General features: G+C 47.2%; 1 long non-coding RNA gene across 2 annotated transcripts; it reads left to right on the forward strand.

Annotated features, from left to right (window-relative positions):
- The first annotated feature begins 25,813 nt into the window (after positions 1 to 25,813).
- Positions 25,814 to 59,184, forward strand: LOC121044112 (uncharacterized). Of its 2 annotated transcripts, XR_005797132.1 has the most exons (7): positions 25,814 to 25,962; positions 26,225 to 26,625; positions 46,806 to 46,937; positions 51,076 to 51,235; positions 52,804 to 52,901; positions 57,735 to 58,337; positions 58,497 to 59,184. It is a non-coding gene; the product is annotated as an uncharacterized LOC121044112 (long non-coding RNA). The 2 variants fall into 2 exon arrangements; XR_005797131.1 differs by having other exon boundaries at positions 57,735 to 59,184.
- Positions 59,185 to 71,934: the final 12,750 nt, after the last annotated feature.

Genomic DNA, 71,934 nt, shown 5'->3' on the forward strand with positions numbered 1-71,934 from the left:
CAAAACTCTTTAAGGTGGATATGTAAAATAGGTGAAGTTTATTATCCGTAAGTTACACTTTAATTGGGGCATCTGGGTGGCTCAGTCAGTCGAGCGTCGGACTCTTGATTTCAGCTCAGGTCATGATCCCAGGGTCGTGAGATTGAACTCCACGCTTAGCTTAAGATTCTCTCTCTCTCTCCCTCTGTCCCTCCCGTCTGCTCATGTGCTCCCTCTATGAGACAAAAAAAATACATATACTTTAATAAAAACATTAAACATGACAGTAGTTTACCAAAGAACCATGCGGAGAGTGTAAAGACAAACTATAAATCTACATTTTCAACAGCTACAATGTTTTTGATAGCTAAAGACCTACAAAGAAGACGAATCTAATAGAAAAAAATTGGACTAGAACTAGACCAAGCATTTCAGAGAAAAGGAAATGTGAGATGGCCCATAAACATATGCAAAGATGCTCTATCTCCTCAGAAATCAGGGAAATGCAGAATCAATGCCAAGTAGACACCATTTCCCCCCCACCAGACAGGCGGGCAAAATGTTTGTATTGAGGATAGGAAAACAGAACTTTGCAGCACACTGGAGGGGGTGTGAAATGTGTACGAACATGTCGGGAAAATTGACATTATCTTTTCAGGTAGATCCATGTAGTACGTCGGACTCAGTGATACCTCATCCCTCATAGGCTCACACAACAAATATCCCCTTGTTTGTGTGATGCAGGACTGCAGACCTATGTGACATTGCATGTAATAGCAAAAAGTTGGAAACAACCCCAATGTTCATCAAGAGGAGAACGCATAGATAAATTGTGGTTGTTTCCCTGACGGACTACCGTACTTTGGCAAAGTGCACAAACCTTAGCTTCGTGCATCGACAACAGTGAACCTTAAAAGAAAAGTACAGTAAGTTGAATGATAAAAGCAAGTTTCTAAAGAATATGTTATTTGTATAGAGTCCTCAAAAATACAAGACTTCACAATTGTTTAGAGATAGATATTATCTGGTTATGTGAAAACGAGGCACCATAAACTCAAAATTCAGGATCATGTTTTCCTGTGGGATGAGGGAAAGGGGGAGAGGAATGCGCAATGAATCGTTAAGAATCTTCCTCACTCGGATCACAATGGTGTCCGTGTTGTGATTCTGCATACTTTATTCATTTCCTATATTTTTTTGTATAGATGATATTTTCATGATAGACCGTTTTAAAGCCTTTAAAAAAATTTGTTTTTAACGTTTATTTATTTTTGAGACAGAGAGAGACAGAGCATGAATGGGGGAGGGTCAGAGAGAGGGAGACACAGAATCCGAAACAGGCTCCAGGCTCTGAGCTGCCAGCACAGAGCCCGACGCGGGACTCGAACTCATAGACCGTGAGATCATGACCTGAGCCGAAGTCGGCCGCTCAACCGACTGAGCCACCCAGGCGCCCTGAAAGGCTTTTTAAAGAGTCTTAAAAAATATCTCTAGCCCTTGACCTAGCATCCTCAGTGAGGCATTACAAATGCATCGCAAGTTACGTGAAGAACTTACCTGTATCGAAAGAAGAGAAATGAGACGGATCCTTCAACAAGAGACGGGGAGCCCTTCATTTGTGGGGTCTGGAACACCAGGAGGTGCCTGGGGGGGTGTGGGCAGTGAGCAGCTTTAGCTCAAGGCCCTGGTGTGTAAGCCACACCGGCACCAGGGCGGGAGCTGACAGGGGACTGTCAGGGGCCGGGAAGGGCCCGCCAGGCCTTCCAGAGAGCAACAGCACTGCTGAGCGATCCAGACCAAGACTCAGGGCCTTGTTTTCCTGGTTCGGACACAACCCACCACAGGGAGAGGGACCACGTAAAATCACTTCAGGTGGTTTACTCGCTGGCCTTGACGAATGAGGAACCTAAATGAGGCTTCAGATGATGTTGAAAAAAAAATAATGTGGTGTTTCTTGCAATTGGAGAACAATGGACTCTTAATCCCTACCCAACACCAAAGAAGTGAATCAGCAGCCGTACGATGATTTTGTAACTGGACATTCATGATAGCATTATTTATTACATCGAAAGTGGGGATAGTCATATCTAAATCTGTAAGTCTAAGTATAATGTGTGCACACATGCAATGATATATATACCCGTGTGATATATCTTCTAAATCATATACCCTTACACGTTGTATAAATAAACATCATGCATGTAACAAATACATACCAAAAATACAGTATACAAATATAAATATATACTTACACAACATAAATTAATATACAATAAAAGTAGTTATGTAAATATATGACTATTATACTAAATGTATAAACATATGTTTGTAAGTACTTAAATGTTTGTCAACTTGTTGATATTATAGGTCCTATTTTTACGAATGCCCTGGCATAGCTAGTAAAATGGTCACCGATGTCATTTGTGAGTGGTGAGATTAGAGATTATTCTTAATCTTGTACGTTCTTACTTTTCCACAGGGTCCACAAAAACATGTATTACTTATTAAAAATTAAGCATCTGGTGATTGATTTCAGGACAAGGGCATAACCGGATAGACCCGGGGCACCTCCCTCTTCCTGCATCCCAGGCCATCTGGTGTCACTCAGTGACACACAGGGGCTGTGGCCCCGTGCGCTTCCCTTCGAGGGAGGCTCCCCACACGCTGTGCGGCTTCTGGTCCCGGGGTGGCTGCTCGGTGTGCAGGGTCCTTTTCACGAGCCTCAGTGACTAACCTTATAAATGGCCCTGGCATAAGTCTTGCAGTTTTGGCCGAAACAACGTCGATCAAAAATGAGAGGGAAGGACAATTTCGGACCAAATTTCATAGCATCTTCGTGGGAAGGTTGGATGAGGTGAGCTCACACGTTGTGCGGAGCAGTGATGGCAACGAATCGAAGGCACGTGTCTCTGGTGGCGGGGGCGGAGGGGGCTGCCCATCCCTGGGATGGCCAGAGCCTCTGATGTGAGGCTGTCGGGCCTTCTCTTCTTTCGATCTGGTGGCTGGGGTCACTTTCAAGTGCTGAAGGTGACGAAGTTGTTTCTTAAGGACGTCTTCTTTATTGCCTGGTGAGAGACACAGGGCATGATTGTGGCCGAAGGATGGAGGCTGGAGGGTGCGGTCCATAGGCAGTGGGGGCAGAGGCAGCGGGTGGGAGCAGAGTATAGCAGGAAAGCATCTGCAGGCAGGAAGTCTGGAGACGAGGTCTGGTGACTAAAGAAATCACCAAAGGCCTATTTATTGAGCACTTACCTTATGCTAGGCCCTTACTGGGCTGCTTCCTCGGGAGGGCTTCGTTTAGTCCTTACCCCGACTTGTTCGAGGTAGGTGCTAGCATCCTCCTTAGCAGACAGGTTGACCAAACTTCTCCAGGTAACACGGCTTCCCCAGGGGGGTGGACGGAGGGGGTACAGCTTGGGTGAGCCTGGACTCAGGCCACCTGACTCTCAAGCCTGGTCCCTTAGTCACCCTAATGTTGTCCCTTCTCCTCTGCTTGGCACCAAGGTCTAGCATCATTCTTGCCTTTTGCTAAAACTGAAGGTTTTAGTCTACTGTCAGCACCTGGACAGAAACAAATGCAAGTGTGGTTTGCTTAGCGCTCCTCGTTTCTAATGGGCGGGATGATTTTGTCATCGGTGTCTCAATGACCGAAAGAGCAGGCGTTTCCACGAACAGCATGGAGAGCAGAAACAGAACTGCACGATGCCACTGTCAGAGCTGGGACACCTGCTGCCATGGTGGCTCATGCTGGCCCACTGTGTCCGTATGGCCGGAACCGTGCCACTGATGGAATTTTCTTTCTCTTTATTTTTCCAAGTTCATTTTGAAAGAGACAGAGACAGGGCAAGTTGGGGGGGAGAGGCAGAGAGAGAGAGGGAGAGACATAACCCCAAGCAGGCTCCGTGCTGCCAGCGCAGAGCCCGATGTGGGGCTTGAACTCAGAAACTGTGAGATCATGACCCAAGCCGAAACCAAGAGTCGGAGGCTTCATCGACTGAGTCACCCAGGAACCCCCGTTGGTAGAATTTTCTAATTAACTTGCCAAAATGGCCTAGTCCAAGCCACAAGGTGAAAAAGATATGAAAACTGTCTTGTCAAGGACAGCAAATCAATAGCAAAGTTAATATTGATGGAAAACCTTAAGTTTAGAGGGGCCAAGAATGACACAGAATTCCTAATAACAAGCTAAAAATCAGGCCAATAAAGAACCCAATCTTCTAGCATGCAATTGAAATCCAACTTGCCTTAATAAAGTTGGAAGTGTAACTCTTGACCCCATGCTGTTTATTTCCTTGCCTGGAAAGGAGAAGCCAGGGCTTGCTCCACTGCCCACGAGCTGAGGGGCCCTGGTCCGGAATTTAATGCCTCCGAGCCTCAGTATCTTCATCTGTGAAATGGGGATTTTCATCTTTGTCTCACAGGATATCTCACAGAAGCGTCATGATTGCTAAGGAGGAATCGGACAAAACACCGGCACGTGGATTGCTAGACGGCGTGGAGGGCTCTTGGTCAATGGTGGGGAGGGAGCTCTACTTAGGGCTGGATCAGAAAGCCATTCTCCCCAACCAGGAGGACTCTCCTGAGGACCTGAGTTCTCTAATCCTGTTGGTCAACGTCTGAGTGGGCTAGCCTTCTTAGGATGGTTGTTGTGGTTGTTGTTTTGTTTAACTTCTAAGAAAACTTGGGGCGGAGTTTTGAGCAAATGCCTGCCAAGCTGTCTTGTAAAGATAGAGGCCAGCCATTGGAAGAAGAATATTGAAGTCAATATGAAGACCAGCTCATGAGTTAGATGGCGCCGGTTTCAAATTCTTATGACCTTGAGTTAGTTACTTGACCTTCCTGAGTTTCAGTTTCGCATCTGTCACATGTTCATTCAGCCAGTATTTATTGAGCACCTACCATGCGTCAGCCCTGGAGACAGCCGTGAGGCAGAGGATTGGGGGGGGACACAATGTGACGGTCTGATGATTAGGGCAGTGGAAGGAGCATGAGGCTGGGCCATGGGTCCTGGTCTGGGGTCAGCGGGCCTCCTGCACGAAGTGGTGTTTCTGGTGGGACCTGAGGAGATGCCACAGGACCTCGTCTTCAGAGGGACTACAGTGAGATCACTTCTGCGTAAACACCTGGGGACTGTCCCACGTGTATTTTTATGCTCCAGAGAACAGCTGGATGAGCTGCGGAATGAGAATGGCCCCTTATGGGTCACCCTGTCCCTTCTGGTCTTCTGATCTGGTGACTGGTACAGAGTTGTCAGCCTCGGGAGCTGGGGAGCTTGTTAAAAACACACGTGCCTGGGGTGCCTGGGTGGCTCAGTCGGTTGAGCTTCTGACTTCGGCTCAGGTCATGATCTCACGGTCCGTGGGTTCGAGCCCTGCATCGGGCTCTGTGCTGATGGCTCAGAGCCTGGAGCCTGCTTCCGATTCTGTGTCTCCCTCTCTCTCTGCTCCTCCCCTGCTCATCCTCTGTCTCTCTCTGTCTCAAAAATAAATAAAAACATTAAAAAAATAAAAAAAACCCCAAAACCACATGCCTGAGACTCCTCCCCTGAGGATACCAATTCAGTAGAGGAAATGAATCTAGAGTTTTAAACAACGTTCCAGGTGATTCTGACCTAGGCTCATTGCTTCTCCTAACCCCGTACTAAAGAAGGAGATTTGCGATCCGGGACGGGCGGGGGACTTCCCCAAGGCCACGCAGCAAGTAGAGGGTGATGTCAAGGGGTTGGGAGAATGAGGTGAGGTGAGGGGGCCGAGCAAAGGAGTCCTGGGAGCTTAGCTCTTCGGGTGTGTTCAGGATAAGCACTTCACAGTCCCCTGCATGTTTGTATTTTTCTATGCATCTTGGGTGTCGGCAGCCAGGGAGCTGATGTGAACCCATCCTGGTGCTGTAGGTTGCTGAGACAGGAGCCTGGGCTGGGCTGGGCTGGGCTGGGCTGGGGGGGGTGTGGTTCCTGGGCTGCCAGAATGATCCTGGCAGGTGTCTCCTGCGGCTGACAGAGGGATTGGGAAGCCGGGCTGGGAAGTGACCCTGCCGTCTCTTCCCCTAATTCAGTTCCCCGCTGATACCCAGGATGTCCAATCGCTGTGGAGATGAGATGGCAACATGACCATTGTGTCGGTGTCACAGTCTGTTATTTTCCAATGCGCGTGGAGATCCATAATTGCTATGACACCCATGAGGTCTCCCTCCCCCGGCAGCGCCATGAGCCGCTGGAACACGTTGTAATTAAGTCTCCTCATTGCACCCTCCTGCCTCCTGTCCCACGGATGTGTGGCACCAGGCGCTGATCAGACCTCAGTCGCAATGGCCACGTTCGTGCCGTCTCTGAGCAACTGCATATGCACTCCTTTCGCTGTCTCTGCTCACATTTGGCCCAGGTAGTGTGGGGTGAGATTGTGCTGATGAATTTAAAATGACAAAATCTCTTGGACAGGTGCCAGGATTGGCTGACAAGGCTCCTGGCACAGTGCGTCCGTGATTTGGACTGTCCTTAAAGCACCCCATTCCGCCCCCGACTGATACTTAAGCAGCCGATTCTGTCTTGCTTGCTGAATTAATCGAGGTGGCATAGGGCACATTTGGGAAGAGGTCCGACTGCTTCCTGTCCGACAAGATAGACAACAGAGGACTTAAGGATAAAAGTCTATCTTGACTTTTATTAAGTTTCCTCTGCAACACAATTATGTCCTTCATTTTGACTCTGAGCAATACCAAATACCAATCCAATCCCAGCACGTTCACTTCTAGTCGGCCGTCTACACATTTTCCTTGCAAAAGTAAATTTGGAACTTCTATCATTACTTGGGAAAGATAGGCTAGGGTGGGATTTTCTTTGACTCAGTCGGTTAAGCGTCCGACTTTGGCTCAGGTCATGATCTCGCGGTCCGTGGGTTCGAGCCCCGCGTCGGGCTCTGTGCTGACAGCCCGGAGCCTGGAGCCTGCTTCAGATTCTGTGTCCCCCTCTCTCTCTGCCCCTTCCCCATTCACACTCTGTCTCTGTCTCTCTCTCTCAAAAATTAATAAACGTCAAACTTTTTAACTGGTATTTAAAAAATGTATTTTTATGTTGTAAACAGCCAGAGTTCTGCTGATACGTCGTTAAACTATATCTATTTTTTTCTACAGTTGCCACAAATAACAGCAGCTGAGGAAAAGAGTGATGCGATATGTAGGCAATGCTTTTAGGTGGGAGGGGGAACATGACAGTGGTGATATTAATCCCCAATATGATAAGTTGTATTTACGTGATCTTCCCTTTGCGAGCGCGCTGGGTGTGTAACTCATCGTATATAATTCTACCCTTTTAAGAACACTTCAGGTAGATCTTATATCCAGTTCACAAAGAAAGAAGATCAAGGTTGGGAAGTTCCATAACTTTCCCAAGGCCAAAGATCCCCAAACTATCAGAATTGTACCAAACTCAGACCCATCTGTCTTCAAATTCACGTTCTTCCCCCCCTCCCCCCACCGCCCCCAAATCATAACAAAGGCGTTAAGGGGACACTTCCACTTTCAAAACTTCCCCCCTATTTCGCAAGAGTAGGAGCAAAGTTTTTCCTAATGTTTTTCCTTCATACCGCATTTCCTTGATTGAAAAGTCGCTGTCAATTTAATCATGGCTTTTTTGTCAGGGAAGAATAAAAATAAACGTTTCTACTCCACTGTCTGTACTTGTTAAATAGAAGACAGCCCAACATCAAAACTGTTAAATTGCTGTGGTTAATATTATGCTTGTCATTTTGTTATTTATTGTGTATTTTTCCCATTAAAGAAGTATGGTCAGTGTTATCGGCGTAACACTGTGGGGGTGAAGGACCCAAGTTCTTGTCTGCAGAGCTACCCGAGTGAGAAGAAAGAGTAGAGGGTTTCCGGTGTGGGGGTGAGAGTGCCATGCTCTCTTTTGTGATTTCTTCGAGGATTACTCGGGCAGCTCAGGGGAAGGCCCGGGGTTGGGAGCTGGAGACAGGGAGGCTAGGTGAGGTCCACAGCCCAGGACAGAGGAGAGCCCCGACCTGGGCTGCTGAGACGGGGAGGAGGGAGTGGGTTGGCCATGGGGAGGTGGGAGGGGAGGGGAGCGGGCTGGATGAGGTGATGGATGGAATATTCTGGCACAGGAAAGGGAGGGGCTTTAGGATTCCTGCTCTATCTGGATGCAAGACTGTGGCTGGGGTGTCTGGGGAGGACTTCCGTGGGGGAGAACAAGACAGGGCTGGGACTTTTCCAAACGTAATTACCATTTCATAAATACAGCACTATGCTTTGATGCAGCCTTTTGTGTTCTGAGTTGTCATTAACAGCCCGAGCAATTTCTCATTTATATGCAAGGAGGCACAGTGCTCACAGAAAACTGCAAACAGTGGTTTAATATCTCCCCATAGGTGAGTTGATCAAGCTATAGCCGAACATTGCGTGTGTGCCTGGGGACATTATTTTGCTAAAAATACCTCTCTGTATTTGTGACCGACAATCATCTGCATTCATTCAATGTGTTTTTGTTAAGGAATGTAGTCTGCTATTTTCTTAGAGTTATCATTTACTGCTAATGTTGCTTTCTTTCTTTCTTTCTTTCTTTCTTTCACCATTTATTTTTTCTGTGTGATGGGGCTAGGGAAAGAAAAAGAAACTATCATACCCATGGTGATGGCTCCCCAAATTTTGAAAGGAAGATTCCCCACGATCCCATATGAGAGGTCAAATGCCCCCTTAGGAGCCGACTGGAAACTGTAGAGCAAGTACGTCTTCAACGTGAGGTTCCCTGAAGAGAACAGAGACTTGGTGAGTCTCAGTGGCAGCACGGGCTTCTGGGAAACACACAAACTTTAGAGTCGAAATGAATGGGTTTGTGTCCCAGTTCCGACTCTTACGAGCTGGGCGACCTTGACCCGGGCCAGCTTTTTTCTTTTCTAGTGCCTTCTCTGGAAACCGAGGGAGAGTTACGCCTTCCTTTCTTAGTAGTGAGTGTAAGTGAGCTGTTTCACGCAAAAGAATTTTGTAAAATACGAGGGGCTCTACAATGTTGATTCCTTTTACACTTACTACATTGGTACCAAATGATTTTTTTTTTCTGACCATCACTTCCTACATTAGGCTGTGCTCATTTCTCCCCCTCTAGACTCCCACACCACCCCAAACTGTACCTCGATCATTCATTCATTCCTTCGACACCCCAAACTGTACCTCGATCATTCATTCATTCCTTCGACAAATGTACGCGCTGGGCATCTGCTAGGGAGCACTGCCCCCTGTGTTAAAACTACCCGCACAGTTTCTGAAGAGGCTATTTGATTTTTGAAGGCAGGGATTTGCTTTTCCTCTTCTTGAAGGAAAGGAGCATCTATGTGTTTGTTGAAGTCAGGGAAATTGGTATCGTCTTTCTTAGCAGAGAGCCTGATGAACAGTATGTGTTTATTGAGCTGAACTGAGGCCTGCATGTGTCACGAGCCCACATGTGGTCTAGTTATGTTCCACATAAAGGGAACATATTATGTCCCAGTCAAGGGAGAGGAAGAGGAGTTAAGAAGCCAACTGATCATTCTCTTCGAAGACATGGTTACGCAATTAACGATGCGACGATATTAGAACGCTTTAATTTTTAATAAACTAATTCCTCCAACTTAGCTGAATTAACATCCTGACCTATTTGGACCTCTTGGCTTGCTAATCTTTGCCCGACCTGCAGTTTTGCGTTTGCCCAGCTTCACACACACACACACACACACACACACACACACGTGCACACACACGTTATTTTATCTTGTTTTAAAAAAATTGTTTATTTAAGTTGAAGTTAGTTAACATATCATGTAGTATCGGTTTCAGGAGTAGAATTTAGTGATTCGTCACATACCTACAACACCCAGTGTTCATCCCAACAAGTGCCCTCCTTAATGCCCATCACCTATTTAGCCCATCCCCCTACCCAGCAACTCTCAGTTTGTTCTCTGTATTTAAGAGTCTCTTATGTAACTCTTAAATACCGAGTTATTTTATCTCAAAACTAGTCTATCTACTCTGGAGCAGCACCTCCATGGATCTATCACTTGGAACAAGCCTATTTGATGGGACAGCAGGGCCTCCCAGCCTATGCCGTACCCTTGCAGGCCACCTTTCCTCGTATGGCCTGCAGCCATGGATCATTCAGGATACACTGCTCCCATAGAGAAAGAACATATCCACCTACTTCCAAAATGGAAGCTCACCCAGATAGAGGCATAAAATCCCCCCACCCCAACACAACTTTATACACTTCAAATTTGCTCTGTACCGGTAGACATGATTAAAGTACCTAGAGTCTGTCTACAGATATATTTTGAGTCTTGGTGTCTGTGTGTGTCAGTTCGTGTCTATGGGAAGTGGGGGATAAAAAGAAGTATGTGAGATCTGCAACTTGCCTTCAGGGCTTTTGATCTTATTGGAGAGATGCAACATGGATTCGAGAAGGTGTGTTAAGATTACTCCACAAAGAGATGGTGTGACATGATAGGAAGAGCACGACCAACAGAGAAACCAGAGCTCTTGACTGGGTCTATGGTCAGCTTTCCCTCTTGTTTAGGGGGCCCCTGTCCTCTCGGATCTCAGTTATACTTTTGTCTGCTCTTATGGTGAGTTGCTTGATGATTTCACTTGAACAAAGGTTTCTGCAGCTGGTGAAAAATAAGGTTAAAGGCACTCAGTTTCTAAGGTCCTTCTGGTTTGTGCGGTTTACTCTTCCAAGAGAAGTCACAAGACAGCAAGGTTCGTTCAGTCTTATCTTGACTGTAACCATCGTAAGTAGAATCCTAAAGACACAGACAAACATTTACTAAGTGTTAAATGATCAGTAGCTTGTTCCTTTCCTCTCTTTTTCTTCCTGACACATTTTACTTTTTCTCCCCTAATATGGCGAAGCTCGACTAGATCTCTTGGTCTCAACTTAAAATCCAATAAGTTCCACTCTTGAGCTGCAGTTACTGGCTCTAGGCAAGGACAAGTACGATTAACCACAACACCCTAAGTTTGGCCAAATAGAATTCGTTGGCTGTACCAGTATCCAGGAGGCTTCTGTCTCCACTTGCTGCTGAAGGTCCTGGTGAATCCACGAGCAAAGCCCATCTTGGGATAAACTCTATTTCTTGGGCATTTTGGTTTTGGAGGTGGGCGGTCCTGAGCTGGCTTCACTAGGACTGGCATCTTTATCCCGCTACTTTCGTGCTCTTCTCTGGACTATTTGGATGGGGAGCGGTTGCTCTGATTTCTCCCCAGAAATGTGGCTTGCTGTTATGAGCTGTTTATTCAGTCAGCCCTTTGAATATTGCGCGAATGTTTTCCATCAGTTATTATAGTGGATTGCTGGCCATTGGGAAGGTAATAAAATCTCTGACCCAAGGAAAGAATGTTTCACACATACCTAGCAACCAGAGAGAACTCGTAAAAAGTTCATTACAAGGCAACACCATGGGTCCTGGTGTATCTCCCCATGAGCATTGCCGCAGAACTACTCTAGAGCAGATGTCTCTCCTCTATAGCTTCCAGAACTTTATGGACGTTCCAAAACTTCCCTTCATAAAGCAGGGTACTTCCAGAACTTCCCTCCTTTGTGAAACTTCCAGAATTGTTCAATTAAAATGCATGTAGGTCAAAGATTCTCTGCTTTTCCTAGCCATCATATGTCCTTCCATTTTTCCACCTCTCACTTGCTCTAGAGGACTACTAGATCTTTCCTCTTCCCCCTTTTTCTCTTCTTTGTTCTAATCAGGTTGGAAGGAAGAACATCTCAAAGGAGGCCAGTTTCATCCAGGTGAGCCCAAAGCAGAGGCAGCTCTGCTGGTGAGTGGCTCCAGATCATGTGACGGTTGAGAAGCTGTGAAATGTATAAATTGAATATTTAAGGAGTATATTGAAGCTTTGAAGTTTAATGTGCTTGACATAGTAAAAATAAGCTGAGCTCAGAAATGAAGGAGGAATCACCTCTGATGTGCACGTCACTTTATAAAGTCTCTCTTGCCATCTTGATGATGATACACTAATCCATACATCTTTTCCCCACTTTCCTGTAAAACTTAAAGGAGTCTGCTTCCTCTGAGTAGGAAAGATATCAAGGATAATCATTACATGTAATACACCTCCCAAATGAGAGGCAGCCCATTGACCAAGGTTTTGAAAAGTCTCTTCAAAGGAAATGCCCTGATGGAGAAATGCGGCAGTGGTGTTTTCAATGGACATGTAACACAAGGAGTTTCAAAGAAGATTTCCAGGAGGAAATAATACTGTAAAATTTCATTGTAAAAATGTAATTGCTAGTTTATTGTTTTCCTAGGTAAATGTTTCTCCTCTACGTGGCTGTCTGATTTTTTGCCTTTTTTGTGAGATATGATCTTGTGGTTTTTCTTCTTAAGACTGTTAATGTGGCTTACGTCGATTTACTTTTGAATATGGAACAAGCTTTGCATTCACGAGATAAACTCCACTTGATAATGGTATGTTCTTCTTTTTACATATTCCAAGATTTGATTTGCTATTATTTTGTCGAAGATTTTTAAGTTTCTTTTCAAGAGGATTCTTGGTCACTAATTTTCTTTTTTAGTGCTGTCTTTGTCTGGTTTTGGTATCAGGGTAATGCTTGTCTTGAAAAATGAGTTGTGAAGTATTCCCTCTTCTATTTTCTGGAAGAGATTGTGTAGCATGGATGCTGTTTCTTCTTTAAATGTTTCTGAAATTTATAAGAGACATCTTCTGGGCCTGGACTTGCCTTTCATGGAAAGTTTTAAACTACATATTTGATTAATTTCATAGTTATATGACTCTTTAGTTTCTCTATTTCCTCTTGTAAATTTGGGTAATTTGTGATTTTCAAGTAATTGTTCCATTTCACAGAAATTGTTGAATTTATGTTCATAATACTGTTCGTAGTGTTGTCCTATTATCTTTCAAAGATGGGAAGGGTCTGTATTAAAATTCCCTGGTTTATTCCTGATATCAATAATTTGTGTCTTTTTTGTGTGTATGTGAGAGTTGCCACACATTTGTAATTTCTATCAATCTTTAAAAAAAAACAGGCATATTGATTTTCTCTATTTTCTGCTTTCAGTTTCACTGATTTCTGTTATTATTTCCTGCCTTCTGCTTGATTTAAGTTTATTTTGTTCTTTTGTTTGTGGTTTCTTAAGGCAACAACTTAAGTTATTAATGTGAGAACTTTCTTCTTTTTAAATTCATGTTGTAACTTTCCCGCTAAGCATTGTTTTAACTGCATCCGACGCATTATCAGATGTTGTAGTTTACTTTTGTGCAGTTAAAAATATTTTATAATTTCTCTGAGACTTCGTCTCTAACCCATATTTCTAAGTGCAGTTTTAGTTTTCAAGTATTTGGGATTTTTCTGCTACCTTTTTGTTATTGGTTTCTGGCTTCATTTCACTGCGGTCAAAGAACATGTGTGATTTCCAGGCTTTTAAATGTGTTGAGGTTCGTTTGATGACACTTGATGGGGTTCCATGCATATTTGAAAATAACACGTATACTGCTACTGTTTGGTAGAGTGCTCTATAAATGTCCGTTGGGTCCAGCTTGCTGAAGAAGTTATTCAGCTCTCCTATATCCTTGCTATTTTTTTCTGCCAACTTGTTCCATCTATTACTGAATAAAGAGGGTTGAAATTGCCAATGATAGTTATGGATTTGTGTATTTCTATATTCAGTTCTGGCAGCTTTTGCCAGTTGGGTTATTTCTTTTCAATAGATTCAGGAAATACCTGCCTTTTAATTGGTATGTTTAGATCCTTTACGTTTAATGTGTCATCGGCGTATTATTACGTATGCCTTTCCTTTTACTGTTTGTTGTGTTTGTTCTATTTTTTTGTTCCTCGTTTCCCCCGTTCTTGTCTTCTTTTGGGTTATTTGTACAATTTTTAGTATTTAATTTTATCTATAGTGACCTTTGGTATAACTCTCTGTATAATTTTTTTAAGTGTTCGGCCACATTTTTCTGTAAAGGACCAGACAGTAACTATTTTAGGCTTTGCCTGCCATGTGGCCTGTTTTGCAAACTACTCAATTGTACCGTTAGAGTGTAAAAGCAGCCTCAGACAGTATGTAAGTGAATGATCATAGTTATATTCCAATAAAACATCACTTACAAAAAATGGATGGCAAGCTGGATTTGGCCTGTCGGCCATAGTTTTCCAACCCTTGCTCTAGGTATCATAATATTCACATTCAATTTTTCATAGTATACTCTTAATGTTTTATCACTTTAGGTAGAATGTAGAAATTTTGCCACTACGTATAACCCTTTCCCCTTTATGTTATAGCAGTCTTAAATACTATATCAACATACTTTACAAAGCCATCAATCTTATGATTTTTCCTTTCAACTGCCAAACATATTTTAAAGAATTCTATCGGAAAAGAATGATTTCTCACACTGACTCAGATATTATTCTCGGCTGTCCTTCCTTCCTTCCTTCCTTCCTGATGTTACAAGTTTCCTTTTGCTGTCATTTCTCTATCTGAAGAACTTTAGCAATTCTTTTAGAGTAGGTCTGCTGTCAACAAATGCTCTTAGCTTTCTTTTCTTTTCTTTTGAATGTTTATTTATTTATTTTGAGGGAGAGAGAGGGAGAGCGTGAGCGGGGTGGGACAGAAAAAGAGGGACAGAGAGAATCCCAAGCAGGCTCTGTGTTGTCGGTGCAGAGCCTGATGTGGGGATTGGTCTCATAAACTGTGAGATCATGACCCGAGCTGAAATCAAGAGTTGGATGCTTAACTAACTGAGCCACCCAGGCACCTCTCTTAGTTTTGTATCATCTGAAACTGTTTGTATTTTATCTTCATTTCTGAAAGATATTTTTGTTGGGCATAGGATTTTAGCTGGCAATTCTTTTCATTCAGCACTTTAAAATAATGTTGTTTCACTTGCTCCTGGCCTCCACGTTTTCTGATGAAAAATTCACAATTGTTTGAATCACTATTTTCTGTAGGTAACACATTGTTTTCTTCCAGCTGCTTTTAAGATCTTTCTTTGTGTTTCATTTTCAAGAATTTGATTCTGATGTGTCTGGATGTGCATTTCTTTGAGTTTATCCTATTTAGGATTCAATTAGCTTCTCAAACATGTAGGTACATGTTAGACTGAGGATTTTTTCCAGCTATATTGCTTCAAATACTTTTCAGTAATGCACTCTCCTCTGGGACTCTAATGACACAAATGTAGACCTTTCTTATTATCTCCTAGATTCCTGAGGCTCTGGTCATTTTTTAAATAATTTCTCTCTCTCTCTTGTTCAGGTTGGATGAATTTTATGACTCTTTCCTATGTCATCTCTATTTTACTATTCAGCTGATTCATGGAGGGTTTCTATTTTCTTATTTTATTTTTCTATAGTTTTTGGTTCGTCTTTATGCCTCCGCATCTTTGCTGAGCCTTTCTATTATTCCATCTGTTTAAAAAGCATTATGATTGCTTTCCAGTACATTTTTGTAATAGCCACTTTAAAGTCTTTACAGATAATTCCAACAACTGTATTATCTTGACATTGGCCTTTGGTGATTGTCTCTTCTCATGTAAGTTGAAATTTTCCTGGATCTTCGTTTGCTGAGTAAATTTGAGCCGCATCCTAGACATTTTGAGTACCGTGTTATTTTCAGATCTTTTGCAGTAGAGTTTAGATCTGTTCTGTGCATGCGCCCCACCCAGTGGTCTTTCTGCAGTGTGGGTGGTAGTGTCTCTTCTTTTATTCAGCTCTTGAATTTTTTGGTATGCTGTTTAGGATAAGATCTGCTATACATGTGCAGCTCAGGGGCGAGGCACAGGGTTTAGGAACAGCATGAGGGGGTTGCTTTCCTGAGTTCCTCTCTCTCCTATCTCTCTGGTATTGTCTGTTTCTTTGGGTCTCCTTGGTTTTGGTCCTCTGGGTAGAAAGCTTGTGTTTTAGTTATTCTCTTCTGCCATACCCTTCTGTATCTGTGCCTGCATTCAGGATCAAGTGGTGAGAGAACCAGAGAGAGAGAGAAAAAAAAGCAATTGGGGGGGGTTTCCTTTACCTGTTTGGAATCATATCTTTACCGGGGAGAAAGCTTTTCTTCCCTTGGAGTCTGTTATTGCCACGGTCCCTGCAGACATGGGATTGCTTGGAGGCTGTGGCAGGAAACCCAGGGATTTCAATACTCTCTTCAAGTGTTAGGAGCTCCCTCTTCTATTCCTCAGACCAGAACTAGAGGACTTCCTTTGGACCTTTCTCTGTTTGTGCCCTGTTCCGCACTTCTGGGCTGCTGACACGTATCCAAGCCAGGGGATGCTAGAGAAAAAAGATGGTAAACATACTGTCAGGTCAATGGTACTCTTACTTCTAATCTTCTTCCCCATTCTGCCTGCTATTCTTTACTTTTCAGTCTCACACAGATGTTCCATGAGTTCTGTCTATTCTTTGTGGCCGTCTTCAGCTGGGGACATGGTATTGTGTGCTTGCCCCGCCTGACTCAGACCTGGAACAGAGAAACTTACCCGGAACTGAGCTCCAAAACTGCCTGCAACTCAGAGTGGCCGGGGCCAAGTGTGACTACGTAGAAGGGGGGACAGAGGCTACTGTAGGAGGTAAACATGTGGACGATGTGTGTCAGATTAAGACATTTCAGCTTTCTACTGAAAGCTATCGGACGATACTCAAATTTGGCGAGCAGGTGATACAAAATTCTTTGTACTGAGTATGGCTTTGGCTTACAAAGTGTGACAGGTAGTCTCCAGAGAGGAACTGCTTCTATTTGGAGGGATCTTTCAGAACTTCTGCTGTCTCAAAATAGTCACTGTCGTCTGAATACTCTGGCTGGCCACGTGGACCCAGGCTGTGCCATCAGACATTTCTGCTTATCGCCATCAGGTCCAACCTTTAGCAGCTTCCGGTGTCCTGGCAAGGGACGATTCACGTGTTTCCTCTTTCCTGATCTTCTTTCCTTGTTACATCTCTGGAAGACATCCTGTTCTTTAATATCAGCATGGGTACGTGTGTACCAAGCAACAGAACAAATATTGAGGAAGAAACATACGTGGAGGTTGGTGGAGTAACCCAGTGGAGGCTGGCTGGTGTCGCCCTCGGTGGGGGGGGCATTTGCTCAACACTCTTGTTGGCTGGACCCCAGGACAAGACCCTTCTGCATGGCCTGGTGATCCCCAGTAGCAAGTCTTTCTCCCGAAACATTTCACGAAGGGGCTCAGTCAACTGAAAACAACCCCAACAAGTGTTCTGCAGGTATGATTTACTGGCTAAGGCCTCAAAGAGGCCTTGGTTTGTCCAGTTGCTCAGTTAGTGGATTTGTCACGTCATGTGCCCTTTCTAAGCCTGTTTGCTCATCTTCAAGCGGGGCGCGTGAGGGTACCTATAACTTTGGGTCCTGGTGCAGATTAAGTGAGAGGAGGTCTGTAAGGCTCTCGTCAGGAACCTGTCCATGATAATAGTGCAACAGATATGAAACACCCTTAGCGATGCTGGCGCATTTGTCGCTTCCCCGCATCGTTGTCAGCTCGTCTGCCTCTTGAGACGCAGGTTTGTGCTCCTCAGAGAACTTTTTGCAGGAACTAAAGGTGAGGCAGGAAGGCAACGGGAGTCATTCTTTATCCTTCATTACCAAGAATAAGGACCTGCCCATTTTTAACCTTAAGATGAGATAAAAACCCATGTTGGTGTAGCTTCTGTCCATCAGCTCTAATTCTCCTTCTTTGGGTTCTATCCAACACATCAGATCCTTTGTCCACACGATGGGTCCTTTGGACATTTTAAGAAAGTGAATTTCAATCCTTATTACATCCTTCTTTACTAAACAAGCACTTTGCCTTTCCCGGTGTAGTAAGATTATACCAGGATTCGTCTCTAGGCTCATAGGCTTTATCCGCTTTTTAGGCTGAAGAATCTATGTTTGCAGCCTCCAAATTCTCTACAGGAAGGGCAAAACATAGCGACACATCACCCTGCATAAATGCACAGAGTGTCGCTATGCATGACGCATGTGTACTTGGAGAAGAGAAGTGGCCCCACACTTTATAACATCCGGCCGAATCCTTTGGGGTTGACAGTGGAGGGTGAATCTCTCTGCATACTTGATGGGTGGAGGGGGCTCAGGGTTGGAGGCTGAGGTGGGCCTCTAGGGTTTACAGCACCGGAGGGATGACACTCCTTCCTCTTAGAACCCCTCATCAATCATGGCTGCTAAGGCCACCAGTCAAGGCCGCATCAGGGCCACTGCCTATTCTTTTCTCTTTGTTTCAGACTGAATGTTTGGTCCGTCCAACGTAGACCCAAGGGCAAGTCTCAAGGACAGGAAAAAGCGCCATCTTCCCACATTCTGTTTCTTCCTCAATGATCTACCTTTTCTCAAGATGATGGGATTTTTCTCTTCTTTCAGGGGATACTCTGTCCTACCCACAGGGTTGGGGGCCTCTCCTTATATTCTGAGCAGGCCCAAAGCATCAGAGCACAAGAGCCCAGCATCCCCGCAAGGACCTCTTGATTATAGTTTGGCTTTCTGTGTGTTTTCCAATGGGGGGGAAAGCGGTGGTCATACCGATGTGACCTTGAGGTTCTGATCACAACTAAAGTCCTCCTTATCATTTTAAAAGTTGACATTCTACCCATTCCAGGGATCTTGGTAAGTGTGATTCCATCCTGAGAGATAAGTGTACTTTTGGTGTTGGCTGTAAAATCATGTTATTGTCACAAAACTGATGGCCAGGCCTTGGATCATAGTAAATTTCCAGTGTCAATATTGCTCATGGCTGCCATTCTCTCTTTTGGACACATTTGTCATACTGTATGCTTTGGCTAGGACCAACCTTTTTCATTCCTATTTTAAACCTCTCCAGATATCATTAACCTCATTTTTCAAATGGGGAAATAGAAGCTTAGGGACATTGAGCAATTTCTTAAACATCACATGGCTATGGTGAAGCAGGTTTAGAATCCAGGCCCGTCTGACTTCAACACTCAGGCTGTGTCTCCCTCAGAGCTGACATTCATCTTCCTCTTTGGGCCCGGTATCTCTCTTACAACAACCTAGCATTCCCCGACGTGTTCAGTGGTGAGAATGTTGCCTTCAGATGTTTTGGCGATGGACCTGAAGTCCCACTCTTTGCAAATAGATACTTCCGTAGAGGAAAGATCAACCTCCATCTTTGTGATCATGTACAATACTGTGTCACCAAACGTAAGAGTGCAATGGCCAGGGTCTCATGACTAAAGGCATTTTCAGATAAGTATGTGAAGTGCGGGGGTTGGAACACGGAAGGCGCTCGGTCACTGGCGGTTCTTTTCCCGATGGAGGCAGAGGTACGAGAAGATAAAAGAATGTAAGTCAAGGGCTCTCACAGGGGTAAACACCAATAGGGTCGGTTGCTGCGTAAAAGATGCTTAGAAAATCCTTCCCAATCATCCACCTCCAATAGACTGTTTGCTCCCTTGAGCGGAGAAGGCCAGACCAGACAGATAGGGAAGCAGCAATCTGTGAAAACCATCTGTAAGCGCTGACGGGACTTTGGCAGGGAGGCGGACCGGGATCTGTTCCTACTGATCTGTAAATCCAGCTTTCAAAACTGCTCCCCATGGGAGGCCTGGGATGGCTTAGAATATTTCGTGGGTCAAGTTCAGGAACAACTGAGAGAGTGTTGCAGCAGGGCGGGAGGAAATGCCCCTGGACCCACTGCGGAGGACATTCCTCAGGTCTCATCTCAGAGGTCACCTCTGCAGAAAGGTCCTACTTGCCAGGTTCCCTGCTATGAATTGTATTTCTCCATATATTTCAGAGATCAACCACCTGAATCTTACTTACTTACTTAGCTTCTCCCAGCTATGATGTAAGCTTCATGAGGGCAGAGGCTTCATTTGTCTTTTCTTGTCTTTATAGGAGTAGAGAGTCTGGCATATGAGGGACGCTGTAAAAATATTTGTTGATTGGTTGGTTGCATGAATGAAGGAGCAGGCAGAGAAGATGGTGAGGGATGGTGGGGAACCAGTGAGTGGAAGGAGCCCAGCATTTGGAAGGATACTCATTTGCTCCCAATCTCGATCCTAAAGTAACTGACGCATGACCTCAACCTAGAAAGGTTTGTTTTCTTGTCTATAAAAATCTGTTTCATGGAATTATTACCAATGCCGAATGACAGAACAACGAAGTGACTGGCACAATGGCTGACATACAGGAGTACGACTAGACATTAGTGTCACTGTCTTCCCTCCAAGTACATAAGCACAACCACACATCTACCTTATGATAAGTAAGGTTCAAGTCAACATCTACTTCCGGTCCTCCCACCCTAAGCCCTTGGGATCTGGAGATAAGTACGTTTCAACCTCTGGCCTCAACACGCTCATAGTACCATTTAGTTAGAAACATAAAAATCAAGTTTGGAGCCGTGGATACGGAGTGGCATTTTCCTCATTAGTTAATAATATAAGTGCCTACTTGATATTTCACACAATTACTGAATTTGATTTTATCTCCAAACCAAGCCTAAGAGGTAGGTAGTATTATCTTCATTTTGCATATGAAGAAATCGAGGCTCAGAGAAGTGAAGTAACTTGTCCAAGGTCACTTGTCCTTGGACCTTGTCCTTGGCGTCCTAAGGGCCCCATACAAGTTCCATCAATGTCAATGTTCTTGCGACTGTGTTTTACACCTGCCCATTCCTTACAACTCCATCGGTGACTTTAGAGAAATTTCGGTTCTTTTCTCACCTATTTGCATGGGCAACGTGTATTCTCCTGATTCTAATTGGACCTTTCTTCTTGGAGTCCATGGAGGTTTTGATATATGCCTGCTTTTATTTAAGCTGCTGGCTGCGACAGCTTGGTTTATTTCATTTATTATAAAAGATGTGCACATATCATGTATTATGCTCTAGGGAAACTTAGTGAATCATCCTGTGATTCAAAATATCAAACGAGTGGTTTTTTTTTTGAACCGCAGCCATCATTTGGTGCAATCCTGGTTGAGCCGTTAGGAAGTTTTCCCTGATGGCCATTATTGTTTTACGGTGACAACCCACAAGCTAAATTGAAAAATAATAATAAAATGCATGGAGGATAAACTACGCCCACATCTAATAGCATCACACAAATTAAATGCCGAGTCAAACAAGCTAGGTACAGAAGATTCCATTCCCGTATAGTTCTACTTACATAGAGTTCCAACACAGGCAGAGTTAATCTATGGTGAAAGAAGTCAAGAAGGGGGGGCGAGGGGTGGGTGGCATCCTGAGGAGGCAGGAGGAGAGTTTCTGGGTGCTGGTCATATGCCATTTTTTTTTTAATTTGGGTGCTAGTTACACAGACACGTTCATTTTGGTATATTCACTGAGCTGTCCACTTAAAAACTTGTGCGCTTTTCATATACATGGTATAACTCCATAAAAGTTAAGTTTTTGAACACCACTATCTGCTAAACCCTACAGCACGGTCTGCACAACCTAATGAGTTCACAGCTATCATCTTGACAGACTTTCCAAGTTGATCTAGTTTATAACTATTTAACGGATGTAGAAACCGAGGCTCAGAGTATAAATTCACCTGAGATCCCATAATGAATAAATGATAGAGCTGAGCTTTCAAATCTAGGAGAACTGACTGCACAGCAGGCTGCCTTTCTATTTATGGCATGTTGAAATTGTTTAGCAGTCGTTTTGAGAAGCTTACCGTTGAAATTAGCGATACGTGCAAAAATCCGGGTGGACTAATTTTTTTTAAATGTTTATTTATTTTTGAGAGGGAGAGAGAGAGATAGAGAAAGCAGGGGAGGGGCAGAGAGAGACAGAGAGAGGGAGAGAGAAAATCCCAAGCAGATTCCGGACTGTCAGCACGGAGCCCAATGCAGGGCTTGAACTCATGCACCATGAGTTTATGACCTGAGCCAAAAGCGAGAGCTGGACGCTTAATGGACTGAGCCACCGAGATGCCCTTGAATGGCCAATGTTCTTTTCCCTGTGCCACGCTGCCTCTTTGTAAGGAAGAGCTTACTGTGTGGACGGCAGCCTTTTCCAGTTTTGAGCCGTGCACGCTGCCTGCTCATTAAACGGCAAGATTTCTCCTTGTAACTTCCAGCCTCTGGCCCTTCCTTGTGTCCTTCGGGGTCACCTGGAGAAGCACGATTAATAGCTATTATTTACACAGGACCAGCCATGTGCCAGGGACTTTACATATTTTCCCTTTGAATTCTCATTAGCATCCCTCGAATGAGGGGCTGTATTTTTCCCATTTATGGATAAAAAAGATTGAGGGTCAGAAAGGCTCAAGTTAGGTACCATTTTCTCCCTTCCAGTCTTCAAGAAAATCGAGCATCAGAGACGTTAATAACTCACCCGAGGTCACACAGCAAATAGGTGGCAGGTTTGCAACGCAGGTCCAAGTTCGAAGCTCATGGTTTTTGAATCTCTCCAGTGCGCCCCCTCTCTTGCCTTGGTCAGTCTGTTAAATGCCGGACCAGCTGCCAGCATATCCTGACCCCCCACTACCATCCAAAGTTTTTACTTCCCAGCGCATTCTCCTGTGGACACCTTCCTGCTACCTGGCTCCCACGGGAGCTGCCATATTCGTACGTGACCCTGTCCCTGGTCACAGCCGATTGGTTCATGGGGGTTCCTGCTCCAAGCGGCTCCCGGCTCCACCGGGGGCGAGGTCAGAGGTCTGCACAGAGGAAGGACCTTCTGAGAATTCAAATCAAACATCGAAATACATGAATGGAAGCTAGACTTGCTTCAGAGTGTTTGGTAGTGACCGGAAATGCCCGGGTGAGAGGTTTCAGCTCAAAGGAAGCATTTTATCACAGCAAGAGAGACCCAATGCCGGGGAGAGGAGGGAGCTCTGGCGTTCTGATGTTGGCTCAAAGGCGGGCGTCCCCTTGGACGCCTGCTAGACGGGACAGTCCAGCCAGCCAGGCGATGGGCTGAGCTGCTTTGCGGCTTCCAGGCTTCCTTGAACGTGGAGCACGTGAGTCCTTTATCACAGCTGTCCTAGCCTGCTCAGGCTGCCACAGCGAAATGTCACCGCTGCGGGGCTTGAACAGCGGAAATGTACGCGCTCCCGGTTGCAGAGGCTGGGAAGTCCAGGGTCAAGGTGCCAGCAGGCTGGTTTCTGGCGCAAGCTCTCTTCTTGGCGTGCAGACAGCTGCCTGCCCGCTGTGTCCTCACACGGTGGGGACAGAGTCTGGTCTCTCTGGTCTCTTTTTTTTTTAATTTTTTTTTATTATTAAAAAAAATTTTTTTTAACGTTTATTTATTTTTGAGACAGAGAGAGACAGAGCATGAACAGGGGAGAGGCAGAGAGAGAAGGAGACACAGAATCTGAAACAGGCTCCAGGCTCTGAGCTGTCAGCACAGAGCCTGACGCGGGGCTCGAACCCACCGACCGCGAGATCATGACCTGAGCCGAAGTCAGACGCTTAACCGACCAAGCCACCCAGGCACCCCTCTCTGGTCTCTTTTCATAGACACCACTTCTAGCAGATCAAGGCGCCACCCTTATGACATCATTTAACCTGAACTGTCTCCTAAAGGGTCACATCACCAAATAAAGCCCACCCTGGGGGTTAGGCTTCCGCGTCTGAATTCTGGGTGGGGGGCTGGTGGGACGCATTTCAGTCTGGAACAACGATCCTGTGGTCTCTCTGTTTACCAGACAACTGAAGCAAATGTTTCACAAACACACTTCTGTTTTGTTATGCCTTATTTTATAGTATTTAAAAATTTTTTTAATGTTTTTATTTATTTTTGAGAGCGCAAGAGAGCAAGCAGGGGAGGGACAGAGAGAGAGGGAGACACAGAAACCGAAGCAGGCTCCAGGTTCTGAGCTGTCAGCACAGAGTCCGACATGGGGCTCGAACCCACGAACTGTGAGACCATGACCTGAGCTGAAGTCGGACGCTTAACCAACTGAGCCATGCGGTGCCCCTGTTCTATAGTATTTTTAAAGTTTATTTATTTTGAGAGAGAGAGAGAGAGAGAGAGAGTGAGACTGTGTGCCTGAGTGCATGAGCAGGGGAGGAGCAGAGAGAGGGAGAGACAGAATCCCAAGCAAGCTCCGAGCTATCAGCACAGAGCCCGACTCGGGGCTCGAACTCACGAACCATGAGGTTATGACCTGAGCCGAAACCCAGAGTTGGATGCTTAACCAATGGAGGCACCCAGGTGCTCCTATTTTATACTATTTAAAAACATTCTCACCATGACCATGAAACTGAGTTCATGTTTACTTTGAAAAATACCGTGTTAGCTGGTGATGGCAATGACGATGACGAGAGTCACAGTCACACAGCAGTAGTGGTTAATAGCAGCTACGGGCATTTTTTGCAGAAGCGAAGAGCTTCAAAACAAATGCCTCCCTTGTGCACAGTAGGTCTGCTTTCATCTTATGGACGCCATTAATCTTGTAACTGACCAGGTTTCTCTCTTTGCCTTGGCCACTAGGAAACTTAGAGCAAAGATCGCTCATCCTGTGATCCAGGTTCACATGGAATGCGGTCATACAGACTGGTCTTTCCCCCGCCTTTCCTCTTCTTATTCATGGTTTCTCCCCTGTATTTATTTTTTATTAAAAAAAAATTTTTTTTAACGTTCATTCACTTTTTTTGAGAGACACAGAGAGACAGAGCGTGAATGGGGGAAGGGCAGAGAGAGAGGGAGGCACAGAATCCGAAGCAGGCTCCAGGCTCCGAGCTGGCAGCACAGAGCCCGACGTGGGGTTCAAACTCACGGACCGTGAGACCGTGACCTGAGCCGAAGTCGGACGCTTAGCCGACGGAGCCGCCCAGGTGCCCCTCTCCCCTTTATTGTGTATTCAGTTTTCTTGCTGTCCCACTTCTGTTGAAAAATGCTTAACACTTTTTATGGTGTGGCACCAACCGTGGTTAAAAAAACAGAAAGATAAATAACCAGACATTCCCTAATGTAATTATCACAGTAGGATATGATGAATGTGTTATGACTCTCATTTTATGTATAAGATGATGAATTTCAGAGAGGTTGGGTGCCTCTCTCTAGTGGTACAGCTTGTATGGGGGAAATCTTGGTCTCAAAAACGACTGATATTTCCCTGGAACTATCCAGGGCTCCCCACATCCTCCTTGACGGTATCTTCTAGCTTTGAGAGGGTACTATTCTTGGTCTACCTTTAGAGGGTGGGTGGCAGGTCCGGGTCCGTATTTGCAGTCATCACTGAGCCCCCCACCCCCAAGCAGCCCCTTCACACCCCACCTGTTCCCTCTCCTTGCATGCAGGGACCCTGGGGCTTGTGTGTTTCCTCCAGCAGCAACCAGGGGACTTTGGAGGCTAAAAGAGTGTGGGAGCAACCTGCCCGCAGGTTAGGGTAGGGGCTCACATCTCTGCCGTTGTTACCTCGTCTGGAGCTACTTGGATCAAAGCAGAATCTTCTCTACTTCGCTTGATCCCTGAGCAGACGGTGGGCAGCTCCCGGGCGGGAGAGTATCTCCACCTCTGGGGTCTAGTACAGACCGGGGGCAGGTCAGTCTTCAGGGAGAGCATCAGTAAGCAAACAAGGACACCTCTCGTCGTACTAATGCCAATAATGTTGACAACTAACCTCATCGCATAATTGCCGAACGCCAGCTCTGAGAGCTTCCTGGATTGCTTTCGTCTAATTTTCATGTTAACGTGATGATGCAGGTCTTATTTTGATCTCCATTACCAAGTTTTTTTTTTTTTTTTATGTGTTTTATCTTTTATCTTTGAGAGAGAGAGAGACAGGCAGACTGTGAGCAGGTGAGGGGCAGAGAGAGAGAGGGAGACACAGACTCCGAAGCAGGCTCCAGGCTCTGAGCTGTCAGCCCAGAGGCCGACGCGGGGCTCGAACCCACGGACTGTGAGATCATGACCTGAGCCGAAGCCGGCCGCCCAACCGACTGAGCCACCCGGGCGCCCCTTGATCTCCATTTTAGACACGGGAGTACTCGGTCACAGACGGGTTACATAACCCACATGCTCCCTTCCACACGGCTAATGAGCGGCACCCAGAAGGTAAATGCTGGCACCCTCGCTGTAGAACCCGAGATCCTCACTGCTGTGGACACAGCCTCCTCTTCCCCCCCCCCCCCCCCCCAGGCTCCTATCCTGGGTCTCAGGACTGGGCTCAGGGACCTCGGCTGCGAGTCTAGTAGAGTTTACGTTGACCCCTCCGATACTCCGGCATTTCTTCCTGGGTATTGTATAGATTGGATGCAGTTCTGAGAGCCTCTCAGCGCTCTGATTACATTGTTGGTTTATGCTGCTTCGGTTTCAGGTCATGAGGCAAGAAGGAGACTGTCTCGAACTCCCGCCAAGCCGTTCTGCCCAGCGAGCCTCTTCCCACAAGCGTGGGGCTCCGGGCGCGCCCGAGGCCCCCGCCAGCCGAGGCGCTTTCCTGCCTTCAAAGGCCCACCTTGAGTGCGTGCCAGAATCCAGCAACAGATTCCGGTCCAACTCATGCAAACCGCAGAACTCCAGGGCGGCTGAGGCCACGGAGCACTGAGTTGAGATCAAGCGGCGTAACACCAAAAGAAAACATCTTCAAAGTTTTGTCGGAGGGAAAGCCAAACAGAGATAATGTTGAAGTCTCCAGCTTGCTAGTTCCTTTCTATTTGGTCAGCGCTTGATAGGATATGACGTCTGAGTGCCCCTGCCCACAGCTTTATGGTCGAAGAGGTGAGCGCGTTTACGTGGACCAAGCGGACCCCAGAAGGGGGGCTTGGACCGCTGGGGGATCGCCAGAGGCGTTTTTCCATTCCAGGTCCGCGGGGCGCTGATTTTGCATTGTTACTCTTTGTTCCTCGTCAACACTGCTCTGTAGACTCCAATCTTTGGGGCCACATTTTATAGAGTTGGGAGGTGGAGTTCGCGGGAGAAGGAAGGAAAATAACATTTCACTGACGGTGGTAGAAAGTGGCAGGGCTGGAGCCCAGATGGCACACCCTGGTTCCACGTCTGGAGCTTTGGAACCACGTCTCAGGGTCCGACACGTTCCCCCCCTTTGCCGTCGGGGAGCCTCGCACCCCCGCGGGGCTCCCCGTGGCGTGGGAGCGTGGGGTCAGGAGGAGCGTGCCCATCGTGGACAGCACGAGCAGAGTGCTGTCTTGGCTCCTGGTGCCGGGCCACCCTCTCGGGGCTTCTTTGTCACCAGCCTCTGTTCGTGCCCACGCAGCGTGAGCAGACGTGACGTGAGCGTATGCATTTCGGGGGCCTGGGGGGGGCAGAGTCCGGCATAGAGATCAGCGTGGGGGAAGTTTATCCATGAGCCCTCTTTAGATTAAGAGCAATTGGAAAAAAAATAAGAATGAAAAAAGAAAGGAGCAATCGAAAGGAAGGACAGGAGCAGGGCAGGCAGATGGGGAAGTTTGACCGTGTTAAGCTGCAGAGGTTTGGGATTTGTGACCCAAAGCAGTTAGCTCTTACCTTAGTGAGGGCAGGAAGACGAAGAGGTTGAGGGACACTGGGCAGAAGTGGGGCGTGCAGGGTTGCGGTGTAATTGCACAGATGGGGGGGGCCCGGGGACGACCCCCGAGGGCTCTGTGCAGTGGAGAAGATAATGAGGAAGCCGAGGTGGAAACCGAGCCCCTTCTCTTGCTAACCGGGTGGTCTGGGGCCGGTGTCGGGATGACCGATGGCTCTAGTTGAGGGGAGATGGCTCCCTGAGCAGCGCAGGGGGCCGGGCTCTACCCGGACCGACACCAGCTTTCCGGGGCAGGACCGAAGCCACAGAGTCTCAGTCGTCGGGGAGGGGGTCGCGAAACACCCCCAGTGGGTCACAGGGAGCCCTCCTAGAAGCCACGCTACGCTAAGTGGGCGGCTGAAGGTTAAGCTAATGCTTTTCCCTCCTTAGTGTTCAGAGTCCCAGCTTCCGAAGAGGAGCTGGAGGAAGGAATCCAAACGGGTCACTTGGCAGAAACAGCTCGTCTTCCCGGCTGCCCGCAGCATGGGGGTGCGCAGTGTGGACTGGCGGGAGTCGAGGCGGGCGCACGCACCTCGGGGGGGCTCTGAATGCCGTGCCGGTGCGTCTGGACTTGGGCGTCCAGCCGGCCTGCGCTGCCTCAGAGCCAGAAAGGTGGCGCGGGGGTGGCCTGTGACCTGAGACGGGCACATTTATGGAGGGCAGTGCCTCCAAGGTGGAGGCAGCAAGGACGTAAAGCAAAGAGCAGCAGGGTGGCTTCGGTGCTGTTGGACACGGGACACATCGCAGGTGAGGGATGGTCAGGGCTTGGCAGCTGATTTTGGGGGCGCGAGGAGGTGCGGGGACGACACGGCCAGCGACTGAGGGTGAGTCCAGGGTAATTAGGGTGGGAAATTCCGCAGCGTCCTCCGGGCCCTCCCTCAGGACAGAGGCCGGGCCTCTCCTGGCTCTGCACTGGCAACGCCTTGCGGAGCACGAGCTGGCGGAATGCAGCGAACTTCAGGAACACCATTGGCCCCCGTCTCTTGCTTCCCACGGCCTCGACTGGACCAGGTGGCTCCTTCCCTCTGCCCGAGCCTCGCGACCTGACTGTGCCTGCCCGAGGTTCCCGGACTCCTGGACTCCAGATGCCGAGGACTCCTTGGCTTCTGTCCGAGCGCAGCTCCCAGCGGCCTGGGCAGGTGGCCTGGGGACGCGACGAACAGCGAGCGTCCGGTGTTATCGGTTGGGGACGCGGGCCAGGTCGCGGGGGGCCGGAGTTAGCGAAGCAAAATACAGGGCCCCCGGTTCCGTTTGAACTTCGGACACAAAGGGAGTGCGTGTCAGGCAGTGCACGGGACACACTCCCTTGCCAACATCTGAGTTTCAGAGCTCCCTGGGTGTCCTGGGTTTTCCTGGCAAGCCCGCCTGTGTCCCCTCCCCACCCCCCGGCCTAGTTTGCATGCACGGAGGGGACTTTGCACCTCCCGGTCCCCAGGGGTAGCTCTACCGACGGCACAAAGGGAGGCAGCAGACCCCCACCCTGGCCAGCCCCCGTCCTCGCTGCCAGCGGCCGTGTGCCTTCATTGGCAGCTGGGCGGGCGGCTGGGCCGTCATCCATCACGCCGCCACCAAGGCGTGCTAACAGACCGCTGCGGTTCCAGCACATTGATGACGGTTACCATCCTAATGAAGATTTGTGGCCCTGCCCGAGGAGTCCGTTTGTTGTCTCCACCAGATGGGACGACGCCCTTGGGAGCGGCTGACGGGAGGGGAGGTTCCGGGCAGGGGGGTGGGGGGGAAGGACACAGTGGCGAGACGAGCGCCTCCGCTCAGGATCCTGGTCGTGTCTTCCGCTGTATCAGGATGCCAGGCAGGGAAGGTTCCTCCAAGGAGTCAGCTGGAACCCCCTGTCCCCACTTTCTCTGTCTTCCCTGCTGGGTTAACGCTTCGATGTTAAGACAGGGCAATTCACACACTCCTTCCGTTGAGGGAGGGAGACCGTGCCAGGCTGAGGGCGCCAGCCCTGCCTTTGACCCACTAGGTGGCCTTGTGGAGGTCGTGCCTCCTCCTTGGGCCTGTCTCGCCCGCTCCAAATGCGGGTGTTGGACCGCACAGCCACCAAGGGCCCCTCGAAGCCAGAGACTAGATGGTGAAGTTCAATCCCATCGCACACTGGGGCAACTAAGGGCCCCGGACATTGAGCCCCAGGGCTTTCGGTGTAATCGAAGCATAGAACCCAACTGTTGGCTGTGGTCCAGGGTGAAATTTTGGTTCGAGCCCATGGCTTGCTCTGAGCAGCTCTTTACCATTCAGAACGGAGGTCATGATTCAACCCACGACGACATTATGGCTAAGGACATTTTGCTGAAGCCGCGTCCTGACTTCATAGCACAGCAGAAACCCAGATCCACAGGGAAGCAGCTGGAGCACGATGAAATTAGACAAGTTCTGCTCCGTGTGACCTTGGGCATGCCATTGAACTTAATGAGATCTCAGTATCTGCATTTGGAAACTGGAGTTGTCAATTTGTGAGCATTAAGGATCCACAAATGCAAAATGCCCAGGAGAATGTTTGCTTTGTGGGAGGGGCTGGCTCAGCAGGTGACAACAGGCCCCCCCCCCCCCCCCGCCCAAAGGTGTCTCCCATTACTCTACCCCCATTCTCTGGGTTCGGGCCCTCTGGCCTCACTTCTGGGCTCACTGCTGTTCCGGGACCGTGCTCGCCCTGAGTGCTGTCCTATCTCAGGACCTTGCACTTGGGTTGCTTCAGCCAGGAGCAGCCCTCTCCCAGATATGTGCACGGCTCATTCCTCACTTCCTGTAGGTACTCACGGCCACACCACATCGTCCAACCTCTCTAACGTGTCATTCCCTTGTCACAGTGCAACTTACTGTACGTTTCACATACTTACCTATTTGCCTGGTTACTTCCCCTTGGGTAAAGTGTAAGCTTCAGGAAGTTGGGGTTCTGGATGATTAGAAAATTTTTTTTTAATGTTTATTTATTTCTGAGAGAGAGAGAGAGTGAGACAGAGCGTGAGCGGGGGAGGGCCAGAGAGAGGGAGACACGGAATCCGAAGCAGTCTCCGGGCTGTCAGCACAGAGCCTGACGCGGGGCTCGAACCACCAACCGTGAGAACATAACCTGAGCCGAAGTCAGCCCCTTCGGCTGAGCCACAGTGAGCTCACGGACTGAGCCACCCAGGTGCCCCTGTAGATTATTTTTTTTTTTTAATGTTTATTTATTTTTGAGAGAGAGAGAGAGTGCACATGTGCGAGGAGGGGAGGGGCAGAGAGAGAGGGAGACAGAGCACCTGAATCTCATGAACCCTGAGATCATAACCTGAACCAAAGTCAGATGCTTAACCAACTGAGCCACCAGGCGCTCCCTCGCTTATTTTTATCACTAATGAATCTCCACTTAAAACAGTGCCCGGCGCACAGAAAGCACTGGCAAATATTTATTGAATGAGTGAATGAATGAAGGAATGCACGAGTGATGGGAGGGAAAGACTCTCGAAGCAGCCGCATGGAGGCCAGCATTGGGAGGTGATGACTAGGAGGCAGGAGGCCACAAGAGTCATGCTCTGCAGGACCCTCAGAGCAGGGAGGGGGCAGTGGGGTGACAGGGGGTGGGATGGGTGGGTGGCTTTCTGGACACGGAGGTGATAGGATAAGCTGAAGTGTCACTTGGAGGGGTGACAGACAGGGACGTGTCACAGAGGACGCCAATTGTGGGTAAATGCAGGTTCTGAGCTGGAGATCGCCTTGGGGGGCAGGTTTGCAATGGCCACATCCGGGGGCCTTTCTGACAGGGGATACTGGAAGGAAAGTGAACTGTACCTCCCTCGGAGGAGCCGGGTTCTGCTTCAACCTTCAAGGTGGGGCCACCATTCGACCTGAAGCCATGCGGTTCATCTTCCAGGGCTGCGGATGGTTCCATCACGAAGGGACGGGGAAGGTGTGATAGAGCCCATCTGAGGTCCGTGGGTCCGTGTGGCACCCCGGGCAAAGCTAAGCTTTAAAGTTAGACCAATTTGGGGGCTCCTGGGTGGCTCAGTCGGTTAAGCGTCCGACTTCGGCTCAGGTCGTGATCTCATGGTTTGTGAGTTCGAGCCCCGCGTCGGGCTCTGTGCTGACAGCTCGGAGCCTGGAGCCTGCTCCGGATTCTGTGTCTCCTTCTCTCTCCGCCCTTCCCCAACTTGTGCTCTGTCTCTCTATGTCTCTCAAAAAATAAATAAAATGTAAAGTTAGACCAATTTGGTTTCAAAGCTAACCCTTGTCACTTACTAGTTAAATTTCACTGGACTCAGTTTCCTCATTCTCTAAAATGAGACAGTAATTCTGACCTCATAAAAATGCGAAGTTCACGTGATGCCATGTCTCAAACCCTGTGCCAGGCACACAGTATAGAACGAATAATTCGCTCATTTCCTTCCTCCTGTTCCTGGCTTTCCATAGGACACCCAGATCCTGATTTCTCTGCCCCCACTGGCCACTCACCCCTATGCTGATGGAGTTGCATGATACAAAGCTTATAATGCTCTTAACCCGTTCACACCTAAGAAACTTAGTATTTCCATGCCAACGTGCCCCACGGATTATGGCGGAAGGCCGCTGAATATGTAAGAGGAAAAGCTATTGCTTTGCTCGGTGTTGCTTGACTGGATTACATAGAAAGGGTAAGAATTCTACCCTTCTTTCTCTGCCATCACCTTTCTGTTAGATTTTTCTCACACCAGGTGTCCAAATCCCAGAGAGAACACTTCTTCTTCCCCGTCTGACATTTTCAAATGTGTTGATACTTACCCAACGGAGTGATTCTCCTGGAGACGGTGCCACTCAAAGCTCCAACCTGAATGAAGAAGCCCCCAGAATTCTATTTATGTCGTAAGGAACATGTTCCACCTCAGAGCGTCAAAGACTTTGCGAGCACACCTGCCGCAAAGAGCGCAGTACGGCTCCAGAGTGATTCGAATTTTCCTTCCACCAAAAAAATAATTTTGGCAGCTTGGGATCAATATCTTCCCTCCCATATGTTTCATAGTCTCTGTAAAGTATAATTGAAGACACCCTTCTCAACAGCACTTTTCGGTGTGAATGCATTCCGAAATCCTAAAAAGGTAATTTGAAAAGGAAGGAAACTAACGTTTGGCTTGTACCTAGCGCGCAGCGAGATAGTGTTATTATGCACCTTGCATTTGCGATCTCATTTAAGCTGCACAGCTGTGAGAGAAACATAGTATCAGGCTTGTTGTGCAGAAAGGGAGGCTGAGGCTCTGTCAGCTTAGGTTACTGGCCTGAGGTCCCACCATCCGCGGTGGCGGGATCAGGATCCGAAGCCCGTGTTGTCTGACTCCAAAGCTCGCCCTCTCTGAACGTGGCCTTGGACTCTCCACACCACGTTCCGAATTCTCCACCCTTCCTACCTTCGGGCCTTTTGTTTTCACCGAGAACAGAAACTGAATCAGTGGAGGGACCCGAAACCTTGAGACCAGATTTTGGAAGAACGTTCTTGGCCCACACTTCCAGGCGGACCACGTGCAGTTCGTCTTCACTTAGACGGCATTGGTGTCCTTATTTCCTGGCATGGAAACGGAAGCCAAGTTGGACAGGGGAGCCCACGACCTTGGACTGAAAGAGATTTGACTCTATTCTAGGAAATGCCTGCCTTTCTCCGGGAGGTGAGAGGGAAGCGGTCCCCGCCAGGGGAGACGGGTTCTTTCCGCTGTGGCTCTGACAAGCCATCCTGGCAAATGTCCCAGCCAAACTTTCTGGGCTGCTTTCGTGCTCCCCTGCATGATTCCTTGGTCGGGTAGGATTTGGCTCCGTGGCTCCCTCCGCCCATCAATCTTCATTTTCGTTTGTTGCTATAAAGATACATCTTGAAACATTCAAGAGGCGAGGCGAAGGAGGAGTTCATCCGTGTCACAGACAGCATGCTTCAAGGGTTGCTGTTTTGTCAACCTGGCCAACTTGAATGTCAAAGAACGTGCTCTGGGAGGAAGTGGCCTTGGAAACCTTCCTTGCTTTGCATTCTGTCCCCACCTCCAAATTTATCCAGAGCAGCAATGACCCATTTTATTGTTGTGGCCGTGACCACGAGGACAGGAATGCCTTCTGTGGCCCTGGGAGCTGGGTGATCCTTTGACCCCGTGGTATTCCCAGTTGGCACGGCCCCAGAGCGTGGCCACCGTGTGACGTCTGCTTCCTGGAATTCAGTGGACTTCTGTCGGCGGCTGGGGGATTTCTGCGCGACTCGGCAAACGCACTGGCAGTTCCCTCAGCGTCCACACAGTGATGATGTTAATTTCCTTAGTGCCAGGACCTGTGTGACTTCTAACTCTCCCGCATTGGTGAAACTGATGAGTGCCACCAGTTGTTGACTGTCCCCTAATATGTCCTGCGTTTCTGGTCGTGAGGAACTCCAGATAGAGGAAATGTTCTGACAACTGGAAACTTAGTTGCATGCGTAAGCGCTTCCTAGGAAGTGGAGAACTTCTCACTCAGGAGAATGGGAGCCCCTGTGTGCTGTGCTCCTGAAGTTCGGCTTCCAGGGAAATGTCTTCATGGGGGCCCCGAAGAACAGGGGATTAACATTAACTGAGTTCCTGCAGTCGAGCTCCTATGTTTGTGACCTCTGCTATGTACTTTATTTACACGATCTTACTTTCTCGCAAGCAAATTCCTATTCTACGGAAAAGGAAACTCGTGCTCAAGGAAGGCAAGGGGGTGATAGTGTTGAACTTCCAAATGGGACCGTACGCGGAAAGACTGAGCAAAACCCCTTGTCAGTCTGCTAAGATGTTTCCCAGCGGGGTGAATCCTGAGGCTAAGTCTCCATCGTTTAAGGGAGGACCTTTAATCGTGTTTTAGTTCACCAAGATTGTGCTCTATCCCTCGGGACAGACTCGCATTAACCAAACTCATAAGGCTGATATAAAACACACGCCCATTGCCAATATATTAAATTAGTACGGGAGGCATAACTACCACAGTGGCCAAGATGCTTGCAGTGGCCCAAATGGCACCTTCTCTTTTTGTGGGCAAGTTGCACGGGAAAGCAAATTACAGTTGGAAAGATCCTTCATAGAAATGCATTCAGGGTGTGCATTATATGCTATGCAATTTAAGTGTCCTGTGGCCTTAGACTCTAGAAGCTTCTTCCATCAGTTTTCAAACTAGAGCCAAACTTGCCCCAGAGCCTGGACAGGCTGAATCCCTAGACCTGGATCCCTCTCCCTTGGCTACTGCTGGCGTGGGCACAGCTTGGTGACTGTCCCTTTCTCTACTTCCAGGAATGACCAAGCTCCTCCAGCTTAACTTTGTCAATGGCTCCAGCCACAATAGCTTGGCTTACAAGCCATTCTGGTTTTTTATTTTTTCCACTAAATTTTAATATCCCAGCTTTGATCTGGTGTCTGTGGTGCTATTATTAACTCTCTGTTATTAACTCGATTTTTTCTAATTTCCAAGTTGTTGGCCACCCCCATAGCTGTTTCCCTGCAGAGATAATATCAAAGCTGTAGGATTTGGGGAAGGCTGAATTAGACAGCATAGGGGAACGAGTCCAGCATGAGGCAGCTGGTTCATTAATTCCATGCCTTTTTTTTTTTTGCAAGAGGGTTAAAACTGACCAAAATCAGCTACCCAGATCTCTCTCTCTCTCACTGGCCTCAGAAGACAGTGTTAAATCATCATTTCTTTTTGCCATTCATCCCAAACTGGGGAGCAGGGGCAAGTTTTTCTTTAAAAAAATTTTTTTTAATGTTTATTTATTTTGAAGGAGAGAGACAGAGAGAGCATGAGTGCGGGAGAGGCAGAGGGCTATGGAGACACAGAATCCGAAGCAGGTTCCAGGCTCTAAGCTGTCAGCACAGAGCCCCATGTGGGGCTCGAACCCACAAACCATGAGATCGTGACCTGAGCCGAAGTCGGACACTTAACCGACTGAGCCACCCAAGGTGTCCTGCAAGTTTTTCTTTTAAAAAAGACTTTTAGCGGCGTCTGGGTGGCCCAGTCAGTTAAGCATCCAACTCTCGATTTTGGCTCAGGTCATGATCTCATGTTTCCTGGGATTGAGCCCCGTATTGGGCTCTGTGCTGACAGTGTGGAGCCTGCTTGAGATTCTCTGTCTCTCTCTCTCTCTGCCCCTCCCCTACTTGCTCTGTCTCTGTCTCTCTCAAAATAAATAAATAAACTTAAACAAAAAGACGTTTTGCTCATAATAATGGTCTAATTTTTCCACGAATGTGACTTTGATTACATACCATAGAATCTTTGAGCTGGAAGCCATCTTTCTCGAACTCCTGTCGTCAAAGTTGGCTACAATGTCATCAGAAGAATAGAAACCACATCCCTGGGGAAGGAGAACTTGGTACTTCCTTCTGCACACACAGTAGTTTTGAGAAAGCCTTTACGGCTGTCGGACTTCAATCTCCATGGTGGTAACTTAAGTTTGGCTTCAGTGGGGGCAAGAGCAAGAATGATGCCATCCAATCGTCCATACAAGGCGTCTTGGTATTGGCCAAGATGGACAACCAAATTTTCTGTGCATCCTGGACTGTACTTGTCTCCTTAAAGGGTGAGAAAATGGTTTCGTGATTAAGAACTAACATTTCAAAGTGTTTTGTTTTTGATCATCACATTTGACCCCTGATGAGGGGGTTATTGATGTGGTTCCCATTTTGTAAGTTAAAAAACTGACAGCACATAAATTGTTTGGCCAAGCATTTGGCATACAGTGCATGTCTCTATTGACTTGAAATTCAGGACTGTTAGCAGGATTCCATGATTCTTCCTAGTTTCTATGCTTGAGTTCACCTCTGGCCCTTAAAATGAATTACACATCACAATTAGGAAAGAAATAACCATATGCCACTGTGGAGGTCAACTAAAAAAATTTTTTTTAATGTTTATTTGTTTTTTGAGAGAGACAGAGACAGAATGCGAGTGGGTTAGGGGCAGAGAGAGAGGGAGACACAGAATCCGAAGCAGGCCCCAGGTTCCGAGCTGTCAGCACAGAGCCCGACGTGGGGCTCGAACTCACGAGCTGTGAGATCACGACCTGAGCCGAAGTCGGACGCTCAACTGACTGAGCCACCCAGGTGCCCCTGTGAAGGTCAACTTTATGTGTCAACTTGGCTAAGCCACAGTACTTAGATTTGGTGGAATATTATTCTAGAGGCTCCTGTGAAGATATTTTCTATATGAGACTAACGCTTACATCAATAGACTTTGGGTAAAGCAGATTGCTCTTCATAATATGGTGGACCTCGTCCAATCAGTTGAAGGACTTAATAAAAGACTACTGACCTTCTCCTGAGAGGAAGGAGCCCTGACAGAGACCACATTTTAGACTCAAGCCGCAACTCTTTTTTTGGGTCACCAGGCTGCCAGCCTACCCTGTAGATTTTGGACCTGACAAGCCTCCACACGAGCCACTTCCTTAAACGAAATCTGTTTATGCACGCCCTCTCGCTTCTACTTCTCTGGAGAACCCTGGCTAATATTGATTTTGGTGCCGTGGAGTGGGGTGTTGTTAACAGGTACCTCAGATTACTCAAGTGGCTCTAGACCTGGGTCGTGGGGAGAGCTGGAAGAGTTTTGGAGGTGCCTGGCAGGAAAAGCCAAGATTACCTTGAAGAGACTCTTGACAGAAACAAGAATGTCAGTGGTGCTTCTGGTGAGGTCTCAGGTGGGAATGAGGAACAGGTTGTTGGAAACTGGAGGAAAGGTGGTCCTCGTCACGAAGGGGCAAAACGCTTGGCGGAACTGGGTGTGGTGTTTTGTGGAAGGTAGAACTTGTAGGTGATTCACTGGGATATTTAGCGGAGGCGATTCCTTTTTTTTTTTTTTTTAACTTTATTTATTTATTTATTTTGAGAGAGAGAAAGCACCAGCAGGGGAAGGGCAGAGAGAGAGAGAGAGAGGGGGAGAGAATCCCAGACAGGCTCCGTGCAGTCAGCGCAGAGCCCGAGGCAGGGCTCAAGCCCACAAACAATGGGATCGTGACCTGAACTGAAATCAAGAGTTGGACGCTTGACCAACTGAGCCCCCAGGCATCCCTAGCTGAGGAGATTCCTATGTAGAGCATTGTGGCTGCTGCCTGGCTTCCCCTTGCTGCCTGATAACAAAATGTGACAGGGGAGACATAAATTGAAGAAAGAATTTTTAGGCCAAAGGGAACCAGTACTCAAAGATCTGGAATGTTTCAGCCTATCTGTATGGCCCCAGATGAGAACGCTTGGTCTGGAGAGAACACCGAACATGTGGCTGGACAACCATTTGGCTGTCAAGTGACTACAGGTATGACTCATGGATCCAATTAGCTGTCTCAGCAGAAGGGCTTAGACCGAAGGGCTTGGCCAGCTCAGACGGAAGGGGATGGAGACAGGACACGATGAAGGAACGCTGCTGGGCTTCTGAGATTTTGCAGGACGAGCCAATAGGGCTCTCTGGCTGTGAATGTGTGTTGTCCTTCCAAAAAACACGGAACTCCTGCCCAGGGCCTCAGGGCAGGGCTGCCTCCCTGGGGGACCAGAGGGCAGAAAAGGGAGCCAAAGAGGCTTATGACCTCAAGCCTTTCATCTTCTTGACTTTTCCCCTTTGAATAGTAATGTCTGCCCTATGCCTGCCCCGCCGTTGTGTTTTGGGAGCAGATCCCTTGTCTGGCTTCACAGAAGAATTTTGCCTCGGGACGCGTCATACCTTGAGTCTCACCCATATGTGACCCAGTTGGTATTTCGATGAGATCGTGAGCTTGGAGTTGGTGCTGGAGTGGGTTAAGGTTGGGGGGCTGTTGGGATGGGGAGAGTGTGTTTTACATTTTAGGGGGCCCAAGGGTGGCATGTTATGGGCTGCACTGTGTCTTCCCAAATCTACATGCTGAGGTCTTAACCCCCCCCCTCCCCAGTTACCTCACAATGTGGCCACGGTTGGAGATCAGGCCTTCCCAAAGGTGATGAGGTAAAATGATGGTAAAGTGAGGCACAACGAGGTTGTATGGTGGGCCTAATCCAATAGGACCAGCGTCCTTGCAGGAAGAGATTAGAACCCAGACACATAGACTGAGAGGCGACCACGTGATGACACAGGGAGAAGGCAGCCATCTGCGAGCCAAGGAGGGAGGCCTCAGAAGAAACCAAACTTCCCAACATCTTGATCTTGAACGTCCAGCCTCCAGAACTGTGAGAAAATAGACCTCTGTTGTTGAAGCCCCCCAGTCTGTGGTATTTTGTTATGGCGGCCCTAGTAGACTAAAATGGTCACCAGTATCAATTAGATAATTTAGTGGCGGGGTGGGGGGGGGGCGCAAGCCACACCATGTTGTTGGCGTTAAGAAGATAGATCTTGGTTATTTCACTGATCTTGTTATTTTAAAATTGATATTGTGTAGACTCGACTTTGATTACATGTTCCTTTATCTCTGATTTTTTTTTCCATGTAAAATTACTTTCTCTTTAGTCTATTGCCTTAATAGCCTGGGGGGAAATATTTGCTCCTGAGGGTCATGGTTCAAATCCGCTTCATTTTGGTCAGACTATCTTTCTTTCCTTGTAAACAAAATTACACTGTGATTTTAAGTACAGAAACTCTTAGAAGGAAAAGTCTGCTTTGGATTCCAAGAAAGTTTCCTCTTATTATATTATTATATTTCATCTTTATTGTAGACTTCAGGACTCCTATTTTGCTTCCAGACACTCCCTGGAACCAAGCTCTCCCAAACCAGTGTCTTCCCCCAGAAAGAATCATAGGACCAAGGACAGTCTTTGGTCCCCCCCTCCGGCTTCTCCCCAGGAGCACTCTAAAGAATCCCACTTTCATTTGCCCAGATTCCAACATTTAAGCACACATACATATGAAAAAAATAACTGAAAATTCCCAATTGGCATCTCATCTTCTGGCTGTAGTTACCAACCCTGAAAGAAGAGAAGTAGCCGTGAAAAGGTGAAAGAGAATCCCGCCAATATTTGTCGATAGACTCAACATTGTTTCTGCGCAGTAATGACACGAGTTCATGAACATGTCCTCTTCTTAATTTACTTGCCTGGTTAACCAGAAGATCTCTCTTGTTTCACCTCAAAAAAAACTGTCAATCTTGAAAAGTTCCCATACTAAGAAAACTCCGTGTTCAATAAAATTGATTTTTTTAAATGATTGTTCTCTTGGCTTTATATTCCTGTTAGAACGATAAAAGGTTGTCCGGAAGAGTGTAGGAGATTGAAATGCTCAGGCAGGAAATGGGGGGTATTTCCATTTGCCTGGGATGTTATTTTTTCTATCTTTAAAGTAGAATGTTCCCCCAAACTCCTCTTTTCCCCTGCAAAGAAAAAAACATAAACAAAACTAGACGGTTATAGATCCTGGTTAAGTGGGTTTCAGGAGATTTTGAACTTTCGGGATTTTTGAGCATCGTTATAGCTCTGGTTGATGGTACATTTGATGGACAGGTTGCAGGTGAATGACAGAGCCTGACTCTGTCACATACTCGTTGGGCATCGAGGCCAAGTCATTCCGACTCCGAGCCCTGATGGGGGAACCATAATATCTGCCTCACAAATTTTCATGTGCATCAAATGAGATAATGGATGTGAATTTACTCTTGAAACCATAACGGGGCTGTGCAGATGTTAGTCATTATTTTCAAACAGCATCTGTGACCTAGTTTTGATTGTGGTTTACTTTTGGAAGGAAGAGCATTGTAACTGCAGCTTGGCTCTTCTGGAACGAAACTAATTCAGGGACCTTAACTACCAGTGATCACATTACAGGCAGATACCCTGCTGTCGAGGTAGACTGACCCCAAGGATGATTGTTCCTTGCTAATTAATGATCAGAAGCATCTCCGTCAGCGTACTAAATTCTGAAAATCCGTTTAAATAAAAATCATACTCGTCCGCAGAGCATCGCCTCCAGATGCGGTTGCTGTGCTCCGTTTAGAGAAGGAAAATACTCGTTGGAGGCTTTCCATGTTCAAATATTTCCATCGTTTGTAAGAGCTTGCTTTTGTCACTCGTGCATCCTTTCTCAAGCAAATTTTTTGATCGTTCTTTCATCAGGTACATTTTCCTATTAGATGGTTTTATAGAAGTGACTGTTTTTTATTGCCTAATTGCCATATGGAAGAGATTAATCATTAAAACAAAAATAAGAGGGGCGTCTGGGTGGCTCAGGCAATGTCTCTATTGCTTCCCTGGCCCAGGGAGGATTTGGCCTTTCTGGCTTGCCCATCGAGTTGACCTTTGCTTTCTGGGCATAGTTTAATCCCGACACCTTTTATCCGTCATTAGGAAAGTTAGTTTCGAGTCCTTTACGGTCACATCGTTTTTGCTGCCCTCCCCAGATCTTATCCTACAAATCAGCACTGCCTTTTCTTCTCTTGGCCACCTGGTGTGGGTGAACCTTCATGAAGCAATCCTTCCCATGGGGTTTGTCGGCTTGAAGAGGACCTTGTGTGGTGAAGAGAAAGGGAGGGGGCTGGGCTCCGGGGGACCCGGGTTTCTGCCCCGGATTAACTCCAGAGTGTTGCCAGTGTGGCTGGCACGCTCTGGGCCTCGGTTGATTCCTCTGAAAAATAAGCCATTTGGAGGAGCTGTCCTCCAAGATTTTCCCCCAAATTTAGCTTTTCCGTAGTTCTTGGGCATGTAGGATGTGGAAAGAATACATGCTTCAGAGCCCGGCCGACCTGAGCTCCCAACGACTTTGAGAGAAGTTACTAAAGTTCGTTGAGCCTCAGTGTTCTTGTCTGTAAGATAGTGTTGATCACGCTCACCTCAAAATTATAAGCATTAAATGTACAGAAAATACTTCTGCATGGAAAATGCCACAATACGGAAAAGAGACAACTACCGTTTCCCTTCTCCTCTTCCCGTCGCCTCCTAAAAAAGTAAAGAAAAGCGACACACGGAAAGGAAATCGGAAGCTATCGGCATATTTTGCTGCAGAGAAGGAATGTGCCCGAGGACTGGCCCTTGCCCCTCGCACGCTTTTGGAGAACGCGGGGCTGGGATGAGGCTCGCAGAAACTTCTGGTCCACTGACCCTCCAAGAGACGCTGGGTGGAGCATCATCTGAAGCTTCTCTAGTAACCGTTGTAGAAGGAACGGGGGACACAGGATCCGACAGAGGACACGGGGAACGTGGGTAGCGTGAAGACAGAGAGACGTGGGAAACGTAGCGACAACTGTGACTCCTAAGGACGTTTTTGGTGACTCTTGCAAGACAGTGGAGCAGAGAGAGGATCAGAAAACTGAGGCGGCTGCAGGAAGGGGCACCTGTAGCCATCGCGCCTCGGTGGCTTTCTCTCCTCCAGCGGAAATCACGATTAGGTTCCAGGGTAACACGAGAAGGTCAGAACTGACAGCGGCCTTTGGAAATCTGGTCTCACCTAAAGTCCACGTTTTATTTCCTCCCCCATCTCCCGATGGCGTAGTGCAGAACCGCTCTGTCTTCCTTCCTCTCGAGGGGAAGCCGGGACACAGGAGTTCAGGGGTGGCGCCTGGAGCGTAAGCCTGGGGATGAAATGAACGTAGCGGTGGGAAACGCAAGCATCTAAATTTAAGTAAAATGGAAAATTAAGCCCATTGTGCTGGTGCAGTTTGGCAGACGTGGGGCTTAGCAGCGTAGCTGTGAAATAAACGTCTCAGTGCTTTGAGGTGCCCGTGCACTCTCTATAAACCAACCATGCGACACGGTTACCAGAAAAGTAAACTCAAGAGTAAAATGCATTCTCAGAGGATTTACGATTTTTGGAGCAGACAGGAGAGACGGAATTCCAAGCAGGCTCCATGCCAGCAGCGCAGAAACCCCATGCAGGGCTCGAACTTACCAAGCGCGAGACCATGACCTGAGCCGAGATCGAGAGCTGGACGCTTAACCGACTGCACCACCCCGGTGTCCCTACGGTGTTGTTTTCACCGTCAAGGTTACAGATGAAAAGGAAATGGGGGTCATGCTGGCCCAGGAGGATCACTGGGGGTTTGCCCACGCCGGTCACTTTGGAATGCCTCTCCCAGGCTGGTGCTCGGGGGGCGTTGTTCCTCCTTCAAGACCCTCGCGGACATCTAGACCTTCTGTGCGCCAGCCCATGCTGTACGGTAATCCATAGCGGTCATTCACACACAGCCCCTGTTCAAGCCAGGACTCCGGGGGGCACAGACCATTTGTCGTTAGCCTTGCATCCCTGTGGCCATTCGGGAATACCATTAGAGCTCTCTACCTGTTTGTCGAATACCCTGATTAATGAGAAGATTTTCATAAGCATTTAATGATTCATCTACCTGTTTAACAGTACTGATGGAGCTTCTACGAGGGTCATGAGGTGACTGCACCAGATTAGATCACGCACAGACCCTATCTCAAGGCGCCCTGGTCCAGCTGAGATCTGTCATACGAAGAGCGGCTGGAGGAATTGGGGATACTTAACGAGGGTACAAAGGTCTTAGGAAGAGCTCGGCAGGGCTTGCAATATTAAAGGGCTGGAAGGGAGAGCGTGTGCAGCCTGGGGGACTCCAGAGAGAAAGGTCGGTGGGAGTTTGAGGGAGGGAGATTCCAAAGAGCAGGAGGAGTCCCAGGGGTCGATGGAATGGTCTGCCCTGCAAATGGCAAACCGCACCAGAGTGGCACTGTTTGTGGCCGACACCTGTGATGCCCGCCTGACCGGAGGGGATGTCTGCTAGGAAAGAAGATGCACAGCCAAGCCCGGGGGGGGGGTCTCCTCTGGTCCCAGAGAGTCTTGTGTTTTCCCTGGAAGAGTGGTTTCACAGAGTGGATGTTTGGTCCCAAGCTCTTACCTTTTTCTGCTAAAAATAAAGCCCAAAGGCAAAAGGCAACGAAAAGTCTACATGTTGAGGAACATTTCCAGGGGCTGCTCCAGTAAGACCCAAGAGAGAGTTCAATGGCCTGCCTGACGTAGACTCACAGGGTCTCCTCGTTTGTCTCTGCTTCTCCCGTAGCCGTCAATCTAATGGGCGTGAAGCTTTACGTATGGACAGAGCATCCTTCACAGGGACCATGTTGCTGTGCAAACTGCAGTGGGTTTGTCACCTCTCTGGGCTTTAACGAAACAGCCCTCGAGGGCCCTGCTAGCTCTCACACGCCAGCCTTTGTGTTTTATTCCAAAATGTCTTCTCTACCGACAGGGAGGCCGCTGACTGAGTCAAATAATGCCCTCGTCTGTGTATTCGTGAAGATAAATGCAATCCCTTGCTCACCCATGTAAATCGGGCTCCGGAAATAAATGAGTAAGACGGTTTTGATGGCTATTAATTCTTCTTCTTCAGGTACCTGCAGAATTATGGAGAGTTTTACATTTGCTGGAAGGGAGAGAGGTCATCATTTATTCTTTCTCGCCAGCCAGATCTACGAATTCTTTTCCTCTTCTCCCTGGATTGTTTTTCTGGCATTTCCCAACTCCAGGAAACACATGAAATATGTTATTTGAGAAATTTCGCAGGCGCGTTTCAAAATTGGGTGGACACAATGTAGAAAAGGATATCTTTGTTGATTCGGAAAAATAAGTGGGACTTGGAGAAGCAGAAGTTATTTCGGATTTAAGGGTTTGAATGACATTCCTGCGCAACAACCCGGCCAGCTCCTTTCTGGTTTTTAAATTTTTTTCTGGCAAAGGTTAAGATTTTGAGCACGTAGACTTTGAATGCAAAAGTCATCTCTTATTTTTGTCCCAGTTCAGATTATTGACTCTGATGGGCCCAGAAGAGATGGAATTGATAAAAATAGCAAATTGCTGTTGTTTTTACATCTCGGAAGGGACAACGTCTATGACTTCTGACAACTATTTCCTAGAAGGAGCTGGAACGCCCTAGAGCAGCCTTGCGAAGAGCTGCGCCAACACCGTCAGGTTAACTGATGGCCGTTCGTGGACTTTGGAACCTAAGTCTGCTTGATGTCTGTGGCACCACATAGACTATCTGCACCATCTTAACAGCAATTCGAAGTACGTTCACGTCCATCATCTACTTTTCATTATGAAGGTGGCACCTGTTAATTGCGTCAAATTTGGAAATATACTCAACATGATGCCCATAAGGCCGAGCAGCAGAGACTTAAAAACAACAACAGATGCAGCCATGTCAGACTACTTTATGACTTTATATGACTTTTGAGGGCTTTGAGACCAAGCCACATTGCGGGGGCAGAGTAGGGGGTTCCCCACTGAGGGAATGTTCCGGTGCTTAATTATTCTGGGATGATGTAAATCTTGGAGCAGGGAAGGAGATGGGCCTTGCTCATGGCTTACAAATTAATTCTTCTAGGACAAACTCTCTGGGGTCAGAGGTCAGCCTGGCCCAGTTTCTGAAGCACAGAGCAGCCTGGTGCGGGATAGTGGTCGGTGACCTGCCGTTGTCCTGGAGGGTCAGATTGGCAGCCAGTCACCTGGGAGATGGCCCGGGAAGGTGGGTGTGGACCCGGGACTGCAGACATAAATGCTTTTGTCCACACCAGTTCCCCTCTATTGTCCCTAATGCTCTGTATCTTGTTGTGCATAGCAATCTGGGCTTGGGGGTGATCGTCGTAGACGCGGGGGTAATACCAGCAGTCGTAGTAATGACAATGACAATTAGACTCCCCTATAGAGAGTGTTACATTCTAGGCACTATTCTGAATACTGGGCGTGAACTCATTTTGTCCCCACAGCACCGTTATGAATTAGGTACTGGTATTTTCCCAGTTTGGCAGATTAGGGAACTGAGGCACAGGCAGGCCCCGGCAGGGAGGGTCCCGGAGGTGAGCGCTACACCGTAGAGGCTCTGCGGGGACCGGACCCCAGGGAGCGTGCTGCAGTACCAGGAGGGCTAAGTGATGCGCTTCCCCCGGAGAAGAGCGGGGAGAGGTGGCAGATACAGGGGTGGGGGAAAGGGCGCAGCCAGCTGCCGCAGAGGCCGCCCAACAAGGGTGCGGGTGTCAAAACAGAGGGACCTGGCCCACCCACGGTCAAGGCAGCATTGGAAGCAAGCAGCGGCCGCTTCAGGAAGTTGAGATTCTCGCTAAAGAGTTGGGGGCAGGGTCACGGGGTGTGGGTAATATATCAAGTGTATAAAACAGAACGAAAAATCTGGGGCGCCTGGGGGGCTCAGTCGATTAAACGTCTTGACTCTTGATTTCGGCGCAGGTCATGATCTCACGGTCCGTGAGTTCAAGCCCCACATCGGGCTCTGCGCTGACGGCATGGAGCCTGCTTGGGATTCTCTGCCTCCCTTTCTCTCTGCCCCATGAGTGCTCTCTCTCTCGCTCTTGCTCGCTCGCTCTGTCTCTCTCAAAAGTAAATAAACCTCAAAAAATAACAATACGTAAAAATCACCCATAGAGTCACCCCTGAAAGGTAACGACTGCACATCTTGACATATATACACGTTTGTGTGGACATGTGCATAAAATGTGTCTCCCCTCGATTTCATATTATAAAAAGTTTTCAAACATATTGCACAGTTGAGAGAATTATGGACGAACGATGCTTTTTCATGTGGTTTTACACGCTGAACCTGTTTCTCACTGAAATTTGTTATGAACATGGTTTTTAGCGGCTGTGGAATACTTTATTGGGGAGCTCTCCCCACAGATGGTCTTAGCAAAGGGAAGAAAACTTCCCAAGCTCCTCTCCCCACTACTCTTGCCCACCCTGGGACCCCTGTGCCCCTGCGCTCTCCCCTCTCTGTTGTAACCAGGAAAGAACTTCCCAGAATAACGGTTGACCTGAGCAGGTGGGCAATACATATTTATGGACTAAATGAATTTAACCAATGCCTGTTTTGGCAACATTCACCGTCCCCGGTTCTGTCCATCATCTACGTAAGCGTGGAAAGAAACGTACTGATTTGCATTTTTACACTGTTTCATAAGAATGATCTTTCAGGGGCCCCTGGGTGTCTCAGTAAGCGGAGCATTAAACTCTAGACTTTGGCTCAGGTCGTGAGATTAAGACCTACGCTGGGTCTTATCTCTTAAGATTCTCTCTCTCCCTCTGTACCCCCCTTTCTCTCTCTCTCTCTGTCTCCAAAAAAAAAAAATTATCTTTAAGAAGTGTTAACTATTAAATCAAGGGTTAGGAGCACTTTAGAGACTTCTTGCTGTGTTTGGCAAACCGTTTGTAGAATGCCTTTGGGAGAGTGCTACTGTCCTCTATCTTTGCAGGATTTAGTTTTATCAGCGTGGAAGCACTCATCAACTCAGCTAGCCGTATTATTCGAGATGTCATGTGAACTTAGCTGCAAAGAGCAATGCATTGAGTTGGGAGTAAGTGTAGATACTCGGCTGGATTTTGAAAAGTGGTTCTCCTGAGTGATTTCTCTCCTCTCCATTGCAAACCTGCTTCAAAAAGAGATGCTACCTCTCTCCTCGGTGGATTCTCGGTCTGGGCTCACACGAACTTGCCTGAGTGGGACCCAGGGATTCCGACCTAGAATTCCTTGTAACCAATCTAATCTCTTCGCCCGCAGCCTCTGCTTTGCTGGGTCCAGGACAAGGGTCATTCCAGCTCAGCAGTGAGTGAATACTCTTGACCATAAAACTCTCTGCCAACGAAAGACATTGTAAATATAGAGCAACGCAGTCTGGTGGTCATGGCTAAGGTGAGTAGGAATGCTGATATGATTCTAAGCAACATTCTCAATGCCTCAGTGTACAAACGAACGGGATATTGAATCCCTGAAGATCAGAAGGCTTCTTAAATGCAATGATCTATTCTCAATCACCTAGCAGTGGGAGGCCAGGTATTAGACAACTGAACTCTAAATATGATTTCACACACTCACGTCACTGCTCAGGTGTCATACCTCTCTCTTTACCAAACTTTTTTTTTTTTTTTTTTTAAATCTTTCCTCCAAAGCTCTCAAACCACACAATTCAGCTACTAACCGAGGCTCACCTTTTTGGATTTCCCCTGCTGTACTGTGGTCGAGGTGCTAATTAGCAGGGAGAGGGCCAAATGGCAGGCGGCCAGAAGGAAAAGAGACGTTGAAAGACCCGCACAAACCACAAATGGGACAGCCTGTGCCCTTGTAAAGTTGAGACACGCCTCTTAGGAGGGAAGCATAAAAGTCCCCCCGCCGCCCCCCGCCGCTTCCGAACATGGTCAGGTTCGGCAGCGGGCTCCAGCCTCCTCACCTGGTAATTGGGGATTGGAATAACACCTCTCCTCTGGCTTGCCAAGAGGAGTAAATAAAATCAGATAAGGGGCAGCAGGCTAGGAAGCGATCCCCTGTTGAGCACCCCCGTTGTGCCAGACCGTTGGCAACGTTTTCCATTTAATTCTCCCACCGGCTCCGTAAGGCTTGATGGATGGGCCAACCGTGGCGGGGACACCTGCTGAATGTCACATACGAAGTGGCCTGACCTCACTGCAAAGCCTTTGCTCTTGCTGCTGAGCCATGGTGAGGTGCGTGGCATTTTGTGGACACTCGGTCATGTCTGTTATTATTGGAGAGGACGGGAAAACGATGATTCCCTTGTTATGAATGAAAACAACAGATATTTAAAGCTGTTGGGAGCCTTTGTGCTCCGGGTTTCAACATGGGATTTACCTGTCCTATTTTAACCAGTTCGCATGAGCATTTGTTGTATAACCAGCACATGCTGTTCCTGCATATAACTTCGGTTACATAAATCTAAAGCCTGCTGACTGCTGGCGATCTTTAAAATGTAATGAGCTGAAGGATTCGTTTTGAGCCTTGGGGCAGGATGGCTGTAACCATTCCCCGAGCTCAGCTTTTAGGAGGATAAGTTTGCCGCATCTTTGCCATAATCCAACTGAAGCCTGGATTCCAAGCAACAGTGGATGAGATTTAAGTCTCTAAGAACGATATAAACTTAAATAAAACAAGGCTTAAGCGTAAAGTCCCTGCAAAGTCCCTGTGTCCACATTCCATCAGGATGACGTAATAGAAGTTTGGAAGCAGGCAGCCTCTCCCTTCGGGTCCCCTGACCGCTCCGCAAGACGGAAGTCAACGGGGTGGTGATCCGTGACTCTCAGAAGCCACAGATCACGGTGGGCTTTCTGAAGCCGGGCGTACATGGCTGTTGGCGGGTTTCTCAACTACAAAGAAGATCTCTGTTAAAAAGAAAAAAAGCAAACTAGGAAGAGTTTTGGGTAATTGAAATCAAATTTTGTGTCAAAAGAGGAGCGAAGTAGGAGTTAGCTTTCTTCCCATTGGAGAAAAGTCTCTATGTGGATAAAAACATCCTAACATTTAGTCTCGTCTATTTTGCTGGTGAGTCGAAATCAGAGCAGTGAGATCCAAGGAAGGGAAAGGATTTGGGAGCTTTCTCCACCCCCCACCCCCATCTCCCATGGGATTCTTTCTCCTCCATTGGAGCCAAAACGCAGCAGATCGTGGCCATGTGACCCCCAAGCTGAGGACAGATGTCACCTCAGCCTCCTGTTGTTCATTCATATGAAGAGATACAGGGTGCGACCTACACTGGGTCACTCAGCCCCTCCGTGTCTCACATTTTTCATCTGCAGAATGGGATAATAAAAGAATCTACCTCAATGGGTTGCGTGCAGATCAAATGGGTTTTAAACATTAATTCAATGTGTAAGTTTAAATTAAATGGGCAAATCTCTCAGAACGGACCCAGGCACATTGTAGGAGCGAAGGGTTTGCGATTCTTCTGTCGTGAAGACGAGAGCGTGGTCCTGGGTATGTGTGAAGTCTTTGGAATCCACCTGACCTGCCTCCAAAACCCATTCTACCATATGCCTGACCTTGGTTGGCCAAGTCGCCTGAAGTCTCTGAGTCTCTTTCTTTCTCAAATTTAAAAATGGAGGTGTCAATTCCTAACACTAGTAGCATTTTGAGGAAGAGGAAAGGATTGCATTTGATGATACGTGATGAGCCTGGTATCTGGCCCATGGCTAATTCTCTTACGAAGTATTTGTGGAAGAAAGTACCCCGGTGGCTGTAAGTACGTATTCCCACACACATCCAAATACAATCATGTTGGACCACTTTCCCTTTTTCGTTTTTAACTTTTGGATACTTTGTAGAGAACCCAACTTAACATCCCCAACCAGGGGAAAACCTAGGTTTCCTTTTTTGGCAAATGACCTCAGAAAAGAAGTGTATTAAGTCAGCTCAGGCTGCTATAAAAAACACCAGAGATGGAGGGGGCTTAAACAACAGACATTTATTTCCTCAGCTCTGGAGACTGGAAGTGCAAGGTCAAGGTATGTCCGGGCTGCTTTCTGCTGAGGCGTCCCTTCCCGGCTGGCAGATGGCCGTCTTCTCCTGTGTCCTCACACAGTCTTTTCTCACTGGTGAGCCTCTCCAGTGTCTTCCTCTTCTCAAATGGACACCAGTGTCATTGGATTAGGGCCACATCCTTATAAGCTCATTTAACCTTAATTACCTAAGTTAAGGTCCTATCCCCAAATATAGTTCCCCTGGAGGTTAGGGCTGCAACATGTGAATTTTGGGGTTCAGTCCATAATAGGAAGCTTTTATATCACTTTTTCTTTCCTCATTCATGCTGACTCACTCATTCAGAGAAACATCGTGTTGTATTTAGCCATTTGGAAGCCAAGGAGATCGGCCTCGGAAATCCCATCAAGCTTTTGGTTGAGGATCTCTGTCTTTGGCCCTGGGAGGAAATACATTTCTGTTGTTCAAGCCACTTGGTCTGTGGTTCTCTCTTGTGGCAGCCCTCACAAATGAATCCACGCCCTTACTGAACTAATATGTACTTTTAAAAATTAAGCACTTACTGCGTTCCAACATTGCTTACGATTCTGAATGTGTAGGTCCTGCTTCAGATTTGACAAATTGGAATTTGAACCCCAAAGACCTGCCCTGCCTGTTCTTCCACGTCTAACCTCTGATCGTCACATCACGAGTCTCAAAAATCAGCCATCAGATACTTCTGCCTTTTAGTGGCCCTCACGGCACCTCATCGGATCTTCTACCTAATTTCTTTAGTTAGCAACGGAGTCTGGAATCGGGATCCAGTAGTAAAAAGAGGAGGCTGTGTTTGAGCTAGGGTGAGCTTCCCCTGGGACCTACGACCTGTTTTGCCAGAGACATTCCAGACTTTCTCTTGTTCTGAAACATGCAACTTTTTTGTTGAACTTATGGAACCGTTTTACTCCTGAAAATGTCCTGTAATAATCGGTCCCATTGGCATTGGGAAAGCTTATTGGATGCAACAGAACTGACTCTTTCACCAAAAACTAAACATGCACTCGGTTCACTTTTGCTTGAGGAATGAATATCTCACCCAGCTTAGACTTGTGTGAATCAGCCTTTTCTTGTATGGGTTTCTGTGGTTGAGCTCCTGGTGAATGTTTAGCTCATCTCCTTCCAGACCCTCCCTGACACCTCTAGGTTTACCGTACCCTTGGCTTGGATGTCAGGCGAGTCACTAGGTTTTTTTTACTCTGTGTAGGTCGCTGGGCTGGGTGAGGTTCAGGCGAGCTCATGACCATGAAAGCATTTTGAAATCTGAGATGTGGTACCGATTGTTACTATGATACTATCTGGAAGGGTACAGTTTGTTATTTTTCCCTAAGAAGCCTTTCTTCACTTCTATCATTATCTATAAATATCTCCTACTTACACTGTAGCTTCTGACCGTGTCTTTATAACTAACTGTTAGATCAAAAAAGACTCCTGAGGCTGGATCTTATTTAATTATCCTTGATTTCCAGCAAGGCGGGCCTAGGCTAGGGGATAGAGAAGCTTCTTAACAATTTTTTTTTTTTTTCTGATACAGGGACTTCCAGGCCATGGTGGTGGATGGAGTGCAGGATTTCCATCTCTCGAGGACCAACCCGAAGAACAAAAATTGCAAAAGCCGAGAAAGAGTCCCAGCGGCAAAGTAATCAAGCATGAGAAGTTGCAAAATGTGATGTTGTATCCCGTCAGAGGCAAGGGTAAGGAAGGATACAAAGTTCTTGGCACATCTAAGTATTGCTCTGCCCCATGCCCTCATGTTATACACAAAGACAGGAATTTAGAAGACTATGTGCTTTCCCCATCAGTGCCCCTAAACTTAGAGAAAGCGTGAGAAGGTCTTGAATAAGATAAATCCCACCCCACGGGAGATGCTGGAGGCTTGTCTCCTCCAGAGGCTCTGAGCCAGAGACGAGGAGTTTTCTGGGAGAAATCCTGTGGCGTGCTCAGACGGGGCAGCCGAATGCTTAGTTAGCACCTGCGTGTTATGGGAATCCCAAGCTGGAAAAAAAATGACCCAGAACTGGGGGGCTCTGTCTTTTAAAAATTTTGGGGAGAACACATCAGAAGCAGGTGGAAAACTGCTCTGTGGGGCCTCTTCCCCCCAGTGTTCGAAATCAGCTCATTTGGAATTTGTTGAGTCTTGGTTTACGGCTTAGTAGATGGTTAAGTTCTTGCGACCATCCTCCCTACGGAAGAGAACAAGTGTATTTTGCATCGTCTTCTCCTACTTTTGCTCAGTGTTCTCTATTAGGACTCTCCTCCGTGACTCATTACCTTCAGCCGAAAAGTTCTTCTAAGCAGATTCAAGCGATTGTCAGAGAAAGTACAGTTTGAGGTTATTTTGAGCGTTTGGGTGTCTCCACGTCCAGTCGAAGGCCTCTGAAACCTGCCAGCAGTCCGTCCCACTTCCTCTGCATTAGATCTATTTTTATTTTTATTTTTTTATTAAAAATTTTTTTTTTTAACATTTATTTATTTTTGAGACAGAGAGAGACAGAGCATGAACAGGGGAGGGTCAGAGAGAGGGAGACACAGAATCTGAAACAGGCTTCAGGCTCTGAGCTGTCAGCACAGAGCCCGACGCGGGGCTCGAACTCACGGACCGCGAGATCATGACCTGAGCCGAAGTCGGCCGCTTAACGGACTGAGCCACCCAGGCGCCCCTAGATCTATTTTTATTGCGATTCTTGCTCTTATCACCGGAAGACTGGACAACTCTCTGGTGAAGGAGGAGGATTCTGGAAGATGAGAACTGTTTGTTCTCAGATTCCCCCCCTTGTTTTAGGGCCAAGTGCAACTCACCCAGCCTGTTTGTGATTGCCAGGGGCCTCCCCGGGGCCATCGGAATCTCAGGGTCAAAGACCTCCCCTGCTCCCCCACCCCCCATGCCAAGGATGCTGCCGCTTGGGGTTCAGAGTCCAGGCTGCTGGCTCAATCATCTCTCCTCACGCAGGAGTTCTTGTTTAGGGTCCAGGTTCAGTGTCTCTGGAATTGGTTTCAATAGGGGATTTCTTCTCTGTCTAGATTACATGTCCCTCGAGGGTATGATCTTGAACTTCTGTTATGGCGAGGAGTCAACTGACATCCGCTGGATGTTTCCTTTGCTTTAGACATGTTCAGTAGCTCCCCAAGTCCTCAGGACAGTGAGCGGAAATGATCACAGAGGGATGAAGAAACTTGCCCGTGGTCACACGGTTGTTAGAGGAAGCACCGGAAACCGAACCCCCTGGCTTGCGTTCTTTCCACCTTGTTGTCTGTTCTGCAGGCTGCCATTGAGGTTGACCGTCTCCACAAGTGTTCACCGGGTGGTCCATGATGACGATGGTCACAGGGTAGAAAGGATGGAATTCTATGAATTTCTTGGTAAGTGAGGATGAATAGCTTCGCTCACCAAATCTCAGGATGTGTCACGGGGGACAAGCCCTTGGGCGCAGAGGACCGGAGAAAGGGGTGTCCTCTCTGCCAGGTAGAAATCTTCAAGAAGGAGGTCTCAGAAGGAATTTGGGGGGATAAGGTGGCTCTGCAGGCCAGATCTCAGAGCTTCAAAGTCAAAGATGCGTTACTTACAGGATAAAGTCCCTGTCAGTTAGTGCGACACATCCTGCTCACAATCGGACCGTTGTCTGTGGGTCCGGCCGCCGTTTCCACGACCCCCACCCTGCCCCACATGGACAGCCTGCTATTGACCGCTGCCCATGCTTCCCCTGCCTAGAATGTTCCTGTTCCCTCTGTATCTCTCCGCACTTTGAATGAGGTCTACTCTTCCTTTAAGTCTGAACTCTGCTGTTTCATCAAAAGCCTTTTCTGGGCACAGTCCTGATAGAAGCTTTTCAAGGGTACAGATGACACTCCGTTTCTTTGCCCTCGGAACTTAGCACTATGGATAATGCACAGGAGACCCTACACTGAGTGTTTCTTGTGAGGATGAATGGATAAATTCCTGGCACAGCAGGGAGAGGCCGTGTGGGGCTGAGACATCCTGCTGATCAGGAGACCTGAGCTCCCATCCTCACTCAGCCCCCTATAGGCTTTGTGCCCTCAGGCAAATGACTTACCTCCAATACTGAGATTTCCCGTCTATGAAATGATGTTAAAGCCTTGCTCACCAGGTTTATGAGATGAAAAAATAAGACAAGAAATGAACACTTTATACTGTGATGCAAGATTGGCTATGGGTTAAAAATCCCATCCACCCACACAAAATTAGAAACTGATAAATTACACTGCATTCAAATTAAGAGGTTCTGATCCCCAAAGGACACCATCAAGGAAGTGAAAAGACAAGCTACAAACTAGGGGGTCCTAAATGTGACGTCAGTAACTGCCCACCTCTAGGAGTAAGAACCCCTCCAGCCAATATAAAAAAATCTCCCCAGTAAATACGGACAAACGCACAAGCAGGCCTTTTGCAGAAGAGGAGACACATCGGATGAATAAACGTATGGAAAGGGAGATCCAGAGCACACTGAGATGGCTTTGGGATCCATTTGACTGGCAAAATTGACATTTCTGTGTTTTGCAAGGAATTTGGGTCAGTGGTGTTCCTGCTACTTTGCAGTGGAAATGCAGTCATTTTGAAAAGCAACTCGTGATTGAACAAATGGGGAGACTATAGATGCTGGCGAGGATGTGGAGACACGGGAACCCTCTTGCACGGTTGGTGGGAATGCAAACTGCCGCAGCCGCTCTGGAAAACAGCGTGGAGGTTCCTCAAAAAATTAAAAATAGATCTACCCTATGACCCAGCAACAGCACTGCTAGGGATTTACCCAAGGGATCCAGGAGTGCCGATGCAGGGGGGCACTCATACCCCAATGTTTATAGCGGCACTTTCAACAATAGCCAAATTATGGAAAGCGCCTACATGTCCATCAACTGACGAATGGATACAGAAGATGTGGTTTATATACACAATGGAATACCACGTGGCGATGAGAAAGAATGAAATCTGGCCCTTTGTAGCAACGTGGATGGAGCTGGAGAGTGTTATGCTAAGTGAAATAAGTCCTACAGAGAAAGACAACCTCTGGTGGGGGAGGGGAGACAGACGCTGGTATATGGGAGAAGCACAAGATAAATGTTAATTAGAAGTGTCTAGTTCTGGGCTTGGATGGTAGGGTCAGGGAGTTCTTTCTGCTTTTTTTTTTAATTTAATTTTATTTTTTTCAAATTTTTATTGAACTTCTATTTAGCTACCATAATATTGGTTTCAGGAGTGCAATTTAGGGATTCGTCACTTACATATCACACCTAGTGCTCATTTTATTTATTTTTAAAAATATTTACTTATTTATTTTGAGAGAGAGAGAGAGAGCACGAGCACAGGCAGGGGAAGATCCGAAAGAGAGGGAGAGAGATTGAATCCCAAGCCGGCTCCGTGCTGTCAGCGCAGAACCGGACATGGGGCTCGAACTCAGGAACGGTGAGATCGTGACCTGAGCCGCCATCAAGAGTCAGATGCCTGACCGACCCAGGGGCCCCTCCAGGGCTCATTTTAAACAAATAAGCCCAGACAACGCAAGGTCATGCAAAGCTCCATGATGACGGGTTGGTGTGCCATCGCTGACTCAATTCAGTTCAGCTCAGTATATCTTTTCCTCAAATACCTTCGTTATGTTTTCTACTGTGTGTGCACATGGGTCCATGTTCCAAGTGTTTGGGTGGTAGGAAGGGGAGTAAGAAAGGTGGAGTGACTCTGGGTCAGTTTGTAATTGACCACAAACGTAGAATGATCACTGTAAACAACGTATGATCTCGGGAAGAGTCACTGCCCTTCCGTGCCTCAGTTTCCCTGTCTCTGAAGAGAAGAATGGACCCAGTGGCCTGGAATTGCCGAGTTTCTGCGGCCCCTCCCTCCATCCCTCCTCACTGTGCTCACCTTTTCCTCAGCCTTCTCCTCGCTCTGGGATGTTCGCCCCAGTCGCTCTCTCGGGGAGCCTGGGGACGACCAGCGGAGGGCCACGTGCTGAAATCTGGCCGCACATCCCCGCTGGCATCTAGCTTCCTGCTCCGTCCGTCCAATCACGTTTGTTAATCACACAATTTAGTGCCCTGTAAACACGGCCACTGCTTCATTTCCCCACAAGCGTCCTTGGCACTGGTGGCCGGGGAAGATTTGTTTCCAGTCATGAACCAAATATGAAGGTCACATGATTTCGTGATTTCTTTCCTTTCCAAAGAAATATGGGAGGCTTACGCAGGCCAACCTTCCAATTAATCCTGAGAACAGCTGCCTTCGAGGTGGGTGAGCCTGAATATTATTCACTCTCGTGGTCATTTATCAAAGAAAAGGAACTGTCTGCCGGCCTCCGATCGCTTTGATTCACTGGAGTCTGGAATGTGGTGCAGCTGGAAGATCCCTGTTTCACGGGTACGATCCAGGTCGTTACTTGGACCTGCGTGGGCTCTCGAGTAGCCAGGACGGTGAAACTTCTGTGCCCGTGGTGCGGACTGCCCTGCGTACTCACACGCGGTGCCTGAGTTGGCATCCACCTGCTGGTCACGGGGCTTTGGGACACCCAGGAACCCCCCCAGTGGCCCTGCAGGTGCCTGTTTACGCCCGGTGGCTCTTACGTCGCTTGCCTCCTTAGCTCCGGTGAGCAGGGGCTCTGTGAGTCGTCAGTGCCACTGGACAGACGGTGGGCCACCTCCCATAAGAAGAGCACAGGAGGAAAGCATCAGAGAGAACCTGTCGCATCAAAAACAAAACCAGCAGGGGCCCCTGGGTGGCTCAGTCGGTTGAGCGTCCGACTTCGGCTCAGGTCATGGTCTCGCGGTTTGTTGAGTTCGAGCCCCAGGCCAGTCTCTCTGCTGTCAGCATGGAGCCCCCTTCGGATCTTCCGTCCCCCTTTCTCTCTGCCACTCCCCCGCCCGCACGCTCTCAAAAATAAATAAACGTTTAAAAACAAAGCAAAACAAAACAAAACAGTATGTCTATTGCAAGCAGCTGTATTCAGGATCCTAGGAGGATTTCACTTGCCCCTAAATCTATATAGGCAAGGAGATCTCTTTTAGTGCAGGTTCCCCCAAATTCCGCTTCGTCCTGTCTGATGGATGGATTCCCCGTGATCAGAATGGACCGAAACACAGAAGTCCTCCATGGTCGCAGGAGATAAATCCATTAGGAATGGGGTGGTGAATTATGTTCTGGAACGGCAGGGACCGGGGAAATTAGGTGGTAGCATATTGAGGGAGCACAAAATGAAGCAGAGAGAGAGGGAGCGAGCGAGTGAGCGAGCCTGAAAGTGCTGAGCAGATCCTGAACAATGGTCAGGGCTCCAGGTAAGAGGGCAGCGCTCTTACATGGATGTGATTAACTTTTTGTGGGTGGGGCCATCTCATAGGATCTCTCTCTGGAAGGTGACTTAGGAATTTTCATCCCGTTCCCAGGCAGGGAAATGGAGAAACGTCTTCTGTGCTTGGAGGGGATACATCCAGGGTCACATTCCTCAGGGCGTGTGTCATTGGCTTCTGACCTAAGCAGACTGCTCGGTCCTTGACCGTCTTCCTGGGGTATCCAGCCCATGCCCTCAATTGTCACACACTTGCTTGGGTCCTCACGTCTCCGGTCTCAGCCCTGATCTCACTCCTGGGGGTTTGACTCACACATCCAACTCTCTCCTAGCTCTTACCTGCCTCGGATTTCATGTCTGAACTTAATCCACTTGCCCCAAAACCTGCTCTGATTTCGGGACTATCACCAATTCCCCTCACTGAGGCTGGAATTCTGATGTCATCGTGTATTAGCCCGGGCCTTCAGAATCTACAGAACAGGATGTGTACGTATAGAAAGAGATTTATTACGAGGAATCGACTCATGCAACTATGGGAGCTGAGGAGTTTCAAGATCTTCAGGTTTGATCAGCAGGCTCGAGCCCCAGGAAAAGCCAGTGTTTTGGTTTGAACCCAAAGGCAGGAAAAGGCCCAAACTCCAATTCGAAGGTGGGTCAGGCTGCAAAAATCCTCTCTTATGCAGGACTGTCAGCCTTTATGGTCTACTCAGATCTTCAACTGATTGTGTAAGGCCCACCCAGACTAGGGAGGACAACGTCCCTTACTCAGTCCACACACAAACAGTTAATCACATCCCAAACACCCTCACAGAACCACCCAGAATTGTGTTCGACCATATATCTGCGCACCTGGTGGCCCAGTCAGGGGCCACATAATAGGCTAACTAGTCATTTCGCTGCACAGGTGCTCAGTTTCAACTCAGCGGGCAAGTCATCTTCTTTCAGATGCTCCCATCCCTCCGCTCCGTGGCGTGGCCATATTCTCGAGAGCGCTCGTGGTTCATTCTGCACCTTCAAGGGCTGATAAGCAATCTGCCGGACCTCTCTGCTCCCAGAGCCAAACAGGCCACTCACACATCTTTGCATTTTGACCCAGTGATCTCTTGGCTGTGTCCCCAGTGTGGTCTCTTGCAAATGTGTGCACATGCCTCATTCTAGAAGATATGATTACGATGTGGGACCCTGTGTCTCTGCAGCTTGATGCATCTCCCAGCCAAGAATGGGCATGAGAAGCCGGGAAGACCCGAGTCTGAATCCTGACTATATTAATTTCTAGCTGTGTGATCTGGATGGAGCTACTTAATTTCTCCGAACAGCAGATTCCTTTATCTGGACAGTGGTGCTAAAACCCTTTCTTCCAGCGCAGGGGACTGTTAAAGAAGATGCTCAAACGGTGTCTGGGTCCTAGTACACGTCAAAAACTTTTGTCTGATCCAAGAAGTGGACTTATAACCTTTCTCTCCTAACATTTCATGAAGTCATCACATGCTGGATGTGCAGTCCTCAGGTATGATTTTCTCCCCATTTTAGTGGGGCTTTCCCCCAATGCACTCTATTTTCTACATAATTTTTGGAAGCATTCGAATATATGTTCAGTGTTACTAGTCTCTTTCTCTCTCCCCTTTCTCTTATGGCTGATGACCTGGCCCGAGTCTTCACTTGGGAGTAAGGACCAGTGCTAAAGTTCTAAGCTACAGAAGTCTGCAATCTGCAGTCGCCAGGCACGACCTAGCGCCATTCTACTGTTGGCGTGACCCCCGTAAGACCAGAGGATGCTGCGCTCTGGGCCTCGAAGGCACCAACGTGAATCCCTACCCTGATTCTTCCCAGGAGAAGCGAAGCGTTGAAAATTATATTCAGCTGCAGGAGTTTTCAGCCTCACATTCGGAAAGAGCAGAAGTTGCTAGAGGCTATTTTCAGAGAACTCCTAATAAGTACAGAACCCAAATACAGACATGGTTGTTAACACCCTGGGAAATGCCAAATCCAAGCTGGATCGCAGCCAGCAGAGAAATGGAATGTCCTAGATAGCTTATCTCAGAGCCAATCTGTACTACGCGGGAGGCGCAAGAGGCAATTGCACGGGAGGACACGAGCTCTCCTTCTAGGCTCTACATCAGCGCCTTGGACCGACAACATCAAGGTGCATCGGGCATTTTCTGAATCTGCGAGTAGGTCCCTTGTCCTGCTCTGGGTTCTATCCTGTGCTTCCAGCCTTCTTCTCCTTCAACCCACCCATTCTTCCTGACCCGTTTCATTCATTCCTGGGGCTTCAGGAACCTTCTGTCCCTCAACAAATGACTCCTTGTGATAGATCTCCAGGCTTGAGTTTTTAAACAAGTTTATTCTATTTATTTGTTTGTTTGTTTATTTATTTAGAGAGAGAGAGAGAGAGAGGAGAGAGAGAGAGAGAGCACATGGGGGAGAGGCAGAGAGAGGCAGAGAGAGAATCCCAAGCAGGCTCCACGCTGTCTGCACAGCCCGACGCGGGGCTCGATCCCACGAACCGGGAGATCACGACGTGAGCTGAAATCAAGAGTTGGGTGCTCAATCACCTGAGCCACCCAGGCCCCCCAGCCTTGACTTTTTGTCTGCATGTCAGGCACCTGTTTAAGCCCGCGACAGACACCCAAACTCAGCATGCTTTTCTCCAGCTCTGTTACTCAGCGCTGGGACACAGGTTCTTTGACTACAAGCCAAGAGCTTTCTGCTCTCCACAACGATGCCTTGGGTAGTTGACGTGGTGGCTAATTGAAGTTAAAGCACCCATTTAGAATGGTTTTGGGGGAAGGTGACAGAAAGTCTGACTGTGGCAATGATTAGAATTTGGATGCTGAAGATTTGGGTTCAAACCTCAAGATGCAACCTTCATACCTTTCAGGCAGCATGGCTTCAATAAATCATTTCCATTTGCAAACAGTAGAGCAGGAGAAGACACAATTAGTATAATTAGGTTAATAGCCTATTTACGTATTATCTATATACAGGTTAATTATATGTATATATTGTAATTAGGATTATATATGACGTATAACATGTATCTTATATATGGATGTTGTATATTTATACATGTTACACGCAAACATGTAGTATATGTATATGTTATCTGTACATACAACCTAATATATAATTAGTGTAAGTAGGATAATAAAAGTTAGTTGTGATGTTGTGTTTACCTCGTGCTAGTCACTGATCTAAGTGCTTGTATATATTAGCTGATTTAATTCTCAAAACAATTCTGTTAAGGATCATACTATTATGGTTCAAACTTTTAAAAAATGTTTACATAGTTATTGTGAGAAACAGAGTGAGAGAGAGAGAGAGAGCGAGAGGGGGCGGGGGAGGGGCAGAGAGAGAGGGAGCCAGAGAATCCCAAGCAGGTTCCATGCTGACAGCGCAGAGCCCGATGGGGGGCTCAAACTCACGAACTGTGAGATCATGACGTGCCCCGAAATCAAGAGTCGGACGCTTAACCGACTGAGCCACGCGGGCCCCCATCAAACTTTTCAGAGTAGGGAAAGGGAGTCAGAGTTATGTGGTCCGTTTCCGCTCGTGTTTGCAGGGGGGTCGGCGTGAGGCACTGTGCACAATGCTTCTGCCTGGCACCCGCCACGGCAGGTTGGTGTCCTTACCCTTTCCCTCCTCCTTCCCCTGCCCACCAAAATGCTGTCACCTTTACTTGACGTCTTCTGTAGCTTAAATATGTGCATTTTTAGTTTTGCAACGTAGACACGTTTGTATTAAACGGTGAATGAATACCTTTCTCCAAATGTCTCCCTACATGTCCGTGTCCCTAAAGCTTCCCACTTAACCCTCCCAGGAAGGTGAGCGCCTCTCTAGGTCCAGACTCACCTGCTAAGGAGGTGATAAATCACAGGCACTGTCAACTTTTAACATGTGGTACTCTCTTTTTTCTGAAACCCTTTTCAGTGGCTGTGAGGGCACAGAGATGACCTTCAGAGGTCAGTGCTTCCAGGATGCATTCCAGGGCTGAAATCCAGGTCCCCCATTGGGATGTGATGGCCTGGATGCATCAGGGGCAGAGGGATGGCCCTGATTTTCAGCTGACCCAGGCTCACTGGCCTGTGGGTACTCTCCAGCCCGGTCCTGGCGCTGCTTAAACGGGCAACGCGTCCACACGGGGCCAACGTGATAGTCTTGGTTTTAAATACAAAATCATGGTGCCAACAGAAGAGGCTACCTAGCCAGTGTAGGTCAATGGTTCTATTGATTCTGTGAGTTGTATCAACACTCTGGGTATGATCTATTAATAAGGATTTAAAAAGGAAGGGGTACTCACAGAGAAGGAAGCAGAGGTGTAGGCTTGATGGTAGGACTTACATAAGACGTGTTGCACCCCAAAGCGTAGGGAGAGACAGAGCAGCAGTCTTGCCTTGGGCCATGGATGAGGGTGTAGCAATGGGTAGCTGGGGTGCCCTGGAAACTGGGGAAGAGTGGCCCACGGGCATCATCTTCTGGCTGGTGGTGTAAGAAGGAACAAAAAGGTTGTATCTTGTGTTTTGGAAAGAAGAACAGGAAAATTCCAGTGGGGTAGTGTTTGAGATTCCAACTTCAATGGAATCAATGGGCAGAAACCAAGGGACCGAGATGCAAAAGTATAAAACGACATTTGTATCCTTTCCTTGCTGAATCCAATCTACCTTTGGTGGCTTTGTTTTGATGACCAGGAAAATAAGTGAACAGGAGACTTGAAAGAAGCCGAATGCTCCAAATTTTTCCATAAAAGGAAAACAGATGGGAGATCCAAGTGGTCTGGGGGTCTCAATGAAAATTTAGAAACGCATCAGGCGACCACTAATTTGGGGATAATAAAGTGTTCAAGATTTTTTTCTGCGTGCTTCAGAATGTAATTTCCCCTTTGGCACCTTTGAGAAAAAACCATTCAACATTAATAGGCTTTTCAAAGCTTTTACTCTTCCTCTTCGGGATCAGGGATGTCTCTTGAATTCAAGGTGGCGTAGTAGAGTGGTTTTGAGCACAGGTTTTGTAACCATACCTCCAGAGTTCATGTTCTAGCTCCACCACTCATAGCTGTGTGATCTTGGGCAGGCATGGAACTTCTCTGTGCCTTGGTTCTGTCATTTATGGAATCTGATCGTTGTAGTGTCTACTTGATAGGGTTGTTGAGAGGAGGAGACAAGGGGGCTACTGTAAAGCCTGGGACACGGTGCTGGGACACAGCGCGTGCTAGTCAGTGGGGCTGTTGAGTTACCATGTGGCACCTTGTTGGCGTTAACTGCAGTGTGGATTCTAACTCTGTGTGGGAAGTGATTATTTTGGATTTTCGACTCACACCGAGTGATGTTGTTTATAAATTATTACCATAGAATGAAGTCAAGAATGCATCTTCAACATTTTTCTTTTTCTTTTTTTTTTTTTTAATTTAAATTCAAGTTAGTTAACATACGGTGTGGTCGTGGCTTCAGGAGTAGAAGCCAATGATTCGTCTCCCACTTATGACACACAGCGCTCATCCCAACAAGTCCCCTCTATAATGCCCATCAACCATCTAGCCCATTCCCCCCCACCTCCCCGTCAGCAGCCCTCAGTTTGTTCTCTGTATTTAAGAGTCTCTTATGGTTTGCCTCCCGCTCTGTTTTTTCTTAGTTTTCCTTCCCTTTCCTTATGTTCATCTGTTGTGTTTCTCAGAGTCCACATAGAAGTGAAATCATATGATATCTGTCTTTCTCTGGCTGACTTTATTTCACTTAGCACAATACCCTCTAGTTCCATGTATGTTGTTGCCAATGGCAGGATTTCATTCTTTCTCATGGCTGAGTAGTATTTCACTGTGTGTCCATACCACAACTTCTTTATCCATTCGTCAGTCGATGGACGTTGGGCTCTTCCCATAATGTGGCTATTGTCGATAGTGCTGCTATAAACGTTGGGATACATGTGCCCCTTTGAATCAGCATTTTTGTATCCTTTGGATAAATTCCTAATAGTGCACCTTCAACATTTCTGTTGGCTCTAGGGAGCAAGGAGGTGGGAACTGACCCAATAATGAGCCGTGACGGCCCTCAAAATCCCTCCCCAAAGAGAAAGAGTATCTGGAGAGGATGTTGAGATAGAAAGCAGAAGTTTTTTGTTTTGTTTTGTTTTGCTTTACAAAGGTAATCATGATAATCAAGACCTGGCATTTCATATGAAGAGCTTCACTTATGTAGCATGATGTTAATTCACTTGCGTAAGAAAACCAAAGAAATCACGTTACAAGATGGATGCCCACCTTGTTGGCCAAGCTGAAGGCCCTCTGGAAGGGGAGGGGTTCGGTGGCCCATGAACTTGGACTGAGTCAAGGGTTGCTCTGCTGTGCCCGCTGACAAGGGGGCCCTCTGGAGCTGGAGCTCTGGGCTCACTGCTGATGGGAGACGTGGAGGAACACAGCCAGGCGTGGATGAGCAGAACTCAAGCCCCTGGTAGGAATGCAGCGGAGGGCTGCCGATGGCAGATGACGCAGGTAGAGAAGCAGCGGAGGCTGCGGGAGTATCTAGGGGACCTGCCTTTCTGACGTTCTATGTAGCAAGGCCACCAGGGCCTCTGAGTCCGTGGCACACTCTCTGAACCCTTGAGGCAGAGTGGACAAGCGTGCTGACCACTGTCAGGGTGCCTGGGCACTTCATGGCCACATGCGGGCAGGAGGCAGAGAAGGTCCTTCTCTCAATACGTGTTTCAGTAAACGCTTCCACAGTAGGTCACCCGGCAGGTCCCTGGAGGAAGTTTGGAGAATCTGGATAAGCCTGGGTCAGGGGAGTGCAGGACTGACTGAGAGCCAAACCTTCCTGAAGGAACCGATTTCCCCAGAGACTCAGGCGGCCCTGGATGTCCCAGCCAGCGGAGCTGATCAGAGGAAGGGAAGAGAAAGAATGGCGTTTCCTGGAGAGAGAGCCGCAAGAGACACAGCTGCCCTCTCAGGTACCGGAGCCGACTTAGGCAACTGGAATGTGGACACAGTGCCCAAGGGAAGTGGTGGCAAGGCCAGATAGATCACTGACCCCCACCGGGGGAGCCTCAGAATCAAAGCCCCTGTTCTGTCTCTGGCCTCCAATTGGTGAGGGCTGGGTACAAACAGGGTTCCTTCCTGATTCCTGGAACCCACGGGACCAGCGTGGGGTGGCCCATTGCTGCAAACACTGCCCTGCCCAGGCCTTCTGTGTGTGTAGACGCCCTTGCATTCGCTCTGCGTGTGGCACGAAAGGAGAAATAGGACAGCCAGTGGCCAACAGCATCCAGAATGGAGGGTTGGAGACACCTCGTCGTTCTTTCCTTCCTATAGAAAGAACACACCTCCTCTTTGTGAAGGTCTGTAGAGTTTATCAGCGTTGAGCCCAGAAGGGACAAAGATGATCTCTGTAGGTGGCCCCCACCTCTTGTCCCAAGTCCCTCAAAAAATACTGAGAAGTGAAAAGGTCCGGAGTAACTTTTGGATGCGTTTTGTGTGCTCCCTCCCATGAATCTACCTCAGGAGGCCTCAGTCAATGTTTGCTTTCAGGGCTTTCTTTGGCTGGGTATTTCCCTTGCCACCATGGTCACAGAGATTGGCCTGGTAGAACCTAGGGAAAGGGGACATCCTAGGCCAAATCAGGAAACGAAAGTCAAATTGTCTATCTTCGATTCAGTTGATGCCCAAGCTTATGTGACCCTGAAACTTTTCTCACTGAAGAGCTGTGCACACTTGGGTTCCTCTGCACCCGGAGAGCGGAGAGTGCCTGAGGTCATACAAAACGAGCATCGTGGCCAGCGCTCAGCACAGCCAGGTGCTCTCTGTGTTTGGGTGCTAAGGGAGGAGTCTGCACCTGAAGGTGGGGCCCCGGCTGGGGACAGATGAGAGGAAAGACACCAAGAAAACAAGGGACGAGCCAATGGTCAGGAACTGAGTGGTGGTGAAGGGACCATTCACTTTCGGGAAAACAAGGGCTTTCTATTGTCTTTAGTTATTATCAGTTTGTTCTGGTTCCGACTTCTGAGTGACATTTTGACCCAGAATTTGACTTAGAACTGGAAGGCACCCCAGACTGTCTGACTGTAGAAACACTTCATTCTTGACAGGCAAGGAAATGGTGGCCCAGAAAATGCTTATAACTGGTTGAGGCTTACAAAGATTGGGCCAGAACTTTGATCCACTAGATTGAATGATATCAAGGTTTTTTTTTTTTTTTTTAAACATTTATTTATTTTTGAGACAGAGAGAGACAGAGCATGAATGGGGGAGGGGCAGAGAGAGAGGGAGACACAGAATCGGAAGCAGGCTCCAGGCTCTGAGCCATCAGCCCAGAGCCTGACGCGGGGCTCGAACTCCCGGACCGCGAGATCGTGACCTGAGCTGAAGTCGTACGCTCAACCGACTGAGCCACCCAGGCGCCCCTCAAGGTTTTTTTTTTTTTAATGTTTATTTATTTATTTTTGAGAGAGAGAGAGTGAGCGTGAGCAGGGAAGGGACAGAGAGAGAGAAAGAGAGGGAAACAGAGAATCCCAAGCAGGCTCCACACTGTCTGCATGGAGGCCGGTGCAGGACTCTTAACCCTGAGATCATGACCTGAGCTGAAACCAAGAGTCGGACACGCAGCTGACCGAGCCACCCAGGTGCCCTGAATTATATCAGGGTTTATTTGGAAAATAGATATGAATTTCTTACTCTGCTCTAGGCGTATTTAGGCTCATGTTAAGAAGTAAAGAGTCTAGTTGGAAACCTTCACCCATGCCACATCAACCAAGAAAAATCAATTTTATGGTCATAATATTCCTATTTTATAATGTATCAAAAATTTTCAAGTGTTTGAGCTCTATACTTGTGAAGATAGATATTATTTCCCTTTTATTTCTTTTTCAACGTTTATTTATTTTTGGGACAGAGAGAGACAGAGCATGAATGGGGGAGGGGCAGAGAGAGAGGGAGACACAGAATCGGAAACAGGCTCCAGGCTCTGAGCCATCAGCCCAGAGCCCGACACGGGGCTCGAACTCACGGACCGCGAGATCGTGACCTGGCTGAAGTCGGACGCTTAACCGACTGCGCCACCCAGGCGCCCCTATTTCCCTTTTAGAAAGAAGGACACAGATATGCTCAGTGTAGCTGAGTGACTTGGCAATGAGCTTCCCATCAGGAAAGAATGGGGGCAGGATTAGACACCTGTGTGAGCTTGACTCACTGGGCCTGCCCTCATCTCCCAGTAACAGACTTCAGTGGCTTTCTGCTTTCCAACTTGATACTTCTCCTGGATGATGGGGCATTTATCCATGGACTGGTACATGCAGAGGGAAGAAAAGACAATTTTTCTTGAGTCTTTCTCTGAGCTATCTCTCTGTGCTATTTTCTGATTTTTTTCCTCTGCTCACTCATATTCCTTTTTTTATCACTTATTCCTTTGTATGTTTCCCATTATTTTTATTAAATACGGCAAAACCTTGGTTGACGAGCACAATTCATTCCAGAAACATGCTTGTAATCCAAAGCACTCGTGTATCAAAGTGAACTTCAAGAACCATTGGCTCAGTTGCGATCATGTGACATTTGGCCTCATGTACTACTCGTATTGTAAGACAGTGCTCGTTGATCAAGTTAAAAGTTATTAAAAATGTTTGCTCATCTTGTGGAAGACTCACAGAACAAGTTCCTCGCGATCTGAGGTTTTACTGTATTTCAAAAGTGCAAAATGTTGAAAGACTAACACCGAAGCTGGCAGACGATTTCCCACTGCCTGTTTTTTTAAAACAAAGTTAAAAAAAGAACTTTATTGAGTTACAACTTATAGACCATAAAATCCACTCCCATACAATATACAGTTCAGGGGAATTTACTGTGTTCACAGTTGTGCAACCATGACCGCTGTCTAATTTTAGAGCAATCTTATCACCCCGCCAAAGAAACCCTATACTCATTAGCAGTCACTTCCCATTAGCCATGTCTTGAGCACCCAGCCCTAAGCAACCACCAGGTTCCTTTCCCTTTCCATGAATTTGTGTATTCTGTACATTTCAAATAAATGAAATCATGCAATGCGTGGTCTTTTGTGACTGGCCTTTTTCAAAAATCATGATGTTATCAAGGTTCATCTGTGTTGTAACATGAGTACTGCTTTTTTTTTAACTGCTGAGTAATATTCCATTGTATGAATATGCCACATTTTGTTTGTATGTTCATCAGCTGATAGACATTTGGGTTATTTTCATCTTTTGACTCTTATGGATAACGCCACCGTGAACATTCACATACCAGTTTTCGCGTGACACATGTTTTCGTTTGTCTTGGGCATCTACCTTGCAGTGGAACTGCTGACTCACACGCTAACTTTATGTCTAGTATTTTGAGGAACGGCCAAGCTATTTTGCAAAGTGGCTGTTCCATTGAACAACTCCACCACCGGTGACTGGAAAATTCTAGTTTCTCCACATCCTTGCCCAAACTTGTTATTTTTCATTTTGTTCGTCAGTGCTTTTGTGGGCTGGTATTTTGTCTGCCTTTTTTAACTTTAGTCATTCTGGTGGGTGTGAAATAGTATCTTCCTGTTACACATTTCTTGTCGATGCGTGATTTGCAAGTAATTTCCCTTATTCTGTGGGTTATAAGTTCACTTTTATGATGTTTTTTGAAACACAAAAGTTTTTAATTTGTATGAATTCCAATTTATTTATTTATTTATTTATTTTTATTTTTTGGTCACCTGTGCTATTCTTTTGTCTCTTGTGCTTTGGTGTGATAGCTAAAAAACTACTGCCTAACCCCAGGGCACCAAGATTTATTCCTATGTTTTCTTCTGGCAGTTTTATAGTTTTAGCTATTATATGTAGGTCTATGGGCCATTTTGAGTGGATTTTTTTCATATGGTGTGAGGAAGGGATCCAACTTCACTTTTTGTATGTGGCTATCCAGTTGTCCCAGTACCACTTGTTGAAAATGGTATTCTCCCATTGAATTGTTTTGGCAGGCATGTTAAAAATCAATTGGCCTAAGGTCGGTTGTGTCACTTCCGTTTCAGTAGCTCGTCTTAACATTCTCATTCACTATTTTTATACAGTGAAACCTTGGATTGCAAGTAACTTGTTCTGCGAGTGTTTTGCAGATGAGCAAGCATTTCTAATACACTTTAACTTGATAAATGAATGATGTCACAATATGAGTAGTACATGGGGCCAAATGTCACGTGATCACAACTGAGCCAATGGTTCTTGAAATTTGCTTTGATATGTGAGTGCTTTAGATTATCAGCTTGTTTCTGGAATGAATTATGGTCGCAAACCAAGGTTCGACTGTATTTTGTTCCACTCAAGGCAACACTACTGGCACACTATTGAACTAACAGAGCAAAGATAGTCTAAAAGTTTGAATGAATTTGTTTTTAGAGTTGGAAGAGGAAAAACCTCTCTGAGTAGGATAGAAAACCCAGAAGCTATAGAAGAAAAGACACATACAGAAAAATAAAAATTCCGAATTTGTGTTGGACACAGAGGAGCTAACACACGGTAAAACAAACAAATCTGGGGCACCTATCTGCAACACACGTGATGCATGAAAGGTTAATTTCCTTAACTTTTAAGTCTTTAAAACTCATATAAATCAATAAGACAAAGTAGGAAAAAAGCCAATAAAGAATATGCACAAGTAAAAAAAACAAAAGGGGCGAAATGGACAAGAATCCCATTAAAAGCTGCTCAGCACATCCCTTAGTTAAGGAAGTTCTCATACACATTGAAATGCCACATTGCTTCATTAGCGAGGCAAACATTAAAGTGCTGGTTCCTGCAAAGCGCTGCTCATACTGGAGCAATAGTGCGAGGAAAGGCACTCTCACGCGTTCAGAGACTGTAGGTAGGCTTAAAATACCCACATCTTGTACCTTAGCAACTTCACTCTCAAGTGTCTAAAGATGGCTGGGTGATGGGGCTATTGGAAGCCAGATGCCCACTAGAGAATGTTGTTAGCTATTGACACGCATCTGCTCATTCATCTGAAAATTGTGGTCAGATATTCCTAACACGAGCTTTCTCATTTTAACTACTCGTAAGCGTCTAGTTCGGTGGCCTTAAGTACACTCACATTGTTGTGAAACCATTACTACGGCCCGTCTCCAGAACTTTCCACGATCCCAAACTGAAACTCTGAACCCATGAAACCCTCACTCCTTATTTCTTCCTCCTCCCAGCCCTTGGTAACCTCTATTCTACTTTCTGACTCTATGAACTGGATTATGTGAGATACCTCTTATAAGTGGAACCATACAATATTTGTCCTTTTGTATCTGGCTTATTTCATTTAGCATGATGTCCTTAAGCTTCGCCCATGTTGTAGTGTGTATAAGAGTTTCCTTTATTATCAAGGTCAAATAATATTCCATTATATACATACACCGCATATTGCTTAGACATGCATCCCTTGATGGACACTTGGGTTGCTTCTACCTTTTGGCTCTTGTGAATAATCCTTCTGTGAACATGGATATATAGGAGTCTGCTTAGGTTGCTGCTTTCAATTCTTTTGGGTGTGGACCCAGAAGTAGAACTTCTGTATCATACGGAAACTCTATGTTGCATTTTTTGAGGCACCGCCATACTCTTCTCCACAGTGGTTGTGCCATCTTGCCTTCCCACCAGCAACATACAAGGGTCCTAATTTCTCCACATCCTTGCCAACACTTGTCTTATGTTTTGTTTGTTTATCTTATTATTACTATTATTATAGGCATCCTTATTGCTCGTTCTTACAGCAAGCATTTACTGCGAGCTCCCAAGGGCCAAGTCTTGGGCGAAGCAGAGACTCTAGAGCTGTATAGTCCATGATATGCAGGGAGACGTGAGATTACAGTGGGGAGAAAGACACACAGATGCAGACTGGCCTTACCCCCATCAGCATGAAGTGGGCTAGCGGCACGCGCCCAGTCCGACGGGAACGGTGCGGTAATATGGCTTGCCCGTTTGCTCTGTCATCTCTGGTAGTTACCAGCAAGCTAAAGGTAGTGAGTGCCACACGTGGACAAAGAAAATTACAGAATAAAACTTAACGTTGAGAAGTTTCTCCTCGTTTGCTTATTTTTCTCCCTGCGAATTGGGAAGACGAGCTTTCTTTGATTTTAGTATTGGAACCCCGGGGTTCTTTGGAGTGTATGCTGAGCACCGCAGACTTAAATGAACCATGGATTTCCAGGGAGATGAGAGAAAATGGAGGGGAAAATACCCCTTTGTAATTGTTTCATGTGCAACCTTGGCCGTGATGAGGAACAGTGAAGGCGGTAATAATACCACCACCTGGCAATTGTGGAGGGCATGTAACTCTTCAAAGCACCGCCACATAATCGGAGGAGGGGTGTCCATGCTGCAAAAAGTACTTTCTTTTTTTTTCCTAATCTATAATCACTCATGTGCTTCATGCACCTGCTGGAAATTATATTTAACAGCACATGCAAATGCTTATTGCCCGAACGGGCTTATATTTTGCCTTGTTACTGTCTACAGTTTTCTTAATTTGGACTTTGTCAGCCACTTGTTGTACATTGCTGTCAATATCATCCTCTTGGGTAGTACATCCTCCTTGATGGCTATCTTGGAGGTACTGCATAAAACGTATGTTTTGTGAATATCATCAAATGCTTCAAAGATCAGCTTTTAAACAAACAAACAAACAAACAAAGATTTTACAGTCAGAATAGGAGAAGTCTAAGCTGGTATTTCTTTGTGATATCACGGGTTGATAGGCAACACAAAAGTAATTGGTGCATTTAAAAATGTGATATTCGGGGTGCGTGGGTGGCTCAGTTGGTTAAGCATCTGACTTCGACTCAGGTCATGATCTTGTGGTTTGTGAGTTGGAGCCCCGCAAGTTTGAGCCTCGCGTGGGGCTCTGTGCTGACAGCTCAGAGCCTGGATCCTGCTTCGGATTCTGTGTCTCCTCCTCTCTCTGCCCCCCCCATGCTCATGCGTGCTCTCTCTCTGTCTCTCAATAATAAATAAACGTTAAAAAAATTTTTTTTAAAAATGTGGTATTTTTCACGATAATAAGAATTCTTCCCAGTGGTCAAGGAGGGGCTCTTAGATTTGTGTTCTTAATCCTTTTTAAATGACATCCAGAGCTCTCAATCTTCTTTATAGAGCTGTAAAAACTGCTCTGGGTTTTTTTTTTGGAGGAAAGGAAGTGGGATTTGATAGCTAATAAAAGAAGAGGTTTTTTTTTTCTCACTTTCTCTACTTGGACAAGTAGAACTTGGTCATACGGTAATTCTACATCTTTAATTTTTCAAGGCACTGCCATGCTGTTTTCCTCAGTGGTGGCACCATTTTACATTTCCAGTATGGCGGAAGCTTGGGCAAATCTGACTGACTTCCTCAGGCTGTGGGAGGAAGGCGGAACGGTGGTACTTCGGGATCTAAAGTGTCCAGAGACGAGTTCATGGGGGATTACGTCAGAAGTCCCGGGAGGATCCATTTGGTCCTTGATTCATTCAAGAAATATGAGTTTATTATCTCTGTCACGAGTTGAATGTGTGGTCCCAAAAGATATGGTGGAGTCCTAATCCCTGTACCCGTGAATATGATCTTATTTGGAAATTGGGTCTTTACACATATAATCAAGTTAAGACGAGGCCATTCTGCATTGGGGTGGGCCCTAATCCAATATGAATGCTGTCCTTAGTAGAAGAGATACAGAGAGCCCCCCTCGTGTGGAGATGAAGGCAGAGATTGGAGCGGGGCATTTCGAAGCCCAGGATTTCGGGTGAACCCTCAGAAGCTAGGAGAGAGTCAGTAACAGTTTCTCCCTCAAAACCCCCAGTAGTGCCAACCCTGAAGACTTCCCACCTCTAGAAGTGGGAGGAAATAGATGTCTGTTGTTTTAAGCCACCTGGCTTGTGGCGCATTGTCATGGGTAGGAAACACCCTAGAAAATGGCATACAGCTTCAAAGGTAACACGGGTCTCCACGTACCGGGGAATACCAGGTGGATGGGACAGTTCCATGCCACTGCCCTTGAAGAGCTCACACACTGATGGGGAAACAGGTGCGCTGGAAGCAGTGGGTCTTGTGGAAGACAGTGGGCTTTGGGGTCAGACAGTCGTGACTTCCAACCCTGAGCTGGTTTCTTAAATCTGTCCGGG

This window comes from Herpailurus yagouaroundi, unplaced genomic scaffold (genome assembly GCF_014898765.1).
Source record: "Herpailurus yagouaroundi ecotype Mexico unplaced genomic scaffold, PumYag 188, whole genome shotgun sequence".
Lineage (NCBI taxonomy): Eukaryota > Metazoa > Chordata > Mammalia > Carnivora > Felidae > Herpailurus > Herpailurus yagouaroundi.